The 69,809-nt window shown below is 34.9% G+C and overlaps 7 protein-coding genes and 2 pseudogenes across 16 annotated transcripts in view; 5 read left to right on the top strand and 4 right to left on the bottom strand.

Annotated features, from left to right (window-relative positions):
• Positions 1-14,840, top strand: part of LOC121259690 (5'-3' exoribonuclease 3-like) — a 14,975-nt gene extending 135 nt beyond the window's left edge. Inside the window, exons 1-24 of one of the 4 annotated variants that reach the window (XM_041161395.1) lie at positions 1-248; positions 1,198-1,300; positions 1,400-1,476; positions 1,810-2,001; positions 2,143-2,262; positions 2,410-2,472; positions 2,721-2,870; positions 2,979-3,143; positions 3,496-3,573; positions 3,686-3,772; positions 4,605-4,728; positions 4,828-4,976; positions 5,196-5,291; positions 5,418-5,513; positions 5,644-5,714; positions 6,401-6,529; positions 6,621-6,697; positions 6,772-6,812; positions 6,914-6,988; positions 7,119-7,276; positions 11,623-11,739; positions 11,826-11,901; positions 13,681-13,760; positions 13,885-14,840. The exon at positions 1-248 is cut by the window's left edge and continues 135 nt beyond it. In XM_041161395.1, the coding sequence (XP_041017329.1) occupies positions 45-248; positions 1,198-1,300; positions 1,400-1,476; positions 1,810-2,001; positions 2,143-2,262; positions 2,410-2,472; positions 2,721-2,870; positions 2,979-3,143; positions 3,496-3,573; positions 3,686-3,772; positions 4,605-4,728; positions 4,828-4,976; positions 5,196-5,291; positions 5,418-5,513; positions 5,644-5,714; positions 6,401-6,529; positions 6,621-6,697; positions 6,772-6,812; positions 6,914-6,988; positions 7,119-7,276; positions 11,623-11,739; positions 11,826-11,901; positions 13,681-13,760; positions 13,885-14,605 (3,249 nt within the window). In that variant the 5' untranslated portion in view covers positions 1-44 and the 3' untranslated portion in view covers positions 14,606-14,840. Of the gene's footprint in view, positions 249-1,197; positions 1,301-1,399; positions 1,477-1,809; positions 2,002-2,142; positions 2,263-2,409; positions 2,473-2,720; positions 2,871-2,978; positions 3,144-3,495; positions 3,574-3,685; positions 3,773-4,604; positions 4,977-5,195; positions 5,292-5,417; positions 5,514-5,643; positions 5,715-6,400; positions 6,530-6,620; positions 6,698-6,771; positions 6,813-6,913; positions 6,989-7,118; positions 7,277-11,622; positions 11,740-11,825; positions 11,902-13,680; positions 13,761-13,884 lie in introns of all 4 variants that reach the window. The other 3 variants (XM_041161394.1, XM_041161393.1, XM_041161396.1) reach the window with 3 other exon arrangements.
• A 7,949-nt stretch (positions 14,841-22,789) lies between these two features.
• LOC121261639 lies at positions 22,790-25,908 on the top strand (annotated as a pseudogene).
• A 1,570-nt stretch (positions 25,909-27,478) lies between these two features.
• LOC121259052 (endoglucanase 2) lies at positions 27,479-32,540 on the bottom strand. 2 transcript variants are annotated; one of them, XM_041160534.1, is made up of 6 exons: positions 32,094-32,540; positions 31,698-31,981; positions 31,155-31,592; positions 29,173-29,323; positions 28,269-28,435; positions 27,479-28,148 (listed from the first exon to the last, which is right to left on the bottom strand). In XM_041160534.1, exons 1-6 carry the CDS (start codon positions 32,299-32,301, stop codon positions 27,816-27,818), a joined length of 1,581 nt encoding a protein of 526 aa, XP_041016468.1. In that variant the 5' UTR covers positions 32,302-32,540; the 3' UTR covers positions 27,479-27,815. The 2 variants fall into 2 exon arrangements, with proteins under 2 accessions (XP_041016468.1, XP_041016467.1); XM_041160533.1 differs by having other exon boundaries at positions 31,698-32,236.
• A 719-nt stretch (positions 32,541-33,259) lies between these two features.
• LOC121261635 (L10-interacting MYB domain-containing protein-like) lies at positions 33,260-35,912 on the top strand. Of its 3 annotated transcripts, XM_041164101.1 has the most exons (4): positions 33,276-33,434; positions 33,583-34,279; positions 34,671-34,994; positions 35,075-35,912. In XM_041164101.1, exons 3-4 carry the CDS (start codon positions 34,671-34,673, stop codon positions 35,669-35,671), a joined length of 921 nt encoding a protein of 306 aa, XP_041020035.1. In that variant the 5' UTR covers positions 33,276-33,434; positions 33,583-34,279; the 3' UTR covers positions 35,672-35,912. The 3 variants fall into 3 exon arrangements, with proteins under 3 accessions (XP_041020036.1, XP_041020034.1, XP_041020035.1); XM_041164102.1 differs by lacking the exon at positions 33,583-34,279 and having other exon boundaries at positions 33,260-33,434; XM_041164100.1 differs by lacking the exon at positions 33,583-34,279 and having other exon boundaries at positions 33,275-33,434; positions 34,618-34,994.
• Positions 35,913-36,865: 953 nt separating this feature from the next.
• LOC121261360 (probable diphthine methyl ester synthase) lies at positions 36,866-39,673 on the bottom strand. Of its 2 annotated transcripts, XR_005939876.1 has the most exons (8): positions 39,346-39,673; positions 39,082-39,206; positions 38,708-38,937; positions 38,205-38,244; positions 37,975-38,066; positions 37,430-37,695; positions 37,006-37,300; positions 36,866-36,909 (listed from the first exon to the last, which is right to left on the bottom strand). XR_005939876.1 is itself a non-coding variant. In XM_041163692.1 (7 exons), exons 1-6 carry the CDS (start codon positions 39,493-39,495, stop codon positions 37,475-37,477), a joined length of 858 nt encoding a protein of 285 aa, XP_041019626.1. In that variant the 5' UTR covers positions 39,496-39,673; the 3' UTR covers positions 36,866-37,300; positions 37,430-37,474. The 2 variants fall into 2 exon arrangements, 1 of the variants encoding a protein (XP_041019626.1); XM_041163692.1 differs by having other exon boundaries at positions 36,866-37,300.
• A 4,952-nt stretch (positions 39,674-44,625) lies between these two features.
• LOC121260264 lies at positions 44,626-48,035 on the bottom strand (annotated as a pseudogene).
• Positions 48,036-51,245: 3,210 nt separating this feature from the next.
• Positions 51,246-54,314, top strand: LOC121260662 (putative HVA22-like protein g). 3 transcript variants are annotated; one of them, XM_041162607.1, is made up of 7 exons: positions 51,246-51,537; positions 52,461-52,501; positions 52,591-52,689; positions 52,777-52,833; positions 52,929-52,992; positions 53,106-53,315; positions 53,733-54,314. In XM_041162607.1, exons 2-7 carry the CDS (start codon positions 52,470-52,472, stop codon positions 54,177-54,179), a joined length of 909 nt encoding a protein of 302 aa, XP_041018541.1. In that variant the 5' UTR covers positions 51,246-51,537; positions 52,461-52,469; the 3' UTR covers positions 54,180-54,314. The 3 variants fall into 3 exon arrangements, with proteins under 3 accessions (XP_041018541.1, XP_041018543.1, XP_041018542.1); XM_041162608.1 differs by having other exon boundaries at positions 51,248-51,537; positions 53,739-54,314; XM_041162609.1 differs by lacking the exon at positions 52,461-52,501.
• A 4,422-nt stretch (positions 54,315-58,736) lies between these two features.
• LOC121260263 (transcription factor E2FC-like) lies at positions 58,737-62,419 on the bottom strand. Its single transcript, XM_041162091.1, is given in 11 exon segments — positions 58,737-59,249; positions 59,395-59,782; positions 59,957-60,036; positions 60,115-60,141; positions 60,144-60,179; positions 60,283-60,331; positions 60,418-60,468; positions 60,549-60,601; positions 61,792-61,846; positions 62,172-62,260; positions 62,378-62,419. Coding segments are annotated over 10 exon segments (738 nt in total). The 3' UTR covers positions 58,737-59,249; positions 59,395-59,526.
• A 4,918-nt stretch (positions 62,420-67,337) lies between these two features.
• On the top strand, positions 67,338-69,548 carry LOC121261657. Its single transcript, XM_041164123.1, has 3 exons — positions 67,338-67,972; positions 68,099-68,199; positions 68,850-69,548. Exons 1-3 carry the CDS (start codon positions 67,446-67,448, stop codon positions 69,485-69,487), a joined length of 1,266 nt encoding a protein of 421 aa, XP_041020057.1. The 5' UTR covers positions 67,338-67,445; the 3' UTR covers positions 69,488-69,548.
• The last annotated feature ends 261 nt before the right edge of the window (positions 69,549-69,809 follow it).

The following is a 69,809-nucleotide window of genomic DNA, read 5'->3' as shown; positions in this document are numbered from 1 at the left end:
TTTCTCGTTCACCTGTCTGGGCTGCGAGCTCCATTTCACTTGCAATGGGAGTTCCGGCTTTCTATAGGTGGTTAGCGGAGAAGTACCCGTTTGTGGTGGTGGATGTGATCGAAGAAGAACCGGTCGTAATCGAGGGCGTTCAAATTCCGGTCGATACTAGTAAGCCGAACCCTAACAACATGGAATTCGACAATCTCTACCTCGACATGAACGGGATTATTCACCCTTGCTTTCACCCCGAGGACAGGGTACGAGTCAATACACAATTTCATTTATCTCGCCTCTAGTTTTAATGCTTTACAACGCGGTTAGGGATTTGTGGTTGATTTCGTGTATGGTTGTATTTTCCAGTATTTTTTTTTTATTTTTATTTTGCGGGAGTATGTCAAATTGTTTTAACCTTAGGTATTGTTGCGTTTATTGAATTGGTTAATGAATGCTGCTATTTGCGTAGCACACGTGCTCAGTGTTCACTAATTGCATAGAATGTGGCTGAGATAATTGTTATAGTAATCACCAAATGATAACTTTTGATGATGAGGAATCCCAGAGACCATGCAAATGCAACACGTCTTTTACCGGCAAAAAACCCAGTGCACTAAGTACTTGTTAACTGCAACTGAGTGTAACAAACGGGCATTTTTTGTGTACTTTTATTATGGTCGTTTCAGCGCTTATATATATATTTTATTAAGCTAGCGAGAGCTTAGTTGGTTGCATGTTTTATGGTCTTTTTAGAATGTTTATGTTGCAAATGTATGAAGAAATTGTGAACGTGCTTATACTTGGTGACGATTCCCTCCTATAATTAAGTACCTTGACTAAATGTGTTGACTAAATATTTCCCTGGGGGTTTAGGTTCCATGGATAAGTCCTAAGGGCTCTGTCGTGGGTGGATGTGTTTGCATTCCGTCGGATAAAGTGTTGGATCCTTGTAAAGGCATTTTGGAGAAACTTTGGTTCTTTTATGCTAGAGATGCCTTCTAGTCTAGTATTCTCTCACGTGAAGAAGGATGTTATATTAATCTTTTGAAGGCTTGTCTGTATCGACCAACATCAATGCTCTCTTGATTTTGTATGGAATAATGTCTTTCAATACGCTTTATAATTGTATACCATATTCTCCTGGCCTGTCATCCTTTTTTCTAAATGTATTTTAACCAATTATGCCTTTACTGTGTTTTATAATTTATGCAGCCTTCTCCAACAACTTACACGGAAGTATTTCAGTGTATGTTTGATTACATTGATAGGCTTTTTGTGATGGTGAGGCCTCGAAAGCTGCTATACATGGCCATTGGTGAGTATTGGAGTTAATTTTATTTTGTTACTGCAATGTGCTAGCCAATAAGTATCATATGTGCCGTTATAACTCTGATTATCTGGAAACTACTGGTAGATGGTGTTGCCCCAAGGGCTAAAATGAATCAACAGCGATCTAGGCGTTTTAGAGCGGCTAAAGATGCATCAGATGCGGTATGTGCTTTTATGCGTGGTAGGTGCCTCATCATGTGTGCATGCAAGGGCTTCTTAACTTGATTGTTTGTTACTAATCAATATAGTTTTCTTTTTGATAGGTAACTAACAGTATAGTTAAGAAGCCCTTGCATGCACACACGATGAGGCACCTAGCACGTATAACATGCTGTCACTCCCTTTCCCAATAATGGGCTTCTTAACTGTATCGTGCTCGATAACGTGCTGTCACTCCCTTTCCCAAGAAGAGGAAAAGCGCCAAAAAGAAATGAAAATGAGATAGAGAATAAGTGAGGTTTTCCAACTATTGATATTGATACCTTTTTTCTGCAGGCAGCTGAAGAAGCACGGCTAAGAGAGGAATTTGAGAGAGAGGGCAGAAAGCTTCCTCCTAAACAGGAGTCACAAGTTTTTGATTCTAATGTCATTACACCAGGAACTGAATTTATGGCTGTTCTATCAGTTGCACTGCAGTACTATATTCATCTCCGATTGAACAATGACCCTGGTTGGGAAAAAATCAAGGTATTTTACTTACCAAGCTACCTTGCCACTTTTGAGGTTATATTTTTGTTTCATTGTGGTTATAATGTTCTTGTTTGTGTGTCTTCCAATTATCAAGGAGCGTGTTAACTTCACTTTTTTATTTTAATTTTTTTTGGAAAGGTCATTCTCTCTGATGCCAATGTTCCTGGCGAAGGGGAACACAAGATTATGTCATATGTCCGCCTTCAAAGAAACCTCCCTGGTTATGACCCAAATACACGTCATTGCCTGTATGGTTTGGTACATATCTTCCTTTGACATATACGTTCACTTGTATTAGGAAAATTGGCTTGCTTTGTTTTTTTTTTTTGGCATTTGATAGATAGAATGTTACCCTGTTATTCTGTACTAACACTTGTTGCTCTCTATTAATTGGTGACATGATAGGATGCAGATCTGATAATGCTAGGTTTGGCTACCCACGAAATTCATTTTTCAATACTTCGAGAGGTTGGCATTCCACTATTTACATGAATTTACTTCTGCTTTTATGTTTATTTTCCTTTTTAATAAGCTATATTGGGTAGATTATTAAATGAAGAAATTGAGGGAAATCAGGACACTTCGGCTTCTTCTCTTTATGGTTGATTGTAGAACTATGGAGATGCTCGTTCATTAGAATCAATTGGTATTATATGCCTAGGCTTTCTCCCCATTTATAACAAACAATCAGTTTGTTTTTGGATGGTCCATTTCAGATTGTATTTACCCCTGGGCAACAAGACAAATGCTTCCTATGTGGCCAGATGGGTCATTTAGCAGCAAATTGTGAAGGGAAGGCAAAAAGGAAGTCTGGAGAATTTGATGAGAAAGGTGAAGGGGCTGTTGTTACTAAAAAACCATACCAGGTTTGATTTCGTTTTGTGGAAGACCTTGGCGATAGTCATTTGTGTATTAATAGAAATATTTTTTATATCATCATCACTAATATAGAACTATATATATCCTCTTGGCAGTTTCTCAACATTTGGACTCTTAGAGAATATTTGGAGCATGAAATGGCGATTCCTAACGCTCCATTCAAGATTGATCTTGAATGCATTGTAGATGATTTTATCTTCATGTGTTTCTTTGTTGGCAATGATTTCTTACCACATATGCCCACTTTAGAGATTCGCGAGGTTTGTTAAATAAGTGATTTATTTTGGAGGAAATTTTATAAAATATCCTATTCATATGGTTTAAAGTTTTAACTTCTTATTAAAAAAGGTTTGAATTGCCCTGCTTCGATGGGAAAAATGGCAAATTCCAATGTTTTGTAAAATTTCTTGTTATGATGAATTAAATAAATAGGCATGACTCTGGCCATTTTTAATCTCAGTAATTATGTGTAATCTCCACTCTAGCAATCCACAACAAAAATTATGCACATGCATACATATTGGAATTTGCAGGAAAGCTGTAATTGAATTTCCTTTTTGAATTCTCTAAGATTTATGCAAATGAATATCCACTACCCTGTTATTTTTATAGGGTGCGATTAACTTGCTGATGGCAATATACAAGAAGGAATTTAGGGCATTGGGTGGTTATTTGACTAATGGAAGCAAGGTATTTCATTGATTTTCTTCATATTAGCTTCTAGAAGTTTGTTCAGTTGCCAAATTGATTTCTCCCGTATTAATCTTCTTTATGGGCTGTATATCATTCTTGATGCTCACAGCCAAATTTGAGCCGGGTGGAGCATTTCATTCAGGCTGTTGGATCTTTCGAGGATAAGATATTCCAGAAAAGAGCTCGATTGCATCAGGTTTTCTCTGTTCTTGGATTGACAATTTGACATGGTTCTGGCTAACCTCATGATGTGATGTTCTCTTGATTGATGAGGATTGTAGTAAGTATAGTGATGATTTTTTTTTATAAGTAAGTATGGTGATGATTCTATCTATCAACTGCAGCTTCTTCATTTTATCCCTGACTCTTCCCACTACCTTGTGGATTCATTCAGTTCCACATGCATTCATGGCTGAAATAATAACTTGAAATAGAACTAAGGTGTCAAAGAATTGTTGAACTTATTACTTATATATATAAAAAATAATTGTCGAGCTTATGATGTAATAATATGTGCCTGTCAGGAAGCAGTGAGAAGGATATGATAAGCAGGGAGCTGAGGTATCACCTTATATGATGAGGCAGAATGGTGAAAAAGACGTGTGGCTGACCTTAATTAATGAAAAAAGATTGATGAGGCCAAACTCAATTTAGGTGGAATTAGTTTTGAGAGAGCGAGTCAAGTTCCCGATATTCTTGCCTTCTGATTCCTGACTACTTTTTTTGCTTGGCCCCTTTATGGGGAGTTCTGCATATCTCAGAATTTGTGTTATTGTTCAAACTGCTTCCATTTTAAAGCAATGCTTTTCTAAGAATATTATTTGGTCCAATACTGTGACGGTTGATTAGAGTATTGCTTTTTGCCATATGTTATTCCTATATAATGCCTTTATTTTTTTACAAAATAAAAAAAAAAAACAAATTTTTTGATAGGTTAAAAGATATTTTATTAATACTGAAATAGGCATAGCCCAAGTATAAAAAACTGAAATAATTGATGAATATTTTATCCTGCTTTCCTTTTTCAGCGGCAAGCTGAAAGAATAAAGCGTGAAAAGGGACGTGCTGTGAGAGGAGATGACGCACAGCCTCTAGTTCAACCCGAGTCTCTGGTGCCGATTGCTCGATATCATGGTTCTCGTCTTGCTTCTGGTCCTTCACCTTCACCCTATCAACAATCAGGATTTAATCACAGTTCAGAGAGCTCAATGTCTGCTAGAAAAGATTACCAACTTGGACAAGCCACTGCAGGGTTATCAGGGCTTGACATTAAAAGCAAGCAGGCTTGGGCCTCAGATGCTAGAGGGACTTCTACTCGGCCACAAAAAGTTGCACGTTTGTCTTCAGGGACCACTATTGGTGCCGCTATTGTTGAAGCTGAAAGTAGCTTTGAAATAGAAGTATGTTTTCCTGTTTCAGGAGAGGCACTTTAATGTAAATCTGACTCCATCAGCCATATGTTATGAGTAACTTTATATGGGTTTGGGTATGAGTCTTGCTGGCGAGGAGTTATAGTGCATCTTTATTGTATGGTCGTTTGTTTGTCATCTTTTTTTACCGTTATAAGATCTTAAATTGATGCTCATTGAGTCGTCATCTTTATTTTTCTTGCTTTTCAGGTAGATGAAAACAAAGAAGAATTGAAAGCAAAGCTGAAGGAGGTACTTCGCGAGAAATCTGATGTCTATAACTCTCACAAGCCAGAAGAGGACAAGGTTTGACAATAAGTTACCTTTGCGTATTGATTGTATCTGAATTTTGGCATCATACAAAGTTCAATTAACTTCTGCTTATTGCATGCTTTACCTTGAGTTGTTATATCTTTTGTGCTGTTTTATTAGGTTAGATTGGGAGAACCGGGGTGGAAAGAAAGATATTATGAAGAAAAGTTTTCTGCAAGAACTCCTGAGGAGCTTGATGCAATAAGAAGAGATGTTGTGAGTAAAATGAATTCAAGTGTTATCTAACATATATATATATTTTTTTATCAGTAAGTGTTATCTAACATATTAGCACTTGTATTTGGGAGAACTGTAGATTTATCTTGTATATTGGCACTTCTATCAGGTCTTGAGGTACACAGAAGGCCTGTGTTGGGTCATGCACTATTATTACGAAGGGGTTTGTTCTTGGCAGTGGTGAGTTTGTTTTCTCTTTTTCTTCTTAAATTCATACGGGAACAATATCAATTGTCAATTAGAATGCAGCTACAATCTTGTTACAGTCAGGCGGTACCTAGCTCTATTGGCTCAGTGGGGTTTAACAGGGTTGCTTTCCTAGGGATGCAGGTAGGGGTGCAATCACCCCTTCCTACATTTTTGCCCGATAGGGAAAAAAGGTGAATGAGTTCATCAAGGGACTGTATTATATGGTTAAGGTTCATTTTTAGACTACCAACTTGTAACGCCCCAATGGAAGGCCCAAACCACATGACCTATACTTCAAAAGGACTAGTCAATGATACAATTGGAGCCCCATTGGAATTTTATAAAGAGCAAGAATTTCTCCTTCCCAAGCAATGTGGGATCCCATTCAGCACCTACTCTTATTCTTATCCTATGAGGTATCGCACAACTTGATGTCCCAGGAACATGTATACATGAAACCAATTACTACAAACAAAGTAACAGCTGATGCAACTTGGCCTTGAATAACCTTTATTCAACTTAAAAGATCAATCTGTAAGGGCCTGGCCAGATGTTTAAGAGCTGTGGGGCTCGTTTGTCTTTTGTGCTGTGAATTATCTTTTTTATTATTTCTCTATATTTTATATGCTTCTTTGTTTTTGGTTCCTTGCACTGATTTTGAACAAATTTTGTTGTAGGTTTTATCCCTATCATTATGCGCCTTTTGCTTCTGATCTCAAGGATCTTGGTCAGTTGAATATAAACTTTGAGCTTGGCTCTCCGTTCAAACCATTCAATCAGCTTTTAGGAGTATTCCCTGCTGCAAGGTGCAGTATGCACACTTTCTATATTTGATTTTCTTTTCGCATTTTTGTATCCTGTTCATTTACTTGAGAGCAAGTTGTTATCCCTTTTCAGTTGCCATGCACTTCCTGAGCATTACAGGAAACTGATGACTGAGCCGGATTCACCTATCATTGATTTCTACCCGACTGGTATGCTTCTTGCATAAAATGTAATTATAGGTAATAAGAATTTCTCTCCCTTAAAATCACCGTGCTGTTTTCAGATTTTGAGGTGGATATGAATGGCAAACGGTATGCCTGGCAGGTGGGCTTCTGTTATAATCTGTTTTTCTAGGCAGGATGATGATGATGAGTAGGAGAGCCATTTTATCAATATTTTTGACACCTTTGCTTGCTTTTATTAAGGGTATTGCAAAATTGCCTTTTATCGATGAAGCTCGTCTTCTTACAGAAGTACAGAAAATTGAACATACATTGACGGTATGATGTTTGATATAAGCCAGTTTTATACTCTGGTACCTTGCTAGTTTTGTTTTCCTTGCCTCCCCTTTTTCTCACTTTTTTCCAGATATGACTTCAAATTTTAATTGGTTTCTGTATCATTTTGAAGGTGGAGGAGGTACGGAGAAATAGCATGATGTTCGACATGCTTTTTGTGAAATTGTGTCATCCTCTCTCTGTATGCATAAGTATTCTTGATGAGAAGTGTAAAAGGTTAACAGATGAAGAACGTGCTAAAATTAAGGAGAGAATTGAGCCTGAAAAAAGGTTTGTAGTAGTTTTTAATTGTTATCACTGAAATTTAATTTTTTCCAAGTAATCATTCCGTGCATTTGAGAATTCTCCTTATGGTTACCATCTACTTGATCTGGGTTGCAGAACTGCTGTCATTTTTTGTGCACAACATTTTGATGCAACTTCCATTCATGTTTCCCCAGTTTGTAGTTTGGTAATATCACAAAGAGGTTCTCGTCTTGAGAAAAATGGGGATACAAGATTTAGAAGTTATCTTTTTAAAGCCATGTATAAAAGAAATAAGGAAATCTTTTCCTTAAATCTTATTCTATTTTTTGTTGTTTTCCTACCAATTTATAATGTTCCATATTTTGGTTGTTTGATCATTTAAATTTCATTTTCCCCTCAAAAGCTTGTGACATTGTGGTCCCTGTATACCTCTTTATAAATATTTATTTTGTTAATCCATATGATGTCTGATTGGTTGTGATCGTGTGTGTGTGTGTTTGTGTGTATTCTGTTTTAGTGAATCTTACATTTCCATCTTAATCTTGTACTTTATAATGAATGCATAATGTCTTAACTTGCATTGCTTTTTGTGTTTCTTAAGCCAGATAACATGCCATCTTAGCTTTTTTTCTTGATAGGTAGAGATGCCATCTTAGTAAGATGGATTATATCTTATAAACCAGTATGTGCCACATTTGATGAAAAATTAATCGCACCTTTATGCTTTTCCATCTAAGTGATTTTTTATTTTTTTTATTTATTTATTTTTTATTTTTTTCTTTCTGATGGGACAAAACCTGAAAAACTTGATTCCACACTTTTTTTTTTTTTTTTAATGAGTAAAAATGTATTAATATCAATAGGCGTAACCAAGTACACTGGGTGTATACAAGAGAAAACACCTAGCCCATAATAAAGAGCCCCTAATGAACATCACCCAAGAGGGAGAAATTAGAAACCTATCCAATATACTCCAAGCCCGATTGGGACAAAACACGCCCCCCAAAAAAAAGCAAAGCAAGTTACTATAACTACCCCAACCCCTTGTTTCCCACAAGACTAACACTCCACTTGAATGATCCTATGAGGATGAAGGAAGACTTCATACTCCTGTCCTCCCTCTCTAGTCCTCCCTCGACTTGTACTACCTCTCTTTGCGTCGTAGTTGATTGCCCAAGTAAAGACGCTTTAACTCTCTACTCTTCTTAAATCTTGATTTTGTTTCAAGCAAGTGACCGAGTAGTGCTGTGAATTGGTTGTCAAATCCTCCACATGTAATCCCCACACACTGTTGTATCTCGTTAATCTTTTGCAAAACCCAATCCAATGATGAACCAGCTATATTGTTTATCGGAGGAAGAGATACTAGGGGGACAAAATCTTCCCCAAACAAAGCTCCTAACTGTACACCAATCCCTAAACATTCCTCCTTGCAAGTCACCAACGACAAACCCATATCCCCCCCCCCCCCAATCTCCTGCATTCAAATCCCTTACCTCCTCAACAACTCCATTGTTGTTGTCGCAAGATGTTTGAGTAGATACCAATGGTTCTCTCCGTCATGAGTGGTGAGCCATGGTTACCATTGGCGGTTCTAGGTTGGCGGCAAGTCTCTGCAGTACATCAAGTTCCTTCACCTCTGGCGTGGGTACCGTCATTTCATCGATGAGAACATTGACCGGAGGTGTGCCACCCCCCGATGACCCTTCCTGTGCAACTTCAACAGACCCTTCATATATAATTGAAGAAGTTAAAATCAGTTTTAACCGTTTTAGCCATTTATTTAGCCTAATTCTTGTTAGTGGATGCCTTGACCATCCCTTAGTAATTGGAAGACGCAACTTCTCTTTTATGACCTGCGTTATGGATTACAACTTTTTATGTTGACTTTTCTTTTACCACACATTGTCTTCCCTTTTGGAGAAACCGAGCCTGTATTTAGGAAGCCCTCACTCCCCCTCTTACCAAAAGAAAAGCAGAAGAAAAAGGTCTAAAGTTTATTCACATAGCATGCCTAAATTGTTCTCATAGGAGTCAACATTTGTTTTTGGCAATTTATAATTATAATTCTTCTGCCGAAGGCTAATTGATTATTGTGATTTTCTATATTTCATATGTTGTCAGAACCTCTGTGGTTTGTTAATAAGTATATTGCATCCTTGGTTGCTCATGTCACGGTTTTTTTTTTGGATGGGGGCCACCCTGGTCCAGCCCCTCACCCTAGGGGTGGGCAGCGGGGCCCTGCACCTCGTTGCCCCGCCCCGCCCCGCCCCATCCCCGCATCTTATATATTTTATCATATAAATATATATTTATACTATACATATTTATAAATATTTATTATTTGTACTATATATAAATATAGTAATATGTATTAAGTAAATTTTTACTTAATATTTTGTGCAAGTTGTAGTGTAGTAGGGTAACCCTTTTATAGATTGTCAAGGCAATACAAGAGTCTCACATTGCTTAAGTGTGGGATTTGTATTGTGAAGGCAATGTATTAAGTAGAACTTTTACTTAATATTTTGTGTAAGTTGTAGTGTAGTAGGGTAACCATTTTATAGATTGTCAAGGCAATACAAAAGTCTCACATTGCTTAAGTGTGAGACTTGTATTGTGAAGACAATCTATAAAAGAGTCAACCTACTACACTACAACTTAGAGCATTGGCATTGAATTAGCCAAATGCCTTTTCATCTTCAAATTTAGCAAATATCATCCATATTTGCTCCACATTGAATTAGCAAAATTGTTTTCATCCAAACTATAAGCTACAGTAAAACTATTCTTCTTTTCAAATATGAAAAGAATTATAGCAAGTCTAAAAGTATTTTTTGAGATTATTATATTATAGATAAGAGATTTTTATTTATATGAGATTTTATCATCTATATACATATGAGATTATTATATTATAGATTGTTAGATTTTGAAAATGAAAATGAATATGATTGTTGGAGATTGAAGATTATAAAAATAAAATATAAATTAATTAAAAAAATATAAATAATAAAAAATAATAAAATTTTATTATTATAGATAGTGTGATGACTAATCCAATGTAGACTTCAAGTTTTGAATGATTAGCTAAAAGTAAAAAAGTTACATATTAGTCAAAATTTGAATAATAGGATGGCCAATCCAATGCTAATGCTCTTACACAAAATATGCACTAGCAAATTTAAAAGCTACATTTTTAAATTATAGTCATATTTACAAATTAAATTTACAATTTAGGTCCAAAAATATGAGGCTCACCTCACATGGTGGGGGAGAGTTGGGCCCTTAGGCTTGGCCCCGCCCTCTGCTTAGATGTTGGGGGGCTGATTGGCCCCCATGATCGTCCGCCCAAACCATCGCCCAAAACCAACCAAAAAAAAAAAAAAAAATCCAAAATTCAAAACCAAACTTTGAGAGAGAGAGAGAGATACCTGGGGTTGGGAGGCCGAGGGAGACGACAAGAGGGGGATAGAGAGACAACGACGGACGGTGGGGGTTTTGGTGAGAGGAAGAGAGAGGAAAGAGAGAGACGCCGCGGGGGACATAAAGACTTAAACAAAACTTAATGTAAAACGATGACGTTTTGGGGAGTTCTGTCCAAAATGATGTTGTTTTATTAAAAAAATTATTTTTTTAATATATATATATATGTGTGCGTGTGTGTAACTGGGCCGGGCAGACAGGGTAAACCCCAGGCAGGCCTGGGCCCAGCCCTGTCCCCTAGCAGTCCCTAGCGTGTAGGCATCTGCTTGCACGCCCCTGTATGTGGCCAGGTTCCCCGCCGCCCATCCCTACCCCAACTTTATTAATAAATCCTCACTTTTGGTGGAGGAATACCTTTTACAAGAAAAACTTGGTTACAAAAAACCCAAAACCAAGCTTAAAAAAACTATGACCTGTACACTATACTAGTTTAAAACGGTAATTGTTTTTACAGGCTTAAGCAAAAGTCTATTGCAGTTACAAGCAAGGCAAACTAATTGGAAAAAATGGTTATCTAAATTGTGGTGGTCCCAATGAATCCATCAGGTAATCCCCCAAAGCGAAATTAGGTAGCTGAGTAACCTACTAACCAAAGAGTAAGTAGCGAAAACCCCTACTGCACCTTCTTTCGCCAGTTGATCTGCAACAAAATTCCCTCTCTAAAAGTATAGGAAAGGATTAAACTTGCCAAAATAAGAGAATATCATCCCAGATTCCCAAATACTATAGTACTGCCATGGTGGATAAAGTGAATGAAGTGACCAGTGAACAATGAAGGCTTATCTCACTGCTTATTTCTTGGTTTATGTTGCAAATAATTGAAACGGGTCCAGTCTGCTGCGCACTTCAATTTATGTTTCCAGACTATTATCTGATTTATTTAGGGCTAAATGCAGTGGTGGAATGAATGGTTATTTATCCCCATGTGCCGGAGAACCTCGCCCACCTATTTTCAGGTCTCCTGTGATAGGGATGGAAGATATTATCGACAACCAAGTCATGTAAGCTTTTTGAGCACTGTTTTTTATTGAATTGATGTATCTTGACTCTCCTCATTTTTGTTTCTTATTCATTCCTTGCTGTTCAGATGTGCTATATATCAACTCCCAGATGTGCATGAGCATGTCACCCGACCGCCTGCGGGGGTTAAATTCCCAAAGAAGGTATGTGGTTGCTAGTGAGGCTTGTTGCACTTCAGTTAAAGAGTCCTTTTCCACTAGATTTTTCTCCTTTCTCATGAACTATGGTTTGGGATATCTAATTTTATTGTAAAGATAGAGAACAATTAGAGTCTCACAAGCTGAATTTTATCTCACATAGGCTTGCATTAAGGATCAGCATTAAGTTCACATCTCTTCACGATCCTACTCTTTGATGGGACAAAGCAGAAATCTAATTTGAGCGGAATTTGGAGTGAGATGACCCAAAACCTAAAAGTGAAAATATGGATGGCGGGATAGTAGAATTTACTGGTCAATATATACTCAAAAGCAATGACTATCTATATGTTAGATCAAAATTTATAAGGATGAGTGACTTATCAAAATAATAGGAGTTTAGAAAGGATGAGTGTATTGTAGAGGATACGACAAAGATTGAGAACAAGGTGGATTTAGTGGAGAAGTACATTAAGATTTGTGATATCCCATTCTAGTAAGTGATAAGAATAGGTGGTGTATGAGGGATCCCACATTGCTTGGGAAAGAGAAGTTCTTGTTCTTTATAATATTCCAATGGAGTCCAATGTATTATTGACTAGTCCTTTTGGAGTATAGGTCATGTGGCTTGGACTTTCTGTTCGGGGCGTTACAAATGGTATCAGAGTCTATCTCAACTAGAAATGGAGGACTTGAGGCGTGCCACCTATGACGGACTGGCCCGGCGAGGATCTTAGGATTATTATTATTATTATTATTATTTTAAAATTATTTTTTTAATTTTTAATTTTTTTAATTTTTTATGACGGGAGAACCACCCCACAACAGTCACACATGGAACCTAAACTCCCGGGGAGACTAGCATAGCAACTCTCACTTAAATCGCGGTTTGATCCCAGGGAGAATTGAACCTATGACATGAGGACGCCCATGCACACAAGTTTGCCCTTACCACTTGGGCTACCCACGGGTGGGTGAGGATGTTAGGAATATAAGGGGGAATATTATGATACCCCATCCTAACAAGTGGTTAAGGTAGGTGGTGTGTGAGATCCAAATTGCTTGGGAAGGAGTTCTTGTTCTTTATAATATTCTAATGAGACTCCAATTGTATCATTGACTAGTCTTTTTGGAGCATATAGGCTATGTGGTTTGGGCCCTCCATTGGGGCGTTACAAGATATTTTGAGAATAAAATATATGTGAAGTCCAAGGAAAACTATTTACGATTGCTATTGAACTAACTATGGTTGATGATACAAAATGTTCGGTTGTTTAGTGGCACAATGTTCATAAAATGAGCAATAGCCAAAATGGGAGGTTAAGATGAATGATAAAATAAGATAGGAATATTTTCACCCTTTCTAATATGGGGGGTTTAAGATGACTGGAAAAATAATATGGGAATATTTTCATCCTTTATAAAGTTGAGTGGCTCGATTCGCAAGAAGATCAGGTAATGCCGAAAGTGATTTAATTTGAGTTTTTTGTTCATGTGGATACTGTTAGAAAGTGAGGTCTGTATCTGGCAAAAGACTGGATCGTTCTATCTTGGGTTTTGGATTAATTTTCCAATAATATTATATTCTTCTCCATATTATATTCTTCTCCTATCTGGCGTTCACTAAGGGAAGTTTTTCCGTTAAACAGCTATCATGCAATTATATATATATATATATATATATATATACATATTTGAAATTTTAGATATTAACACGGCTGTTATGTAAAAGCTTGATAAGATGGTTAAGCAGGGTGTGGCTTTTTAACATGGCTTTTCTTACAGACTGTGAATTTGGGGGATCTAAAACCTGAACCAGTTCTGTGGCATGAAGATTCTGGAAGGAAGCCTTGGGAGAATGGAAGGTATTCCATGATCATGTATCATTTTGATTGATGCACATTACATTTAAGACTAGACTTGTCGAAGATTATTTTCTTTTATCATTTCGTTCTATTTGAATGTGGTTGATTTGGCTTTTCCTTTCAGGCAAAATCCCTCGGGAACCATTTCTGGCCGGCAGCTTGGGCAGGCAGCTCATCGACTAGTTGTTAATAGCTTACAAGTGAAGGCAGATCCTAATGGATATGACAATAAAATGCACACCCAGCCACCATCTTACACTGTGCCTCCTTATCGGCCGCCTATGGCTTCCTACCAAAATGATAGGTTTCATGATCAGGCATATAACAGAATGCCCCAACCAAGATCATTTCACCTTCCTCGAGGACATCGCCAATCTTCAAATTCCACTGCCGGTCCAGGTTACCATGAGGATGGGTACAATCCACCTTATGTCTCACCAGCGTCCCGCTATCCTAACAATAGGTCTCATTCTCAAAACTTCTACGAAAGAAATAACCGACCAGTTATGCACGGTATAGGAGAGTATTCGAGGAATGTAAACTATCAGTCAGGGTATCATCAGAATGGAGGAGGACCCATGTATGCTAGGGGACAAATGGCACAAAGTCCAAATGGAGTCCGTGCTCATCCTTACCAAGGTGATCACAACAGTTATCGTCAGAACTACCAACTGCCGCCTGGAGGTTCTAGTCATCAGCAATGGGGCAATTGGGTTCCAAGGAACAGCCAGGGCATTCCCAGGGGGTACGGTGGCCCTCAACAACTAGGCAACCAATATTCTGTATTAGAAAGAAGATCAAATAAGCGCCCACCTCCACCACCAGCGCCTGGCTATGGGCACTAGTAGAATTATTTTACCAGTCACCCTGACTTGTCCTGTGCTGTCCTTGACAATAAAAATGGACGATATTCACTTTTTTATTTGTTGTGTTGTAACATTAAATTATTTTTTCCCCCTTCTCTCTGTAGTTCCATTATTTCAGTTTAAATAGAAAGGTAAAAAAAAAATTCCAGGAAAAACGCTGCGAGTATACTTGTGGAACATTCTGAACTTTTTATTTTATTTTATTATTATGATCTTTTTCACTTTTTTATCTGTATCCAGGCGTAGAGAATGAATCAATGATGCAGGTCTCAGCCTTTTATAAGCATCGAGACATTATCAGTTGGACAAGTTCAGTATAATTAGTGTTTATTAGCGCGAGAGTTATACTAAATATTATATGTTTTGCATTTCCATTATATCGTGCTGACGTGTTATCCATAAACTATTATATATAGAGAAATATTACTATTTCGCCTGAGTTTGTACCTCACTTTGACTGCTCGTATTTAATTTGTTTTTTAGTTTTTTTTTTTTTACTTAAAGTTTAAGAAAGTGAATTTTAGTGTGTTAGTATATTTATTTTATTTTTTAAAAATATTTAAATATGTTAAAAAATATGAAAAAATAAATAAATAAAAAGATAAATTTATGTTAGGCCACACGCCCAACTGTCATTGCTAGGCAATAGCCTTGCACTACTCATATATATTAGTTCTTGTATTTGAATTAAGAATTCTAGGAATTGATGGATGATGGCACATCAGCAGTCTGCTAACAGTGGAATGGGGGGTGTTACATATGGGATTTTTGAATAATGAAAGATAGCGGCTGTCATGAACGAAAAATCTACCTGATTAAGTTATAATGGGTAGGAAGAGACAATGAAGTTGAAAATAATGTTTTTCCGAATGTAAATTATAGACTATGGACTCTAGAGTTTGGATCAGGTACAGCCCAGCAACTGTACTATTTAGTCGAACGTGGGTGTTGGTTAGTCGGTTAACACGGACAGGAAACCAGGATGTTGTGCAGAGGCCATCCACGTATCCATCAACTTTTCTGAATTCCAACCAAATGAAGAAAGGGAACAGAGGATGTTATGAACTTATGGCCCAATAACCCTTTTTTTTTTTTTTTTAATTCTTGAAATTGTGTTTAAGATGTGTAAGTCCTTTTAAAAAAGGCAAGAATCTACCTATTTTCTATTTTTTTTTTTATGTTTTTAATAGTAGATCTTAATTTTTTTCAAATTCATTGTATCGAGTTTACGTGTCTTGAGCTTATACATTATAAACTTTCAATCTTAATTATGACCATTAAAATAAATAATAAACAAGTGATATGACACAATCTTGCGTCTGCTTGGATTTAAAAAACAAATTGCAAATTGTAACTTTTTGATAGCTTAATGATGTAATGTGTAAGTTTGATAGTAATGATGTATTGTGTATTCTCCTTGAATGAAAAAACTCCCGATATATATGACGAAAGTGGGAAAAATAAATAACATTTGTATAATTATAACTTTCATCTTGTCTCCTTTCCCTTATTTTCCCCTTCCACGAAACCTTTGATCTCGGGGATTGCAAAATTCACGACCAAGTCAAAGAAGCTTTTTTTTTTTTTTTTTAATTATTTGGAGGTGAAGTTAGTCCATTCGAGTACGGGTCGTTGGTCTGAATTTTGGTGCTGGTCCCAAAAATAAAATTGACCTAGTGGACCACAATATTAGCTGGATGAGGATAGCTGAGGTTTAAGCAGCTTAGCCCAAAAAATAATAAAGAAATAAAACAAAAAAGAACAACTTATTTATCCTATTTGGATTGAGTTTAGGGTATAGGGTAGACCTATAGAGATAGAGGCTTAGCTGTTGGGTGGCAAAAGAGATTGTCGTTTTTACTTTTCTTTGTTTGGTTGGAAGCAAAAAGGGTTTTGGACTTTGAAGATAGAAAAGTGTAATAGGGAAGGAATTAAATGGTCCAATCAACCGCACGAGTGCAGCACAAATCACAGCTTTGCACTGGTCGGGTGGTGGGGAATTGGGGGACCCCTTTCTCTATATCCTTGGGAGTAGTATGTATTTGGAAATTATACCTCTTTCTCTATCCAATCTAACCACATCCCAATCTAACTTTATTTAGTGGTTGCCCTGCCCTGCCCTGCCCTGCCCTGCCCTGCCGACCCTCATCATCTTCTTTCTGGGATTTTTCCTCACAATGCATGCATGTCTTCCAATTCATACCTGTAGACACTAGAATTAAGATTAAATTGAATTATTATTATTTTTATATATATGTATTTTTAAGATAATCGATATTCCATTAAATAACAAGTAATCATGTATTGATATAATACATTAGATTATTTTATAATAAAAATGAATTTAGTATAAAGTATAATCATCTAATTGTGTAGAGTCAATAGCTTTGAGCACAAATGTCGATAAATTAATAAAAAGGAACGCCAATTATCCCATACGGTTTCAATTAAAATATTAGATATAATCAGAACAAAGATTGGGTTAATGGGGCCGAGGGTTTTAGTTAATTGAATGGAATCCCGTGAATGTTGCTTATATCTAACAAGAGAATATATATATATATATATATATATATATATATATATATATATATATATATTGTTTAGTTGTGAAGAAATCCTTGAGATGATTGCTATGAAAGGAATCAAAGAGGCAAAACTCAAAGCAAATAGCAATTAATGATGGATGGGTTATGAAGTCATATGTGACGCGTGCATATATGGTAGTGAAATCGATGGCACGCGATGGTGCACCAAGTAGTTGTAGTACTACTCCTGCCCACCACACTAAAACTAAACTAAATTATAAGATGAAAGCAATCATCATGCTTTAATATATAAATGACATCGATATCCATATATAAGTAGTACATTTGCAAGACTATACAAGGAATATTATGGAGCGCATGAAATATATATGAACAGGGATTTATCAGCAGGATATCATACTCATAAATATTTGATTTAAAACTAGGTTATAGATATTTTTGAAACTTGTAATTTCTTGATTATGTTGCAGTTTAAAGCTTCCCGACAGTACTCTTTTTTTTTTTTTTTTTTTTTTTTTTTTAAAAAATACAAAGGCCATTAATGCCACATAGACAAGTTACACAGTCATACAATTCGGCGGTGGACAATGATATAGATCACTTTATGCCGTATATAGCTTTTTGGGAGAGATCTGACTTCCCAACCAATTAATTACCCAAAAAATAAAAAAATAAGATATGAGTGAAACAAATTTGGACTCAAAAAGGTCAAGCAAATGCCAAAACTAACATTTTCATTGCCTCCAATTGTCCCACCGGCAAATGCCTCTCATCCAAGTTAACCAATTTAATTATAAGGGGTTTCTTAATTTCTTTCTATGAGAGGATTAGGTCATTTCTTCTTGAACCTTCCAATTTTTATTTTTTATTTTTTAAAAAAATCAAATCAAATCAATATATGTATGTATGTATGTATGTAGATGGTGGAATTAGGGTTATGTCATATATATGGGCCTGAGCTTATATATAAAGCCACGGAAGTCAAATAAAAGCTATTGGATATTGCAATTAAAGTGTGGGGAAATAATATTTTAAAGAGTTCAGATGGAGAAGTAAGCAAGTTATATAAAGATCATCATCTCCATATGTAGAATAACAATATAAAATATTAATACATTAATTAGCAAGACCTCTAGCCAAACACGCAACAACCAGCCAACCACACATTATCCCTTCATATCGTGAATATAAATAGTCTCTAGCTAATTATTAAAATGGTACTACTGGATTAATATTTTACATATCGTACTTTACTTTATAATAAATTTATAATTTTTACTAAAAATAAATATAAAATGTTACCCCACGTGTAATTAATTCAACACAGAAGAATATTTTAAGAAAATAAACCAAAAGTCTTCATTCTTCTTTTTCTTTTTTAAGAACTATTGTTTATAAGAGAGGGTGGGAATAGTCAAGTATGCATCGATCGTCTCTTGATTGGATAAGGGACTTTGAATTCAAGCATGTTGTGTGGTACTTTAATTCTGAGAAAAAAAAAAAAATTAACAACCAAAGAAAAAAAAAGAATAATTATTATTCTATGTTCCTTCATGGAAGGAAACAGCAGCTAGTGTGTAGTGTCTCAAGTATATATATATATATATATATATATATATATATATATATATATATATATATATATATATTGTATATGTATATGTCGCGCTAAGGTAGCTGCACACGCACCATTGAGTGGAGTTTGATGATTTAGTGGACATGTTTGACGCCCTAAAAAAAGGTTGAAAAGACTATCTTCTTCTGCTTCTTCTTGATGATCTATATATTAATGCTTCTCCTTTTGTGGCAATTAGGATTTGGTGGTGTTGTTCTAATTGCGGTTAGACTAGTACTCATGCATCAATATGACTTGTAATTTGGAAATGTTTGGGTCACTTTGGGAGTTGGGAACCGCGCGATTATTACAAGTAGTCGATACACACATATATATTTGGTATCCACGCCAGATAAAGAGAATTGCATGCGCTATATCATCATCATCATCATGTCCCAATCCATGTAAGTGGCTTCATGAGTACTATTTAACAGCCGTCTGCAATTTTATTATATTTCAATATTTTAAGATTTATTTTTCTTTTTAATTTTTATTATGCATGCATGCGTAAACGAATTAATTAAGAATAACCTTTCATTAGCAACCCCATAAATCCCGGCTCGTACTTAATTAGGAACCGTCAAACCCAAACTACGTACGTACCTTCACCTATAAATTAAAGAGCAGGTAGCTGATAGGAGAGAAATTACTGGGCAAAGTGCCAATTTATAACCCCATAATCAAGGGAAGTTTGTACGTACGTACGTAGTTGCTAAATGCTCACGGCCAATCTCATTTTCATATAATAATATGATATGATTTTGTCCTCTTCAAGGGTTTTTCTTGGTGATCACGTGTAAAAAATGTTTGAACAAATGTCAATAAGGTGGTATATTCTCTTGGGATATTCATGATGATCAGGTTCTACTACTACTACTTCACAATCCCGGCCATCCGGAAAATACGTCCCAAATTAATCCGGTACACGGAATCACATGATTACATTAATTAGTTTATTAATCTTTGTGACCAAAATAAGCCAAGAATTAATGTTCGGTGTAAAGTCGGTTTATAAATTTTTCGCTTATCGTTTTCGTGCAATTTCTACAGCTTTGACTCTAAGAAATTACTTACTGCTTGCGTACGTACATGCATTATATATATATATATATATATATATATATATATATATAGAACTTAATTGTCAAAGGGAGTACTACTGGATCACAAGGCAATAAGAGAGTATTTTTTTTTAATTTTGTTTTAAATGGAAAATAGTTTTGTACGTAACAAACAAAGCTGTCACAAGATTGGTATCTAATTTATTTTACAAAAATATTTTCCAATTAAAATAAAACTATAAAAAGGATTGTATCTCTTATTTTAAAGGATTTTGCGACAGTTATAGATATATATATATATATATATATATATATATATATATGATTATAAGTGCACCAAGTTATAATGTGCACGATCAATGTACGTACGTAGCTAGCTTGTTTGTCTTGGCTTTGAGCATCAGTACCACCGACACTGCAATCTTTAGTCATGAGCTTGGCGATGTTATTAATACATGAGTACTTGTTTTCAACCTTGATTGGCTTTGAAAATTATGTTTAAAACCGATGAAATTAGTTAGAGATCACCAAAGCTTCTTACCAAAACTGAACCAACTTTTTGAACCATTTAATTTCCACCTTCCATCAACTTCTGATCTTTACATGTTCTCTTTAATCATTTGACATTAGAAGTCTCTCTCAGTTTGTTTGGATCTGTCTGATTTAACTGGTTTATAAGTGATTTGCATGGTGAGTTTATAAGATATTAATGCACGTAAGCTCAGACATTTTTCTTAAGAACTTAAAAACAATTAATACTACCCATGCATCATTCTGATCATATATATTAATTATCATTTTCAATCGGATCGATACACTTGAAAATGTGATTTCGATTATCAGTTAATAACTACATAATTAATATAAATTAAGCCATTTAAAATCATGGCCCTTTATATGGGAATATTATTGGCAATTAAGCATATATAAGAGGTTATAATTAAATAATTAACAAGTTGGATATTCTCATGAGATCTAACGATCACATCGATTATCGATCATTGAGAATCTTCCAGCCATGGCCCTCGTGCATGAGTACTATATATATACTATACAATACGATCTATATATTTGATTTTAATCTCTTGGAAGCTAGTGCATGTTCTTTTTAATTCATTTAATTTTATATATTTTTGGAAGGAAGTAAAAAGTAAATAATCATGATTTTGGCTCTGATCTGATCATGTTCATGATCACTCGCATTCGATCCGAATTAAGGTCATGTAAAAGATATCTATCTATCCATCCAAATGCACGTGTGTGTGGGGTTTTGGACTATAAATTGTATGGCAGAGATCGAGACCCAATAAATTATAAATGGAGGAACAAAGGAATGAGTTTCAGGTTAAAATTGAAGGCATATATGCAATTAGAGGCGCCAAGTAGTCTTTATCCACCCCTCATGGACACCGGCCTACACAAGGTGCCTTGCAACCATCGTTACAGCTGTAATACACCTTCATCCAGTAGGTCCATATATACATATATATATATTTATATATTTAGATCTGTCAAATTATATGACCTCTTTAATAATCCTCAGTATATTCATGATGATCATACATATATACATATATATATATATATATGAGGGAAACTTCGCGTTTGGCTTTGTGTTTAATTTTATGCATTGGGTTGAACATTATATATATAGATATATAATTATTTGCAGGTGGGGCAGACGAGGTTCATGATTTCACGTGCCAACCACGAGATTTTGCATGCAAGCTGCAAGTTCCGGCCGGGGACCTAATTAATTGCAAGTACGGCTCTATGCAGCTTTAATTCTATGAAGCATATACCCATAAGGCCCTAGGTCATGAAAAATATAAGTAAATATCAAAAAGTACATTATTTCAATCTTTGTTTTCTTGAATATATATATATATATATATACAGTGTTTTTTTTTTTTAATTTTATATAATAATTGATGATGGAAATGGTACGTACGTGTTCTGGAAACTGATATATAGGCACGTGAGGGCAAATAAAGCCAGCTGTTTGGAACTTTGTAACCCGTGGAGGTAGTTAAAAGTTTTAACTTTTAAGACTGCTTCAAAAATCCATGGCCAATAGTTCATACTATCATCTAATATTATCCTCTCTCTCTCTTTCTACATATTATATATATATATATATATATATATATATATATGCCGGACGACATTAACAAAAATAATAATAATAATAAGAAAAAAATAACACCTATCTTTTCCCTGCAATCCTGCCATTTTTTCCAATTTACAATGTAAAAATAAAAATAAACTGCCTTTTTTTGGATTGCAAATGACCATAACCATATATACCTTAAATAAATACAAATAATTAAATAAATTCAAGTTTCTACCAAACTAAGAAATTAAATATTAAAAATTTAATTAATATCTACTATTTTAAAAGAGAGGTGTGAGAGTTACATATTTTAAAATTATAAATATTATTCATTTAATATCGCATCTATTAGATAATAATTAAGGATCGAATCTCCTCTTTTAGATAATGAGTTAAGATAAAGTTAAAAATTAAATAAAATATTATTTTTAATATTATTATTATTTAAAAATTTTAAAAATTTAAATTATTTATTATATTTCATATAAAAATTAAAAAAATTATAATAAAAAATAAATTGAGATCGCTCTCAATCTAAACACGACCTAAATTTTCTTTAGAACAGCTGTCGATCTCTCTTTCAACTACGTCCCGGTGCTTTGACTATGCCTATTGAAACACAGATCATTTACATCCCCGATACTTTTTATCCAAGTGATAAAACCCAAAAAAAATAAAAAAAATATGTCGCTGTCAATCTCAACGCGAAATTCATCGTGTTCAATATCACGAGACGAGAAAAAGAGAGGGGGGGGGGGGGGGGGGGGGGGGGGCGGGGGGGGGGGGGGGGGGTGGTGGGGGGGAAGGCACTGATTTGCTATAATATTAAAAGGAAGGGACCAATGACACCATTTTCCATCCCTTACTTTGGGTCGGCTTTCTTTCTTTCTACTTCCCAAGCCCTTTGCTGACCGCTCACACTCAACAAACACGTTCACGTTCCCTCCCTCCTCCCTCCTCCCCCTCATCACCCAAAAAAAAAAAAAAAAAAATACTAAACCCAATTGAATCGAAACACTTTGGTTCCATATATAGCTTTGCAGTTATGGAGAATCAACAGCAACCGCGCCAGGCGCAGCCTCCCTTTAAATCAAGATTCAGACGTGTGTGTGTTTTCTGTGGGAGCAGCCCCGGCAAGAACCCTAGCTACCAGCTTGCTGCTATTCAACTCGGCAAACAGCTGGTACGTACTGCTTAAAACCTCCCTTTTCTGTCCCTGCCAAAACTCTTTTTATCCTTGATTTAGATGAAAGGATGAGCTTCTTAATTTGGGACTGACTTGCTCCTTATACCGCCTGCCTCAGAACATTTGGCTTTTTTTTTGCCTCAGAGAAGGGCCGGGTCTGAAGCCTTATCCGCTTACTTCAAATCATATGTGCGAGTTTCTTATTTTTTATTTTGAAGAAAATTACAGATTGAAGAAACCCATAAGTTTTGGTACCTAAAATTGATCTTTTTACGCTGATATTTGAGTAATTGAAGCCAGTGTTATCCTATTTTATTTTAAAATTAAAAGACATTCCAGATTTTAGAAAGGGGTGTTTGATAAAGAAGTCAGGAGTTTGGGTTCGGAAAAAAAGACCTCTGTGGTAGAGTGAAACGGGGATCAGATACCAGACCTCAGTTTTGGTGTCCTCTGCTCTGTTTTCTATTGCTTGGGTTTGATGAACAGCAGATGAATGTTAATGTAAAAAGAAAGAAAATATAAGATATTTAACTCTTCAATTAAAAAATCAAAGTTCCTAATTTTTAAAGACGAAATGGAAAGGTTTTGTTCGAGGCAAGCACGTCGGCTTTTAACACAATGAAAACATTGCAGGTGGAAAGGAACATTGACTTGGTCTATGGAGGAGGGAGCATTGGCTTGATGGGTCTGGTCTCCCAAGCTGTCCATGATGGAGGTCGCCACGTCTTGGGGTATCTACCTACTATCACCTCTCTCTCTCTCTCTCTCTCTCTCTCTCTGTGGGTTGACGTTTATCTTTTTTTCTTGCAGAGTAATTCCAACTACTCTCATGCCGAGAGAGGTACTAGAATTTTCTACTTGATTCTGAATTTTTTTGAAGAAAAGAAAAAAACAGATATAGATAGCATTACCCTGTAACGATAGGGATATGTACTGGATCGAAGTTTCTTCATCTAGAAAAGATATTCAACAAAGTTTGTCAATTTGAAAATCAAACACCCGGCTTCTTTTTTTTTTTTTTTTTTGTTCTTCATCTGTTCTTTTTGTTTTTTAATGAATAAACACTCGTTGATTTGATAATTATTCAGTTTTGTTAGTTGGAAGAATATAAAAATGGAAGCTGGTCGTGTATGATTTTCAGATAACCGGAGAGACTGTCGGAGAAGTAAGAGCTGTCTCCGGCATGCACCAACGCAAGGCTGAAATGGCTCGTCAAGCGGATGCATTCATTGCCTTGCCAGGTTCATCTTGTCTTTGTACACTTTTGGCCTCTGTTTATTTATTCACCAATTTGTTGTTTTAGATATTGTACAATAATGTTGTGTAGTGGGCCATTATCATTCATTTCTCCATATTGCTTTTACGTGTAGGATAATCATTCAACACTATATCTTTAGTTAACACTTTCCAAGAAAACTGCGCATAACGGTCAACTATATCTGTCGTTATTCCTAACTTTAAACAAAAATAACTTGCAGGTGGCTATGGCACTTTGGAAGAACTTTTGGAAGTTATTACTTGGGCTCAGCTGGGAATCCATGATAAACCGGTAACAATTCATTTCTCTCTTCCTATAAATTTTTTTTTTTTGTTTTTTTTATCGAGAACATAGATATAAACATTTTTTTACAATATTTTATATAATTATATTTTAAATGTGTGATATTTTATTAAAATAAATTATAAAAATAATATCGCTTTATAAAAATAGGGATTATAAAAAGGATTATATCATTTCCTGTCTCTCTATTCTAAGTACAAGGATGAAATATTTCTTTGAAAGTTACATTTTTATGATAGGATTTTACTATACATCAGCCACTATTCACCTCCACGTCCCACAGCCCACACCCATTATCCAACTTCAACAATGTTGGAAATAATTCAGGGAAATTAAAGACAATTATTAAGTGGTTGTTAACCATAAATAATAGTTTATAATTAATGGCAAACAGGTGATCATTTTAAATCTGCAGGATATATTGATGAAGAAGATGAACATTCTTTTTGCTTGCATGCAGGTGGGCTTGTTAAACGTTGATGGGTACTACAACTCACTCCTATCATTCATTGACAAAGCAGTCGATGAAGGTTTCATAACTCCCGCTGCCCGTAGCATTATTGTCTCTGCCCAAACTGCCCAAGAACTCATGTGCAAGCTCGAGGTACATTTTTATATAATCCCCACGCACTTATTGCTGAAATCTGTACACGTGGCTTGCAGTGCAATCTAGTCATATATATTCACGAGTCATGTTTATATATACATATACAATTATACAAAGCAGCCAAAATTATCTTATCTGATCTGGGGCCGTCCATTTCTTCCACCAGGATTACGTGCCCAAGCACTCTGGGTGGCCCCCAAGCTAAGCTGGGAGATAGAGCAACAACTGGGCTTCGTAACAAAGTCGGACATTTGTCGTTGACATGATCATAGACGTTCAAATTACACGATTGATGATTAATGGCCGTAGATTTTAGCGAATTTCACCATCAATACACATATATAACCATGTAGATGTCAACTGCACCGGACGGACGAGTGCCAGTCACCACAGTTCTTTTAACTAGCTGTGGTTCATGATTTTTTTTTTTTTTTTTTTTGAGCTTTAATTGTTTTTTTTTTTAAATTTAATTTGCCGATTAGAATCTGACCTGCATGTCAAAACCAGTTGTGATGACTTTTAATACAAGCTTTTACCATGTCGGTGTATTTATATCTCTGTTATCAACCATATATCTATATTCTTCTCTATGATTTGATGGGTTGTTACAAGTACCTTTCACAAAAAAGAGATGGAAAGATATATACCCTACACTGGAATATCCCCCTCCAAAAAAAAAAAAAAAAAACTGGAATCAAAATACTTGAAAATATTTATTATAAATAACTAGATATAATTTTATGTCACGTTAAAGGATAAGTAATGAAAATATCGTAGTAGAAAGGATGGAGGTTTTGGGTGTTCCGTTTTTAATCAGCTCGATTCGATTGATAGATAGAGGTTCAGTTGTCTGTAAGAGTAATGGTAATGGACTAGTTAAATATCAATGCAAATTTAAATTTTAGCTAGATGTGAGAAAAAACTTTTATATTGGACTAGCCAATAATCCAAAGCTTTAAGAATTGAACTATAGTAAATCTTAAGTTCTCTCTAAATATGGCTATCTACTGTTTCCAATGGAAAGTAATATTTTATTATTTTATCACTTCCCTCTTTCTAATATGGGTGGTTCAGCTATACATCTGTTTGTATATTAACATTATAGTATTCTAATGAATGTGGTTAAATACTTCGGTATGAAATATTAATATTAGGTTTAAGTAAAATGTAAATTATTAATTAATATATGAAATGTATTTACAAAATATATAAAAAAAATTGTAAAATATTATTAAAATATATAATATTATATTATTATTTTGATTTTAAAATAACTAATTTAATGTGAATTTACCCAGCCAAAAATTAAAACTATAATCAAAACTTAAATTTCTAACTAAAATTTAGACTTGAAATGTCAATGATCTAAAGGAAGGAAGGTGAAAACAGATAGACGAACGTGGGGAAGAATAGTTGGTTCGTATTGATGCGAGGTAGGGAGGAAAGGGTAGGGATGGGAGTTTTGGGAGTCACAAGACTCTGTTGGTGCTTAGTCTGAATCATGATCATGGCAGGTCATATGGACAAGTTTCGCTAGCTAGCTTGCTTGACCGTACCACAAAGGACCATTCAGAAAGTGACTCGTGTGCATGAAGAAGAGAAGGCAAAAAGTAATGGTGGAGAGCTCTAGCTGGTGGGCCTGCCATTTTTTTTTTTTTTTCAATTATTATGTGTCTGGGTGTACATCCAGCAATCCAAGTTGCAGATAAGGGTGGGGTTGGGACATTGTACCAGTTAGTGCGCTCACGTGGGCATATGGCATTTGGTCCAAGAGGTTTGACTTGACTTGGATCCAATCAGGAAGGGATTCCCTTTTGATGTCATTCTTCCTTAGACCCTGCAGTTATTGCTAAATTCTATTTCGGGATAAGCATGACTTTTGATTATGTCATGTTACTGTGGGGATTCCTGTGTTCTGGTCCCAGCTGTAAAAAGATGAATGATCATTTGGTATTATTGCTTTCAAAATCTACAGTTAGTTTGTTAGATAATTAAGGAACGGAAAATGGGAAGTTGAATTCTTCCTTTTTCCTTGCTGCGTGTTTGGTAAGAGGAAAAAGAAAGGAAAGGAAAGAGAAAAACATCTCTAAAACTGGAAGGAAACATGAATAAGCTCCAGCTTGACCTATTATGGTTCAAATTATGTCCTTTAGTTATTAAGTGCCTCTTAATATGCTAATAGTATTGTTTCTTCCACCATTACACTTGCTGCTATGCAATCTGTTGATGGATGATGGAACACAAAAACAATCCAAAAAAGATTAACAAAGAGGATATAGTTAATGAACCAACAAATCAATACATAGTCACTGCAGAGAAACAACTATATCTAATGCTTGCCAGGACAAGTGACCAGGAAAAGATCTTGAGCAATTGAGCTAAAAATCACTTCTCACCTGTGTAAAGAAACCTAATTAGATGCTAAGCTTTGCAGAGAAACAGGTCATGCAAACGGTTTGATGATCATGTACTCAATTGTTTACTAAATTAAGGAAATTTAGGTGAAGGATGAAACTACTGAAGAGGTGGTGACCAAACTCGATAGAAGGCCAACTATGAGGGCACTATTATATGTAGTGGGTTCCCCTTGCATGGAGTTGTTACGGGAATCGATGTAAGTTCCGTTTAGAAAAGGCCCGCCGACAAGTCCTCCGATGGCTACATTCGGATTGGGATCGGTTGAGTCAAACCACTTGAACCCATCTATGCAGCCAGTATTTGCATCAGCTGGAATTGAAGCTCCCCTGTGGTGCACATATTGCGGGTATCTATTACCATAACCCACTAGAAAACTCATTTCCGAAGGATTGTCACCCAAAACATAATCAGCCTGGGAAAAGTGAAAGTGGAAATTAACTGGGAGGCAAGCACCTTCCGGGGTGTCATGGCTAATAATTAGTTCTAAGATGGAGACCTCTGCCTCGCACAAAATTGTAAATGGATAGCATACCTGAGTTTGCGCAAAATTACGAAGATCTGCTGGGGTGAAGGAATCGTCATTACACGAGAGCTTTGCAGTCTGGGATGTAAGCATGTAATCACTGAAAAGTGCCATTAAGAATGCAGAAGCAACAGGATGCTGCAGAGAGTTCCATTCATTGACCCATATAAGTCCCCCTGTGCCGTGGAAAACATGATGGCATTAGGATCTACGAGTGCAATTTTATATGTTCAATGCATATGATGATCGATTGCGCCTGAGCATATTTAAGATTTCCTAGGAAAATTGGTATGGTGCTAATATGCAAAACAAATATTTTTTTGAAAAAAAAAAAAACACATGCTAGAATATTGTATACTCTTCCACTTTAAGCATGCAATTGAAAGCTTGCAAATGTTTGGTATCTTGGCCGCCCAAACTCTCCTGTATTTCTAGTTCTCGTTGCCATAAGTTGGCGGATCACTTGATGATCTATCTGAACGAACGTTTACAAGGAACTTAAATCACAATAATTACTCAAATCATTTAGCAATAATGGGCGCCAATAATCTGTTTTCCCAGTCTCTACAGTCTTAAATTGCTCATTTAATTGTTTATTTCAGAAGTCAATCAGTCTTCTACTAACTCTTTCTCGTACGGGTTCTAGCATTTGGAACAAAAATGGGAGGACCAAGTAAAACCATTGCTTGTTGAATTCATCAAACTTCTGGTTCCAAATTTCTGCGAGCAGGACATAATGAAAAATCTCAAAGCCAAGTAATTGAGAGGAATATTTAGTTATATTTTTTTACATATGAATGGCATGAGACCATTCCGTTTAAAAACCAAGGCCAAGAAAATAGAGGAAAGTGAGAGATCAGAGAAAATATGTGCACGATTATCCAAGTCTTATAGGATATGCGGAGAAGCTTACCTTCAGTAGTTCTGCTGGTTGTGGCTGTTGGAGAATTTGGTAGGAGGACACACATAACAGCCTCAGCCGTCTCTCTGTATTTTTGAAGACCAGATATGAGGCATTTTGACACCTCTTTGCAGCCAAAGAAGGTTAACCTAGACAACAGAACCTGCACCAACACTGCAGAGTGATCTCTTGTAACAAAGTAGAGAAGCAGATCAATATGATGTTTGTGGGGAAAAAAAAAATTATGTTTGTGGCTTTGCAAATGTCTCCAAAGACTAAGTAAACTCTTTTTATAAGTTGGCAGTATTATCAAGGAAGGTAAAAACACTGGATATTCTCAACTCATGCCTCGAACATTTTTGCAATATAGAGGGCGGTTGTCACGTAGATTGCAATCTTTTCCTGAAAGAACTTGTCCCCGAGCCATGGTCTTCATTCATGTTATCAATAACTTAGGTTTGGATTGAGAAACACTCTTAATCCGTCTCATCTCATCATTACAATTTTCACAAATTCTCATATAAAATATAATAAACAATTCAACTTTTTTAAATTTTAAAATAATTATAATATTAAAAAATAATATTCTAACAATATTTTATTTAGCTTTTAACTTTCGTCTCAACTCATCTCATCTCATCCGGTTCAAATGATGTATAGGTTCATGCATCTGTTTATATATGTCTCAGTTTGTCTGAGTTTCCCTAGAGCCTTGGAGATTTCGCTTCTGTATTTTTTTTTTAATATGTATTTTAAATTAGAGAAGGATGTGTTTCCTTCACAAACAAACTTTCCTAGACAATTATGATTCCAGATATTATGGGTTTTTTTATTTTTTATTTATTTAAATGTAATGAATATAAAATTGGTCATTGTAGTTTGTCTTAAACTCAAATTGATCATTGTGTTTTTTAATTGAACCTTTTACAACCTATGGTTTTAAGAAAGATCAAATTGGTTCCCATTAGAATTTCGTTAGTAAAACCATTAGAAACGCCAAGTGTGGTCGCTTAGCCCCCTTATTTGCCACAGCCAGCCTGATCCTTTGTTTTTTCATTCTTTCTATTTAAGATATTTTTGGTATTGTTTTTTAATTCCAGAAATTTAATTTTTTTTAAATATTAATTTCTTCGTTTAATATTAATAGAATTAAATGTTTTCATCCTTTTTTTTTTTTGAGTTTTATTTCTTGTTTTCAGTTTTTTATTTTTATATATTTATGCAAATTTAAATTTTGACCATTTTGTCCACTTGGCTTGTGAAGTAACAGCTGTTGAATTGTCATTGGTATTAACGTGGCATTTTTTATAGTGTACTGATGAAATTTTAAGGCTTGGTTTGGTAGATGAGATGAGATATAGATATATATAATCATTACAATTTTTTTAAATTTTTGTACAAAATATAATAAATAATATAATTTTTAAAATTTTAAAATAAAAATAATATTAAAATTTATATTCTAACAATATTTTATTCAACTTTTAACTTTTATGTTAAAACACATGAACTAATTTTGGATGGAAATATTGACCAATAAACTACTGAATTATGTTAAAAAATCTCATCCTCATAAAATATTAAAAAGACCGTGAATATGAGCTAAAATGAAATTTTTACATAAATGGCATCAAGTTACGATGGTTAAAAACAGGAACATTATTTTTCTATGTACGAAACTTGAATTTGCTGCAAAACTTATAGATTGAATATGTTATATTAAGAAATGCTACAAGAAAGTCTTACATCATACACATTCACTTAATCAAAATGTGATTTGTTATTTTTTTTTTCTTTTTATTTAAACACACATTTAAACATTAAGATAGAATGACAAAAATGATAAATCATATGTTGATTAGGTGGAGATGTATGGTATAAGACTCCAACTTAGAATTTATCACATTGATAAATAGCATACCAACATGTGTACGTGTGTGTTTCTTCAGAGAGAGAGAGAGAGAGAGAGAGAGAGAGATTGTGTATCGATCTACCTGGGTTCCTGCAAGCTTGTTATCCCAACTAAACCAGGTTGGAGTTCCCCAGTTAGCAAAGGCTTTTCCATTTTTTTCGGTCGCATATTGAAGATAGAAGCGATCCATGGTAGCATGATAGAGCCAGCTAGCTGCCCATAAGAGCTCATCTTCATATCCTGTTGAATTGTAGTACTTCTGGACTTCAGGGAAGCTAATACTATAAGAATGTCTATGCTTGTCCGCAAAATTAAATAGTTGTTTGGAATGCTCCAGGAGTGTTCTCGAGTAATTCGGATCTATTTCCTTAAACACCAGCGATGCTGAGGCCATCGCCGCTGCAGTCTCGGCTGCAACCTCTGTTCCTGGAGAAGATGTGTTGACCTGCGTGAGTGGCCTCTCCTCGGTCATGACTTCAGGCCTGTCCCAACAGTTATGGTCTGCTTCAGGATCACCCACCTGCCCCCAATATTAGAAAGTGAAAAAGAGACATTTCAGATGCCTGATTGATGTTTCAACAAATTTACTTTTGATTTGATGCCAAGCAATGAAGGTTATGGCAACCTGAATGTAGAGAACATTCTCGGAAGGATGAGCGTTGATAAGGTAGTCAGTGATCCACTTGAGCGAGCGTTTAGCATCTGTAAACTGATCCACAGATTCCATTTGATCTCCATACTCCAGAATAGCCCACGACAACACTGTGGCAGTGAAGGCCATGGGAAAACCAAACTTCATGTGATCCCCTGCATCGTACATTCCTTTTGACAAATCCAACCTAGCTTCGCTACCGTCTTTCAGACCCGAATCCCCTCTCCAAGATATCATGTTATCTACCAACTTCCCAGCTACCAAAAAAAAAAAAAAAAAAAAAAAACGAAATCTATTGAATGTACTGCAAAATGAACCTGGAAAAGATGGAAACGTCAAATACGGGGAGAATGAGATAGTATTCCTAACATTTCTGTACGTCGAAGAATTGCATGGCGATCTTGAGAGCGTTGGCGTATTTCTTGACAGGAGCGGCAGGAGGCCCCGGCACAGGAGCCGCCTCATCATAGAGACTATGTGGCTTCTTTATGACCAGTATAACACAACCGACGAGGGCCAATACTACTATCACAAGAATCCAACGGAAACGCTCTCCAGACCTTGATTTCTCTAACATTTTCACAGAATGGCGGCTCTGTGATACGATTCGACCGCCATAAGAGCTGAATCAAAACCAGACATATTGTACAGAAACCGAGCCCCTCTGCCATATTTGGGGGTTCGTATTCAGTGGGTGCAACGGGATTTACATTAAAATGGAAAATTGTGGTTAAAGAAACGTGCATGTTTGATCCTCAGAGTTCACAGCCACCGAAACGAAGCCTAATTAAGGAAAATTGTGGTTTTTTCGACAGCACACTCAATAGATTTTAAGCCGAAAAAGATACACAAAGTTTCAGAGTCTTATTTAAATAATTATAAATTTGATAGAATATACTTCATGTATTTTTATTTTTATTCTAAATTGGAAATTTGACTACCCTTTTTTCTACTGTCTCAGTTATTTTTGAGGTCCTGAATGACGAAAATGCCCCAAACGCAGTTTATGTGAGGATAGAGATAATATATAATACTAATAATATTCATTTTAAATTTTAAATTTTAAATTTTGTCAAATTTAATCATATTTGTTGAGTAATCAATGCCCAACAGATCGTGACCATTGAATTGGCCACCAACAAGAAGGCGAATGACACCAACCGTTGAAGTTAAACCTAATGATTTTGAGAAAAATTCGCAGTAATTTGTTACTTATAATTTGATGGATAAAGGAGAGAAAAACATTCTTTGGCCATCATGCCTTATTTGATTAAGGTTTCATTTCCAACTCTTAGAGTTAGAATTATTTTATAATCAATCAATATACTCATATTATTTTATTTAAAATAAATTTTAATTTTATAAGCTATCATTTAAAATCATAATAAATTATTATTTATTGTGGAGTCCATTACAGCTTTTAAAATATCAATTATTTTTAATATTATTGACTAGGAAGATTTTCATATAAAAAATTGTATTAGGCGCTTAAAAATTAACCTAATAAATAGATTTTTTAATAATGCTGTATCGTATCAACCATCACCCTCTTTTCTTTTCATTTTGAGCGAATCTACATCCGTCACCCGCCACCTCAATATAAACGGAGCAATTTTTCCTTTTTTTTATTATTTCCTTCTCACTTTCCGTTTGGACGAGTCTTATTTGGCTCTCTCGCCGTCCCAACTTTCCGACCCTAATTCCGATCAGGTACTCCATCGCCATTATCATTGTTAATCCAGATTATCATCATTCATCTTTCTCTATCTTTTTCTTTATTTTTTTTTTTCTCGTTTACATGCTGCGATTATTATGCTTACATCTCTCTCTGTGCGTGGATTGTTGTCGTCTATTTTAGGGTTTGAATCATACTTCATCCGTGTCTCTGTTTGGTTTGTCGAAGCAGAATGAGTCAAAAAGGGAGGAAACATACTAAAAGGAAAACTTTTTACGAGGGAAAGCTATTCCCTTTTCCTCAACACATCCTGAAAACCAAAGTGAGGGTTTTTTGTGTACTGTATAACAAGATCGCAATGTAGAGAGCGGTGTAGTCGAGCATTGGGCAGCTTTTTTTAAATTGAAGCTGGTCATCCACTGTCCGAACAGCCAATCAATTTAGTGTTTGCATATGCATAATGAAACTGATTTATTGGGATGAAAATGCCACCGATTTGTGCTCTTTTTCTTTTCCATTTTTTATTTTTTGTGAGAAAAACTTAATGAACTCATGCAAGGGGGATATTTGGAATAAAGGGTTCCAAGTAAGTTGGAAAAAAATCACTAGGCTCGAGTGGTAAAAGGCCTTGGTCTTGGTGTATGCTCCCTCCAAGGTCCAAAGTTCGAATCCAACTAGGTGCAAACAATTTTATAGGGGCCATCAGACTGGGGGTTTTCCCCTTGAATTACCCGAGATATACTCGTGGGAAACTTCTTATCCTCGCCAGTGCACCCCGGGATTAGTCGGGACGCTATTCCTGGACACCCGGTGCCAAGAAATAAATAAATAAATAAGTTGGAAAAAGCTATGGGACATCATATCATAAGAGGAAAATGCAGTAGGTTTAAAATGAACTTAGCTATATATTTTTTTTATAATGATCGAAAACAAATATTCTATTTTTGTTTCTTTAATATATGAAAAGTGTTTTGCGAAGAGGTACAAGTCCATACAAAGCATAACACTCAGCAACTAGACTTTGAGAAAAATACTGAAATACCTATATTTGTTTATTCATGTTAAGTGGTATATTGACAGTGCACAATTTCCCTCCATGAGGCTCTAGTAATGAATGGAATTTGAAAAGTTGTTTTAATTCTGAATTGGATAAGACATTGTCCGGCCATGACTTAATTTGCATAATTTATTTTGTTAAGAATCTTGGCTTCTTGACAGGGAGTTTTGAATTATTATGCACGCTAATTGGCATGCTCTCATTTCTACTGTAGATGGACAATGAAGTTGGTCATAATCCAAAGCAGGAACGTTCAAGGACAAGGTGGACAGCATCCCTCGATAAGCTATTTGCAGACTTGGTTGTGAAGCAGATTCAACTGGGTAACAGACCAAACAATGTTTTTGACAAGAAAACATGGAATCTCATTCGTGAGGAATTTAATGAGCAAACAGATCTCAACTTCAATAACAATCAATTAAGGAAGCACCTGGATGTTCTGCGGACACGCTTCTATAATCTGAAGTCAGCTTCTGATCAAAATAATGACTATGCTTTGGATTGTTGCATTGGGTTTGATCTGTGGGAAGACATCAGGGTACTTTTTCTTTTTCATTCTGGGAGTTTACTTCTGTTTTGAATATCTTATCTTGGGTTTCTGATAGACTATATACTTAGGCACAGACTAGGCCTGAAATGAGCAGAGTCAAGGACAGCCCCATATATGAGCAGCTATGTGCAATTTTCACAGATTCAGCAGCTGAAGGGAAATATGCACAATCCAGTCACTATGAAGAGCTGGACAAGTCTGCTCGAATGGATTCTGCTAGACTAATTTCATGTCAAGATGGTGGAATCTCATGTTCTACGAATCCATCATCATCAATACATGTGCAAGGCAACATGTCATCAGCAGAAAAGGTAATAAAAAATATTGCACAGAGAAAAAGGAAAGTTCCATCTGAGACACATTCTTTCTTGGGTCAGAGGAGAAGGGATCAAGAAATCTATGATACTATGGCAGAAGCCTTGTCAGAAATGATTGCTGCTTTGAAGTCGAGGGCAGTTGCAACAACAACAGGTGACGATCAATTTAGTATCACTAGTTGCATTAGGGCACTGGATGAGATACAGGACATTGAGGAACGGCTCTATTTTGCTGCACTGGACCTATTTGAGGACCCCAGTTTAAGGGAGACATTCATATCTCTGAAAGGTGACAAGATCCGGCTGGCATGGTTGCGGGGCAAGTGTGGTAAAACAACCTACGGTTAGTTCAGGGACTGCATGACTTTTTGGCTAAGTGGGGAATGTAAATGTCACCTTCACTAATTTTGCTCTAGCGAACTAGGTTGTTCGTATCATTTCTTCCATTTTTAGGTTGAAATGGTTCTTTTTTAATGCTGTTATCCTCTTTACTGACGTAGTTTTGTTCATAATTGTTTTCTTGATTCATGGATAAGATGATGATGCAGTGAGCGTTTTATATCCTATTTATGTATAGAATTGGATGCGTGAATATTGCTGCCTGTGTAATTTTGAGGTTGTGTTTCCCTGAAATAAACCTTAGGGCTGTAGATTTGAACTTGAAGTCATGAAACAACAACTGGTGTTGTAGCGTTACGAAGGAATTCGCAGAGTTCTTGCACACATCTAAAATGACTAGTTTCTGGCCCGAATTGACACGCTTTGTCCTTTTATGATGAATTTGCAAAAGTGAGATGGTTAACCTTCGCCGCTACATGATGAGCGAAAAGCAACAACAGGCGTATGTCTATGCTGTAACTATGTGAGGTTACTGCCTCCACGGACATGTTTCACTAGTGATTGCTTAGCAGAGAATGTTATCGTGGCAAGCAACCATGGCTACATAGAAATCAAGATTCGTTAAGTACAATTAGCTGGTCATTGGCTTACATTACAGATCCAAATTGCCAAACGCACTAGCCACTTTATGTCGATCGAGTACAAGGTGCCCATTATTACCATATTTCGAGTTTCTGGGTTAGGCATTTTAGCAGATAAAAGTAAATCTATCTAGGCTTGGGCTCATTCGGTTTTCTTATAAGCGGAAAGGGTTGCCTATCGTGACTAGAAAATCAAATCCTATATGAGCATAAAAATACATTTCGAGGTCAAATCAAATTTATAAACCGGGAAACAATTGATAAATGCAACGTGTATGTTCTCGTAAGAAAGCAAGAGAAAACCGGAAAGCCATACAGCAACCTTCTAAGCTCCACTTTCCCCAAACACGAGAAGTGTTAACTCCATCAGGTTTGAAATACTTTCTATATAAAAAGTAGAAAAATGATATAATTACAACTCTTTTTTACCACTTTTATACATCCATGTGTTAAACACATTGAACTGAGCCGATAACCAAGGGGGACGAGAAATCAATCATTTCACCATATTGAAAAGCATTAAATCTTTCAGGACAGAAAAATAATGCTTGCTCGCTTAATCTTCTGAACCATATGATAGTCATTCATCTGACAGCCACTTGAGCACTAAAACCATAATAATGAAAATAAAAATTTAACTCAATCCCCAGGAATTCATGCAAATTAACATATAACACTGTCAGGTCACATAGAAAAACCCACCTCCACACGGCTGAAAGCCAGAAAGTGGACAAAGCAGCGGCTTTAATACATAAACTTGACCAAATCTCTTGGTATGTCCAGTTGCGCCACTAACTGACCAAAGGCAGAGGTGTTCATGTCCATATTTATCATGGATCTGATGTAACATTGATATCTGAGATAAGGAGAACACCATGTAGGTTTCAATCCGGAAATGGGTCCCTCTAGGCACTTCAAACAGACCCAACCACGATATGCAAAAATCTTACTGAGTTTTGTAAAAGAGGTTGCTTCTCTGTTAAAGGTAGTATGAGAACTGCCCTGTAAAAAAGAAGATTAGGAATGAGAAGTTTTAGAATTAAATGAAAACTTTGGCAATGTAAATGAAAACTTTGGCAATGAAAAAGCACAATAGTGGATCGACACAAAACTAGAAAGGACTAACCTGCATGAGGCAGTATAAATCTTTCAACTTTCGAGAAAAAAAAAATCAAACAGTCACATTTTCTATCTGCTGCATACTCTCTCCTTTAAGTTTGTAAAAGTCCAACATTTCTTCTTCCACTGGATGGGTCTGGCCTACTATGACAAGGCAGTGCAGAGGTGTTCCAAAATTGATTGTCTGCAGTTGTCTCATTGTACCTGCAACTATCATCTGATCCTCACTTCCTAAACGAGCAAACCCCACACATTGAGTGCATTCACTGTATGCTGCAGGAAAATGCGAAAATCACCAATAATCAAAGAAAAAATTGGTTCACAAAACTTGGAACTTCAAGTTCAGAGTAACTGAGAATTAATTGCAGCAGAACAGGGCGATAGAGGGCATGGAAAAAGGCAGGTAGCCACCTAGGAAATTTTTACAAGTTGTATACAAGCTTAATATGTAAATGACAAATCAAACTCGAGAAAGTAGCAAAACAACACACAGATTGACAGATCTAAACTTGAAAATGAAGGCCTGAAGATAGGAGGAAGTGTAAATCTTACCAGATTCTCCACGCATTTGCTCAACCTGCAAGAGTTGCTCAATGGCAGTGTTTATTGTCATATATTTAGGTGGTTCATACTGCTTTCTTCCTCTGAAAAAATTCAAGGGCAAAAGGAGAGACAATAACGAGTCTATTCATTGATATAAGTGTAGAACTGTAGAAAACATAAGAAACGTAAAGTAAAACCACAAAAGATCGAGAAGGCGATCATTCACTCTAGATACAGACCTGCATAAAGATTCCAGAGTGGGTTCCTTTACACGTATATCTGCAAGGACAAAGAATTCACAATTACCCTTTTACAAAGTAGACATCAAGAAGTGGCAAAAATTACCAATTTCCCGAATCCAGAAGACTTCTTATATTTTTAGTGTGTATGAGAGTAAAAATTTTGGTCCATGAGTAGAATAATCCTTTCTTGATGATAAGTTGCTTTTCAAGATATATAAGATCTTTGAGCTCTATGTTTCTAAACAAGGACACTAACTAACCAAGGTTTTGGTAGAATAAAAGCAATTTCAAAAGCTGCCCAATCATAAACACATTGATACTATGTTTCTATGATACATAAATGAGGTAACAGGCTGTAGACTATAGCTAAATGTACAGAAATTCATGGAGCTTGAAACATGTTGCAAAAGCGAAGTGTGTGCAATCCAAGCATGCGCTTTCTTGAAACCTTCACTCATGTATCGGTATGAATATCTCACCAGTAAAGATGAAAAACTCACCCAGCAAGCAGAGTGTATGTAATCCGAGCCCGCGATTTCTTTGAATCTTCTCATAAAAACTATCGGGTCTCCATGTTTCAGTAAAAAAGGGTAATGAAACGGTCTCTCCATAGCGGTAGAGTTGTAACCCACATACACCCACAGCATTCATCACTGATGCATTGTGTATCACCTTGACATTAACCCCAATTTTCTTTGCTCGAACAACAAGATCGGTGTGAGTTGTTGCTCTGTGTTCGAAATCAAAGTGCAAACGGAAGAACGATATATCAATTAGAATAACACCCAGCAAATAACCACACAAGTTTTTACAAAACCCAACTTAAGCATTCTACAAGCACCAAATCAAAAGGAAAAGTAAGCATGATCCGCACCCAAAAGGATCCCCAACGACAAGGAAAGCCACGTCAGACCTACGAGCCTCCGATAAAATTTCATCCGCTTTTTCCTCTACCATTTCCCTATCTGCAAGTGTAATTGATTTCCCATATAATTTCTCCTGCTCAAGAAAAGAAAAATAATGAAAAAAAGAAAGCAGACCCAGTATGAAAAACCCAAAATCGAATGGAAAAACAAGGCGAAGAGCAGATAATATGCGCACACGAAGTCATGTAAAACAGGTGTGCCGGTAATAGTACCAGTGTGGAAAGGCCATCGGAAGAGAGACCGAAAGAGAGGAGGGAAGTGTATGCCTCTATGTAAACCTTTCCGCATTTCTTCACGGCTTCTAAACCTCTAAGAGTGATGTCCTTCTCATCGCCCAGTCCCAGACCGACTATGTACAACATCTCTCTCTAATCCCTACTCGTAAACCCTAATTGTAGTCGGAGAAGGGTCGCCCAGATGTCGAAGACAACGAAGGAGAGTGGGCGTCGTCCCTTGGCTTCGGTATCTCTATTGTCTTCGGTGAAGAGGACGGCTCGGATGGAGCGGAGCTTCGATGGGACGGAGGCCTGGGTAGAGGGGCAGCGGCTACAGACGCTTTTAAATTTCATTTCGTTGTCTGACTTAGGGCTGATTTTAACTGATGAATTGATTAAAATATTATTTTTTAATATTATTATTATTTTAAAATTTAAAAAATTAAATTATTTATTATATTTTATAAAAAAGTTATAAATGAGATTAAATGAGGTATAATAATTTTTGAAAAATGGGACTCCCATTTGCACATTGACGGAGAAAGTGACGTTTCCCGTCTTTTTTATTTTTTTATTTTTTTTCTCACCTAGTTTTCTCTCACAAAGACACTAGTGAACTCATTGCCGTCTCTCATCCCATCTCTCTGCATCTCCATCACTATCCAGTTCCTTTCTAAGGTAAGAAGCCGATATCCATTTTTTTTTTTAGTTTCGTTTTCTAGTTTTGGTTGTTTTGAATTATTTTTTTGAACTCAGTTTTGAGTTTTGTTGTATCAATTTGAGACTCATTATTTAGTTTTTTTTACTTAGTTTTAAGTTTTGTTGAGTTTTGGAATTTCTTTTGGACTCAATTTCTGGCTCTTTTAGGTAGTTAAAAGATTAAATGAGGTGAATTAAGAAAGTTGGTTTTTTGAGTGTTGGTGGATTCGGCTATCGCAGTTGGTTATAGTGATTAGTAATTTTTTGAGCACCATATGCTCGACAAAATGCCACAAAGGATTACAAAATGAAATGTAGTTACCGATGCCTTTTTTTTTTTTTAAAGTTTTGTTTTCTGACTTTGGTTGTTTTGAATTATTTTTTTTTAACTCAGTTTTGAGTTTCAGTGTACCAATTTGAGACTCATTGTACTAAGAAAATTTGAAATGAAATTTGAGACTCATGGCAAAATGAAATGTAGATGCTAATGCCCAGATTTTTGTGGTGGTATGCATGCGTGTGTCTACTACCATTGCTTCTTCTTCTTCTTCTTTTTTTTTTAAAAATTTTTTTAAGCACCATTACTTCATGTTTGACTACTAATATATTACAACATAAAAAACTTTATTTTAATATCTTTTCACATGTTGTATCTTTGTAGACAATTAGAACATTGCACTGAATACCGACATAGAATATTCAAATAATGAGTGTGATGAGCTAAGAATTGATAATGAGATTAGAGGTGATGAAACTATTGGAGAACCAACAATTGGAATGCAATTTTCATCCGTAGAAGAAGTACATGCTTATTATATGAAGTATAGTAAGAAGAAAGGGTTAGCAGTATCCAATAGTTAGCAGTATCCAATAGAAATTCTAGTAAGGATGATGATGGGACGGTAAAATGATTTTGTTCAGCATGTGTGCAAGGATGCACATCAAAGAGTAGGGCTGCCAATGTTATGAAATCAAGACAAACAGTAAAGATGTGGCATAAAGCTATGATTAATGTGGTATTCAATGATGAATGTGGATATACTATATCTAATGTGATATTGGATCACACACATGGCTGTAGTCCGGGAAAGTCAAGACATTTCAGATGCTTTAAGAAAATTGATGCTCGTGTTGCTAAGAGACTTGAAATAAATGACGAGGCAGATATAAAGTTGTCCAAAAATTTTAAGTCTGTGATTGTTGATGCTCTTGCGCCTCTCAATCTCTATTTTTAGTTGATGTCGAGTTGTTTGTACATCTATTGATAGTTGTATATTTTGAATCTCGATTTTTAAACTGTTGATTCTCTTCTCACCATATGGTGGTATTTTCGAGTCATACCAACAAAAATATCCGCAAGAATGCCCACACTGCAAAAAACAACCAACACATTAATAAAATGAATGGGCATCTTTATAATCTTCAAAAACTATCAAATACTTTGGAAGCGATTTTTCATCATCTCACAATAAAGGTAACGACATCATGCACGAGATCTACATTATTTGAGCGATGAAAGCATTGCTCATGACATAGTGAGCTCAAACAGATTTACAAACTCTATGCAAATCTCAAAAAGCTGCCTAATTTACAAATTTCATTCTCTTCAACATCATCAAATGCAAAATAACATAGATAAATTACTCTTATCAACTTAACTAACCCCTAATTTAAAATGTCCTCAACCATCGATTTACTTAATTGAGTCCAATTGAAAGAATGGTAGCAAGACACTTTGATAGCGTGATTCAACTGAAAAATATAAAAAGTTGACCAACAAATGCTGTTTGTGTCTACTAATGCCTAAGCAACTGGAAACTCAAAATTGAGTCAAAAAAAAAAAATCTAAAACAACCAAAGCTAGAAAACAAAACTAAAAAAAAAAAAAAAATGGGCATGGACATCTACATTTCATTTTGTAGTTCTTTGTGGCATTTTGTCGAACACTTGGTGCTCAGAAATTTATCAATCATTGTGACCAACTGCTATAGCCGAACCCACCAACACTCAAAAGACTAACTTCCTAATTCACCTCATTTAATCCTTTAACTATCCAAAAGAGCCAGAAACTGAGTCCAAAAAAGATTCTAAAATTCAACAAAACTCAAAACTGAGTAAAAAAAAACCAAACAATAAGTCTCAAATTTAAACAACAAAACTCAAAATTAAGTCTAAAAAGAAAATTCCAAAACAACCAAAGCCAGAAAACGAAACTAAAAAAAATAAATAAATTGGGCATCGGCAACTACATTTAATTTTGTAGTTGTTTGTGACATTTTGTTGAGCACTTCATGCTTAGAAAATTATCAATTACTGTGACCAATTGCCATAGCTGAACCCACCAACACTCATTGGTATAACAAAACTCAAAACTAAGTCCAAAAAAAATTCCAAAACAACTAAAATTAGAAAACGAAACTAAAAAAGAAATTGGACATCAGCATCTTATCTTGGAGAAAATTGGGCGATAATGGAGACGCAGGGAGATGGGATGGGAGACGGCGATGAGTTCACTGGAGTCTTCGTGAAACAGATCTGGGTCAGGGAGGGAATAAGACAAAGAAAAAGAGTTAATTGGAGTCTTCGTGAGAGAGAGAAAATGACAAAGAAAAAAGAAAAAGAGAAAAAAAATAATAATAAAGGACGGAAAGGCCCACATCAGGCGGGATGTGCAAACGGGAGTTCAAATCCAGCTCGCTAGCATTTTACATAATTTTTATACCTAAACAAGCTCTTTATACATCCTATTAAAAATATCAAAATTTTTTTGTTCTTTTATGACGGGTTGATGTGCACACCATATCATCCTAGTAGGAGGTGGTCGGATCGTGGTACGGTGTAGAGAGTTTTCAGATGGATGTATTATTAATTTATTGTAGGGAAAAAAAAATTACTCTTCTATTGTGCTGCCCAGCTGTTATTAGTGCAATCTCACTATTTTTTTTTTAAATATCTTTTAAATATTTTTTAAAAAGAATACATAAATTTACTAACAGTAATCTTTTTAAATATTAATTTTTTTTATATAAATATAATATTTATTTATTTTTTTAAAATAAATACGTGATACTTATGCATTCTAATATTATAAATATCATTTTTTTTTTTTTTAATAACAACTCAAGATCTTGCGATGATTCAATCAAAGCGACAATTTACTGATTAAGACGAACCAGAAAGCTACAATAGGTTTCGATTGAAATTTGTGCTTGGTTGTCTATTCGTAACAACTGTTTTCGTAGCACAAGCGTTGCGTGAGAAAGTATGAGATTTGTGGGAATAATGTTAAGATTGTTGAAATTAAAGATATTTAGTTGCTTTGGTACTAATGTTAAGTTTGTTGAAATTAAAGATATTTCAGTTGCTCTTGTAAAAGTATAGGGATCCCATGATAAAACATATTTGAGTATAGATATGAGATGAGATAATTTTAATTTTTTATTGGAAAGAAAAATATGGTGGGTCCCACTATTGATTGAAAAGTGTATTTAATAATTATTTTATATTGCATAATTTTTACACAATTGTGAGTAAAAGATTAAACTTTATTTAAATACAATTTTATTTTATTTGTCTTTGATGTTTTAGATTTGAGAAGGTTTCATTTATCTCTAATATTTGATGAAAAGTACATATTTTTCATAAATTCAAAATTTCTCTAGTCATAATCTCATATTGGATTAATTATTGAATTAGTCAAAATAATAATATAATATTACTTTTTTTAATAATAATATTTTTAATTTATTTTTTTTATACTTTACAATTACACTAACTATATGTTAATTAATAATTTAATTTGATACTTAAATTATTGTTTCCCAACTTAAATATATTGTGGCTCAAAATTGAGAAATAATAATTGAAGTAAATAAAATAATAGTTATAGAGTGTGAACAGTCAGTTTTCAAATTTCATTATTTTATTATTAATTTTCACTTATTTTTTATTACTATTCAATATTATAACATTATTTTTTCACTATTATTCACAGAATACCTCACTACCTAAACGCAACTAAAGTCTTCACATAGGCACAACTTATCTTTTTGGCATCGCTTGAGCAATTGTTACCAAAGTCATTTTATTAACAAAATTTAATTTTATAAGTTTCAAAATAAAGTTAACGCAGTAGTTTTGAAACATATGTAATGAGAAAGAAAAGGGAGAAAACAACAACCATAGCTTTGCAATTAGAAATGGGAGAGAACTTGAAGCTATCAAAAGATGATATTATTCAGTAAAACTGTTGCTTGAAAGAAAACTCTCATCTTCTCAGTCAAGTAGAAGAGTTTCAATGCCTATGAAGAAATGCTTTGAATGCTGACAAGTTCTAAGAATAACATCCGGTGTGTGCTAGAGAGAGCCAATTACACTTACAAGCATCCTTGCATATGGTTTATACCAAAAAGACCCTGCTTTTAATGGTCAGCTGGCATCGCCAGATTCGTGTATGGACAAATTAATCTCTCATTTTATCTTTGTCAGCCAAAGAAACATCTGAAAAAGTGCACTCTGACTATTCTTCTATTTTAAATCGCAACATACATATTCAGAAGAATGTGCTAGATAGTGGTATTAATAGTCGAATTGTCCATTAAATGAAGGCATGGAGAAAGTTGAAAGATTGTAGGATAGGTGGATACAATTAAAAGTAAAGAAATTATGATTTCTTCTTACTATTGATAATTGGCAATTGGCAACTGTATTGAACTCAAAATCACTACTACTTGTTGGGGGTCCAGTCATCATCTTTGAACCACGTCCTTTCAGAGCTGCCGCTTGGTCCAATGATATGCCAGAAACGAAGGCTTTCATCTCTCTTAAACCAGTGGATATATTGGCCAACACATCAATAATATGTGCATTATTAACCCTTTCTGAATAGTGTTCTACATGCAGGCAGAGCTGTCTCCTACAATATAATCTCAATATCGAAACACCGACTTTTTAATCTTTTTATTTTTATTTTATGAGCCACATTTAAGTTTCAACCCAGAATTATGCAATGCACAAAGTGACATTGTGAAATTACTATTTGTCCTAAAAATTTAATAGAAGAGGTAAATTTTAATTATTTGTATTATATTCTTATCACTCTCCTTTATGTTTGAGTTAGACTCTCCTTCAATGAGCGAGTCAGACTCTCTCTCAATGAATGGACCCAACACGTGAAATATTTAATTATATGAAATTTTTACTCTGATATAATTTGAAATCACTATAATGTGAAATCACTATATATCTAAAAAGTTTAAAATAATAAGAATATATAAATTTTAATTATTTGTGTTACATTCTTAACAAATATAACTAAGCACATTAATGATCTTGTGTAGTTTAGAATTTCGTGTCAGTCTTATTATCTCCGTTCAGGAGTGTGGTTTTTCATTTATGGCCGAGAGTTGTTATCACGATTATCTTACCAAGTATATATTGTAAATCTCTTCTGGTCCATTTTTTGGTGGCGCCATAGAAAAAACAATAATTCACATAAAACCATACCTGCCATCAAGGTATCGAGGCTGTATCCCACTCCCCAAGGAGCCGGCACCATCACAATTGATGCATCGGAGACTTCCTTCTCATCCCCACCAAACTCTACTGTCACTGTACCAGTTCCCGTGCAGAATTTGCATTTTTCTGGTGAAGATATCTATTTTTATGAGAGTAAAGATTTGATACAGCCTTCGATGGTTCAAGATGGCAAGCATCATAGATAATCTTATTAACAACCCTACGACTGCTCCCAGTGTCATCTCAATAAGTTTATTGTAGCTCAAAAGTTGAGTTCCGTATGGAATTGCAGTTGAAAAACTGCCCTTCCTTTGTACTATAGCTAACCAGACTCTCAGTTTGCACAAATGAGCTCGCAGGGTGAAGTGTTTCGAAACGAAATCTAGCTTCAAAGAGTCATAGGCCATGTGAAACAGTGAAAAAAATTATGTACTCAGTCATAAAGTAACAAGGCATTTTTTATTATGTGATCACCCCGTTTGACAGACAAGTTTCAATATAGAATCCAAATATACAATTCAAACCTAAGCTTCGTTTGGAAGTTAGATTGAACTGAGTTGAATTGAACTGAGATCAACTCAGTTCAGTCTAATTTTCAGCTCAGTCCAACATCCAAATATATAACTTTCAAATCACTAAACTCAACTTCTCTTTATACGTGAGACTTACAATCTTTTTCAATTTAATACCTCTTTACACGCAAGACTCCCAACCATTTTCAATTTTTCATTTGGATATAGAGGTGAGATGAAACACATCATCTCATCTCATCTCATCTCATCTAATTTCAACTAATAATCTCACTACAATTAAAAAACCATCTTAACTCATCTCATCTTACTATCCAAACGAGGCTAAGCAAACTACAGTTTACTCAGTTTTTTTCTATTCAGTGATCCCTAGCCAAGAGCCCCCCTCACCCCACCGCATGGCGCACACTAGATTCGCTTGGCTCTCTCTCTCTCCTCCTCACTTCCTTCTCTCTGTCATTGTTTCCCCTTCTTTTCTTTAGCCTTGTCTCTCTATCCACCCACTTTCCATGCTTTTTGTAAAGATGATAATGATATAATTGAAACAAAATCTATTACAAGTTTACAATTATGGAGAGAGATAAAAAGACAGACTTTATCCAACACAAACTTGAATGATCCAAACATAATTAAAGTTATTCTCTATTTTTATGAGAGACATTTAGTTATTCGAGTTGGTATGAATTTGACTCCTTTATTACACAAATCTAACCCAAATGACCCGACACAATTGCCACCAATAGTTCACATATGATATATAGTCCAACTCCAAAATAGACTAATGAGAAATTCTGCTAGGAAAATTCATGGCGATTTCCCAACACCTAATTTTTAGAGTAAATCGTTAATCAGAGTATATGGAAAGGGCAAAAACAGAGAGTTTTTAATTCAGACCAATTTTGCAATTACTTACGTGCACCGGTGCCATTGCAGGGGAAGCATGGCCGAGTGTTTTCTCGATTTGCCTGCAAACCAAAATCAGCCTCAATCTCATATTCCATTCAGTCATAACAAAAAAGACCAGTTACCAATTTATCATGAAAACATTAGACTAGAGAAGTTAGGCGAAAGGAGTGAAATTCACTTACGGCATTATCAACTTGGGTTTCATGGAAGACTCTAATGCCTATCTCAACAACGACGCTTACAAGCCCAACTGATATTGCCACTACATGAAGCCGCTATTTCCCAAGTCACACCTCTGGCTCTCACAAATAGAGAAAATATCGGGATATTAGGAAAATAAGATAGAAAGTGGGAGGAGAAAGAACCATGTTTTGATCAAGATCAGAAGCTCGAATGCATGGATAAGACACTGGTGGCCGTTGATTTCTTGCTGGTCTGTGTTGGATATATGTGGAGACTGATTTTTGAGTTAAAAAATGTATTTGCTGAAAGTTCGCTCGACACAATACTCGAGTGAAGCTCAAGTCTGAGAATTCGCTCGAGTCCAGCGCAAACCTTAGTGTTCGCTCGAGCTAATGTTCATTTGGTTGGTCGCTCGAGATGCACTTGGCATATCACTCAAGCGAAGTACGCAGTTTTGCCAGATTAAGATTTTCATGACGTGTGCTATATATATGTCACATTTTGACATATCTTGGACGGTCTTAAACATATTTTGAGAGAGAAAAATTATCTAGTGAATGCATATTGTGTGAGAGAGTAAAAAACTCTAGAGAGTGTGAGTTGAGATTGAGTGATTATAATCTCATCTGGTCAAAAAGATTTCTACAGTTCTGTGGACGTAGACAGTTTGCCAAACTACGTATATTATGCGTTATGTGTTTGATTGTGATTGCTTTTACTTTATTTGTCATTGTTGGTGTGTGTGTGTTTTGCACAATATTTCACAACAGGTCTGTAGGAGAGAGAAGAGGCTGTTGAAGACAGCTTGAGAGGGGGAGAGTGGAAGCGATGGAGCGAAGGTGCTGCTGACATTTCGGTGTCTCTGATACACAGTGAGAACAGACACTAACAACCAGACGGGTGGGTGTATCGCTCTACGGTAACTATGATCTCAAGTTTTGAGAAGCGGGCTCTCAACTTAGCCCATTTCCCTGCCCCATGGGCCCATGCTATCTGGAAGGATATATGGAGTTTAGTGAATTCAAACGGGCTCAGGGTTCACACAGCAGCGCTTCCCAAACATCTGAACCTGGGTTCACACTTCAGCCTAATGCCAGCATCCTAAGCATAATTTATATCATATGGGCAAGGTCTGGCCCAAAAACTGAAAAATAAAATATTTTTTCCATCCTACTTATTTACACACCAAATATATTATTGATATAAAAAAACTACCATATCAGTTAGTATAAAAAATATTTTTGTTTTAAATTATTTTTATGAGTGACGTGGCCACGCAATAATAGAGTGTTTGCATGTAAAAAGAATAAAAAAATTTCGACTCTCTTTGAGGATAAATATACAAACAGTTAACAGGTATGTTAATAACCAAATAGTTTCCCTGAAAATGTACGGAGAACTTGAAGTTGCTTGGAATGAGAAAAATTTAGATTCCTTTTATTTTTCTTGAAAGGGGCGGGTCGAGTTAAAGATAAGAACATTCCAACCTTCTAGGATGTATCCGGCATGAGGAATCAATCGGAGCGTCAAAGCAATTAAAGGGGACTAGTAGAGCTGGTGATTGAGTAGGTAAAAGAGGAGTGGAGGGGACGAAGAGACATGAGAGCGACAGTCCACCAGCCTACCATAATTAGGAGCACATGTTTAAGGACACTATATATGAGAGAAATGAACTTTATATATGTTGAACCCCAAAACAAAAAGGGGCCGGGTACGTATAATGGCACAGCACGCATGCACGCATTTTGTCTCTCATCTCAACATGTTGGAGTGGAACTAAGCCTACTATGTAGTATATACTCTTGAGAATTACGTAGAATTCAAGGCTTGGAAATTTTGGAAACCCTCGATCCCCCAACTCGATCTGCATCATGCAATTACTCCATCTCCTTTTTCTAGCTACGTACGGGACCTTTCCTGCCTTATGGATAGAGTTTCCACTGCTCACTCACTAGCTAGCCAGCTGGTTTTTTCACTTTTTTGTCTCTCTTTGTCCATTTCTCCTTTTGGCTTCCTTATACTTCACTAATCCTCATGGAAAGCTATTGGAAAATATTGTGGTAATTAAATGATGTTTGGTTTATTAAAATATTCCCTAGTTATATATAGCTGGGGATAACACTGAAAAAATACAGATTATAATTAGGTGGGCTAAAGGCAACTTCCCAATGACCCAATCTGTTTGAGCTTTGCTTTAACCTGCAAACAAAGAATAAAGATCTCTAGCCTTTAAGGTGATGAAGATAATAAAGAAAAATGCAAGCAGCAAATCTGATAAAAACATCATGTAAAGATTCTTTAGTAGGACGTCATGCAATGCATTTCCCATGTGAGGAGTAAAAGTGAAAGTAGCTCATGCAGGGCCAAACCAATAAAAAAAAAAAAAAAAAGGAAGGAAAAAGTGAAGTTGAGATTGAGTGTGAATGAAAAGCTAAGAGACAAGCATCTCTCCCGAGTAGAAGAGGAAGAACTTTCAGCTCAGCTTGCCCACCAAAACCAACAAAGGGATCGGAGGAGTAGTGCTGGACCTTACTGGGGCTGCCACCAAAAAGGAATTGAAAAGAATGCACATAAATAAGACTAGACATGAGGGCCAAGCTTACAAAAATACCATGATCTCTGTTAGAGTCCCCATATATAGTACTGTCTGTCGTGAAGTGTTTGTTCAAACTTGTAAAATTTAAAACAAAATGAGAAAAATAAGCATCTAAATTAATGAGTTTTATAGAATTTATAGTTGTTTAAATAATATTTCAATAATTTTAAGTACAGTTTAATAAATATTTCAGACTCCCTTTATATATTTGTCTCTCTCCCATTTTTAGATTTTAATTATTTTTTTCAAAAAAACACTTTCAAGTGATCTTTAAATTTTTAGGGCGGCTACCGTTAATTTTGCTTACACCACACCACTATAAATTTATAATAATTTTTGTTGGGCTTCTCGCAACGATGTCGTTTTCGCGCTTGATGTTATTCGTCTTGCTCGTTATCCATGACCATCGGATTCTTTACTCGCTAATCGGCGCCTTATTGTCGCTTGTGCTCTATCTAGAGAGCATCGATTCGGTTACTTGGCGGTGACCTTCTTTGCTTTGCCCACTAATCGAGTTCACATAATTTACCTGCACGAACTTTAAGTAAATAAATATAATTTTACTATTTATCATTTTTACACATCATATATTATTTTTATTTTTATTTTTTTCTTAAATTAATTAAATTTTTTTATTCATCATTCATATACCACATATTTAATAAAAATAAATAAATAAATAAAAAAATAAAAAATTATATAAAGTGCGTTGTATGAAGATAATAAATAAAATTTTACAAGAATAATAATGCCTCTTTAATACGTTGGCAGAAGATGGAAAGCGACCAACCTTTATCCTCATATACTATTTTAACCGTCATAAAATCATAAAAGTAATAATTTTGACCCTTTATCACGAGTTTGCCTCACGCCATCAATGTAATATATGTGATTTCTTATTTCAATTAGTTAGATAAAAAAAAAAATTATTTAAACTATGTTATGATTATTTTAATAACCTTTTAACAAAAAGTTTGAACGAGCTTTGTATATTTGAACTTAAATCTAACATTATTTTTTTTTATAAATCTAAACATGAGATACTAAGTACTTTACCAAAACACTATTAGTATAAAATCCATTTACTATTATTGAGATGATAGTCTTGCTTACTTTTAGTGTAAATATGTTTAATGACACAACCCACACATTATTAATGACTAATGAGATTCAATGTGGAAAGTTATAAATAATTATTCTCTTTATTTGGCTTAGAATAATGAAATATTTTGTTCAAGTTTTATGCGTTGATGCGTTAATCAGTTTTCTTCTAATAAATTAAAATTTTAATCAGTATTTTCTAACCTATGACTAATTTGTTAAGTAGGCGTGTAATTTACTTTCAAAATATAAGTGTCAGTAAAAAAAATGAAAGTGGTAGTAAATTCGGAATTAAACCCACCGACTACGTAGCACAGGGAGAAGCAAAAGAAAAAAGAAAAAAGAAATTAAGAAATGAAAAGGGAAACACCAATTTAAACGGCACCCAACACTGCCTCTCTCCATCTGAGTCCCTCTCGGCTCTCGCACGCTCTCGCTCGCTCTCTTCATTTCTTTCTGGAAAATTGACCCTCACTGCCGACATCGTAACGGCTCGCCGTGCCTTTTCGGCGGCGCGGATTTCTCCATACACGCCGGAAATCTCCTAGAATTCCTCGGATGTCTGCTTCCAATTAGCTTCCGCATTTCGATTTACACCACTTTTTTCTCTCGAAATTTGGATTTTCTTCATTTATATTCAAAGAAAATAATCCAGAGGTAATGATCGATTTCTCGTTCTCATTCTTTATCTCTGTCTTATATGAAATCTTAGACTTCATTTGTTTTTAATATTTTAGAGTTTCCAAATAATCATGGAATAGACAGTTTCCGAGATTTTTTTTAATGTATTTAAAATTTTCCTTGTAACTGTGCATTTCCATTGTGTTTTAAGGTTATTTATTGGTTTTTCGGTAAATCGCCTTCGTTCTCTGGTTTGAATTTGATTATGCTTAGTTTTTCTTTTTCTTTTTCTTTTTTTCTTTTTTTGAATTTGCTTGGAGCTTGATACGATGGATACAGTTTTCTTGGCTGTTAACTTGTTAGGTGGTTGTTCCAGGTGACCATTTTTGGATTTTTTTTTTTTTTACCCCCAAACTTCTAGCTTGTGATTTTTATTTTTACTGAGAATTCAATTTTGCAGCTGTATGATACACTCGTTCTGCTGCTGAGAGAATTGAGTAAGAGTAAGGAAAACGGGATTTTCAAGGGGTTTTATGTGATTTGTCCTTTTTTAAGCTTTCAATTTGATGGAATCTAAATATGTTTGTTAGGCTGCCGTAACAATTTAGAAAATAGGAACTTTATTTCGTTATAAGTATTTAGAGGACTTTTAAGTTGATACAGAGTTGCAAATATGAGTAAGAAGCCGTATCGTTGTGTATGATGACCTTAATCGGCCTTAGTTGACTCATATATCAATGTTATATCCGTGTTTCATTACTGTAAAAATTCGAAAGAAGCGTAGTCATACCATATTTTATGGCTGTTATATTGGTATAAATATTGTACAATTTGCTTTATATTACATAGAGCTTCCATACTGCCTCTTAGATTAACATCTTTATTTTTGTGGTACCTATCAGATGTGATTTTAAGCTGCCATATTTGGCTTTACTAGTTAGTTCCTTTGTATGTGCTAGGTATACAAAATGATAGGATCCTTTCTCACCAGAGGACTCGTGTATGTTACTTGCTCCCCACTTTCTCATTTGCTTTCCAGGTTTATTTTTATTGATAATAAAAATTCAATCACTTGGAATGTGTTGGCAGAATGATTTTCGGCTATGCTTATCCAGCTTATGAGTGCTTCAAAACTGTTGAAAAGAATAAGCCGGAGATCGAGCAACTTCTCTTTTGGTGCCAGTATTGGTATGTTATGGATTGCCATTTGTGCCAAAAATAGTTGTGCAACTAGTATCTTGTGGTAAAAGCAAAATTTTCCTTCGTGCATTGCAGGATTTTGGTGGCTGTTTTGACAGTTTGTGAGAGAATTGGAGACGCTTTTATCTCATGGTGAGATTGTAATAGAAAAAGTCTCAAGGAGACAATTTCATGCTTTGAAAAATCTTTTTCCATGTTGTAATCGTGTTTTTCCATCTTTCTTGAAGGGTTCCAATGTACAGTGAAGCTAAGTTGGCATTCTTTATATATCTGTGGTACCCAAAAACAAAGGTATGAGATTTCTTTTAGGCTTGGGAAATGAAATGTAATAATTACCTGAATATTTGCTTGCCTTCTTTGTACTTCCTCTCTTTCTTTTACTTGATATTTTGTAACTGTGTCAGGGAACAACGTATGTCTATGATTCATTCTTTAGACCGTATGTTGCAAAGCATGAGACTGAGATTGATCGGAACTTGTTGGAACTGAGGACTAGGGCTGCAGATATTGCAATTTTGTATTGGCAAAGAGCCGCAAGCTATGGCCAGACAAGAATGTATGATATTTTACAGTATGTTGCTGCACAATCAACACCACAGCGTCGCCCTCCTCAGGTAGTTTATTAAAAGTATGAGGAGGCCTTCATTTTTTAGTGAATATTTTAATGGAATCATGTGTTAATCTGTTGTGTTGATTTTTTTTTTTTTTGTTTTCCTTCACGAGCCGTGATGATTTATTGAAAATATTTGACCGGACATGATTTCTTTTTTCTTGTTTTCTTCATTCAGAGAACGAGCTGGATTTTAATTTAAAAAATATATTGCAAAGTTTTATCATCCACTGCAATTGAGTTTAATTTCAAATTCAATTTGAATGCTTGCATCTCTTTTAAACCCAGTAGAAGCTAATCTATTTGGGATTTTTTTTAACCAGTTCAGTTGACTTGGCTCACCCCTCCTAACTGCTTCATACATTATGTTACTGTTTCCTTTTTCTTTTTTTAACCCGTATTTGAAACTTATAAATTATAGCCACAGCAACCAAGTGCCAGGATTAACCAACGGGCTGCTCCACCTAACCGTCAACCAGCTAGTCCAGCACAACCCCAAACTGAAGAACCTCCATCTCCCACTTCTAGTACATCTTCCAGTCAGCACCATGAGGAGGAAGAGGCTGGTTCTTCACTAGAGTCCAAAGCTGCCAATCCTCCAGCAGCAGCAGCAGGAGGAGGTTTGGATCCTCAAAAAGCAACTGTTCCGTCCGAAGCAGCCATCCAAGCTGCTCCAACTGAAGCAGAGCCAAAGCCAATGCAGATTGAAGAAGAAGAAGAAGAAGAAGCAGCAGCAGCGCCTTCTGCAACTGAGGACAACACGAATCCTGCCCCAAAAGAAACATTGATGGAAGAAGCCATTCGATCTACACGCGTCACATTGAGGAAAACCCGTTCTGTTGGCAAACCATCGAAGAATGATAGTTAGCTATTTCCTTTTTTTTTTTTTTTCTATATGTGAAAAAACTAGCATTTCATCTAGGCGGACTATAGTGGGTATTGAATTGTGATGTGGACGCTAATGTAAATCTTTGTTTTCTATCTTCTATTCTATTTGTTGTTTAATTTTCTGATGTGTTGACAAATTCAAGTCACGAATGATTAGGGATGAAGAAAAAAAAAAGTGAGTTGGATGGCTAAGAGGCGCCTAACCGGCTGATACATGGACAATTTGGTCGTCAAAAGTGGGTTGAAGCATATAGATACTAGCCGGTAAGTCTTTGTTATGTGAATGAATAATTATATTTATTAAATTAACATATCTTGAGACATCATTAAATAATTTAAATGAGCAAAGCAATTGGAGAGTGACTAAGTGACGTCGCTTTATAACTCTCAACTGTCATTTAAAAAGTATATGGCGTGATAACGGATTATGTATTTGTGATGTGAAGTTTTTTTGGACAATGATTTGTACGGTTTTAAATTGTGCAAGTTCTGTATATTTTTTTTTTTAAAAAAAGTAGATAAATTTAAGATTTAAGTAAAAAATTCTATTTTTTAAAATGGATTCTATTATTTTTTAAAGCGAGTAAGATTTACATTTTAAAAGTATATCTAACATTATTTTTTATATCTTGAATCAAATATTATTTTATATATTTTTTATTAGAGGAGAAATTCAGACGATTTCATTGATATTTTTTAATTCCCAAGTTAGGGATATGAACCTACCTTGACATTAAGGTCTATTTAGGAACACAATTATTTTAAGATATTTTCAAACTTTTTTTTATTATTTATAAATTATTTATTATTTTTTTACTGTTATTTATAAATTATTTTACTATTATTTATAGATATTAAATATTTTTAATATCAAAACGACTCTTAAGAGATACTATTCTCTTAACTTGACGACACACCGGCCTACCGTCTATTTAAAGAGGAAGAGAAAAAAGAAAGACAGAGAGACCAACCAAGGTTTCAACACCTCAAACAAAAAAAAAAAGTACTGATGGTTAAACCTTAACACAATTGTTCACAGCCTATAAAGTTTCAGAACAAATTTTGACATCAATCGTAACGTAGGGGTATAGTTAGGGAAAAAGAGAAGGGGAGGAGTGAATAAGAGAACAGTTGTAGTAGTCAGTAAGACTTCCAAATTGGAACCCGCCAATAGAGTTACAGAGTCATTATCTTAAAACTGAATTAGGTAGGCTTTGAGTTGAGTGTTTTGCCGATTGATATCCTATGTCATATCAATTTCTGAGTTGGGTGAACTTTTCTTCATCTTTTCCAGCAAAAGCAGTCATTATTAGTTTTGTCGTTTTATTAAAGGTGTATCAGTGTTAGTAACGGCTCACATCAGTGGTCGGCAAAGGGTCTCTTTATTACAGAGCAAAGAGGTAAGGGTTTGAGCCAAACAATTTAACTCTAAATAAAGGGTGATGCCGAGAATTGTTACCAAAATAGTCGTCTTCTTTTCTTCTTCTTCTTTTTTAACTTTTTTTAAAAATCTTTTGAACATTTAAAAAATTTGATAAACGTATTAAAATATACTTAATCATTAAGTTGAAAAAAACACCTAATCGCCAGTGGTGAGAAATCTCAATATTTCCCATAACTAAATACTATCCATTTTACTTTAAAATAAAATAAGAAAAAAATCATTACTTATGGAATTATATAGACAAACGATGGCAAGCCGCCCAAGGACGAGTTAGGAGACTAGGGTTATGGCTTTGGTGGATTGAAATAAGGTCAACGTTGTGAAGGGTAACGTAAACTATAAGAATTTAGGGGGCAAAGTTTTGCCCACAACCATCAATATAATAATATGAAAAAGTTTATTTACAATTGGCGAGAACCGTGGGTGCGTTGTGTCCCTCGCAGAAGTATTTACTATGTTGACTAACTTCCATTTTCTTAATCTGTTTCCTCAGACTAGCACCATATCGAGTGCCATACTTATTAACAATACCGGCCTTCTTGATTCTCTTGGTCATTTTGGATGGGTGCTTTAGCTTGCTCTCATTAAGCAGATATCTTCTTTATGAAAGATGGTTGTAAATCCCTACCACATTGGAAATTAACAGTCTATCACTAATATACTTTGATTAAACCCAACCTCCCCTAAGAAAAAAAACTTTGGTTGCAGCCATCTTTGAAATGCTTTGTAGTTAGATGCTTTGAAAAAAAATTATCGCTAATGGCACCTCGCTTTAGTCGAAATGCTCTGCAGTCAGATGGTGGTTTGGGTGTTTTTTAGTTACTTGAAATGCTCTGTAGCAATAGATTTGGGCGTTTTTCAATCACTCAAAATGCTCTAAAAAATGAATTTGGGCCACAGGGAAGTGTTCCTTTCTTTCACTCTGCATAAATGCAATGCTTGGAGGGATGCTTTGGGCATTTCCAAATCCCTTCTTCGTCCACATAAAATGCCATTTTGGAGAATACGAACAACTTGCTCTCCATTCTATTCTTTGGCTACGTTTCACTCAGTCCACCGATGCTTTCTCTCGATTTTATTTTTTTTAATTTTTGTTGAGTGTTGATGTGACAGTCGGTTGCATGCAGCTCCGCACGGACGGTTGTATGTAGGAGAATTGTAATGATATTGATATCACATATTATCAGCATGCTCCAACCCAAAAGGACACGTGTGATCTTATCTATTAAAGATATGAGGTTGCGACACTCTTAACCACGACAATGGTCAATGGTCCCAAAGAGTTAGGATAATCATTATCATCAGAGGACAAAGGGTTCCGATTTTAGTTCCGCTAGCGTTCACAATCAATGCAACAAAGGCGAATGGCTCACGAGAGAGATACTATCAAATAAAAGATCAAGAAGCAAACTAGGTATAGAGAACTCCTTGCAAGTTCTACAGCCACAATGAAACCCAGAAAGCCTCCTTGTAAGGTCAAAATGGGTCCCATTACTGAAAGCTTCTTTTAGCCTTTGAATAGCTGACTACTTGTTGTTGGCGTGATGGTGACCCAAGGATAAGGGGGCACATGGATTCTCTGCCAATAACACCCCATCTGATAATTGTTTCATTTTTTAGAAATTTTTGCGCAGTGGACTTGCTGTATTCAGAAGAATACTTCTAAACTCGATGCGGGAAGTTGGGAACTCTTCCTGGACATAATTTCCGAGTACGTGCGCATACTATTATAATAACCTGAGACGAAGTTAAATTGATTGGCTCGAATATAATAACTTGAGACGAAGTTAAAGCTTGTTTGTTTTTAAAAATGAGATGAGATGAGATGATATTAAAGTTAAAAAATTGAATAAAATATTGTTAGAATATATTTTTTAATATTATTTTTGTTTTGAGATTTGAAAAAGTTGAATTGTTTATTTTATTTTATGTAGAGATTTAAAAAAGTTGTAATGATAAAATGAGATGAGATGAGATGAGATGAGATATTTCCTGAAAATATACGAGAGGCAAATTCCAGCACTCGTTTAACCAACCACCAGTGAGACTCTGCCAGATGAAAATTTGTGAAGATTCAAAGAAAACTCAGTTCACATTTTGACCTATATTTCAAATAGATAACTCAACGTTACAATTGAAGTATTGGCTCAAATATTATTTGAGCCTTCTTTTGGTCCTTGTCTCGTTCCAAAATTTTTATCTCATCTTATCTTTTTTTTAAATATAATTTAAATATAAAATTTTTAAACTTATCATTATAATTTTTTTAAACTAATCTATACAACTTTTTCAAATTTTCAAATAAACAATAAAAAATAATTCAAAATTTTCAAATTTCTAAACAAAAATAATATTATAAAACTATATTCTAACAATATTTTAATTTTATAATATTTTTTATTCAATTTTTTCTTCTCTTATTTCTCAAAATTTTAAAAATACTTAATTCAAATTATCTCTTTACTATTCACAAACTATTTAATTACTATTTATAAAATTCTCATCTTATCTCATCTCACTCTCCAAGCCGTCGATATGATTTGGATCTTCCTTGAACCATTACGTTACTCCACTCTGACCGACTTCAAGACTGTTGTTTTATTTACATGTTCAAAAAACTAGACCCGAGGGAATCATTTTCAATAAATAAATTGACTGGCTTCAGATTTCATTTTCTCAATATATAGTATCACACACAGGTAATGCAGCTGAAACTCTAGTCTTAAAATATTCCAATCCAACTGCAGAAGAACTACTCCGATCGCATTTTATATTTTGTAAGATTTGGTAGCTAAACCACCAACTCGGTGGTTGAGCTAAAAAGAAACACAAACGCAGAGCTTTATTACTCCAATTTAATTATGGAACACTAAGGTGAAATGGCTTTTAACTTTTTACAGTGGGGATGAACTCGTCGAAAATATTCATCAACAAAAAAAAGTCTATCAACCTCAATCAAGAGTGACATCTTTATAGCTCCCCAGACTTGTCTATCCACCCTGACGTTGCGTGGGTAACGTGTTCATGTTCGTTTAGAATGGATACGCGATTAGCAGCAATACCTGACGACAATAGGCAAGCTACGGGCACCCAAACTTTACAAATGGTGTCTTGGTATAAAGTTACTTGGACCAACTTCAACATTTACTAAGAATTCAGGATCTGTATCTGCATATTATCCTACGCTCTTTTGCACCCTTCACTGCATAACATGCCCTAAAATAAACAGTGGCATGCCATCATCCTACTTGATCAGGACCCTATATCAACCTACACTAATGACCCTACATACATCGGTAGTTTGGCAGATAACAGGCATCTTTTCCACACATTTCCTAAATGTTGTGATTAGCTATAACTAATTTAATTTGGGAGGGAAAAAGAACAGAACAAAAAAAGAAAAACTAGCTACAAAATCTATGCGTCAAAAAGTGAACAGGTATAAATGACATCCTTCATGCCATACGGAACAACGTCCAACTATCTGCTTCCCATGTGCATTATGACAACATCCGCATGTCATGCTAGCTGGTGGCTGAGCAAATGCTGCAATACTCTTATGAGAACCATCTTCAAGAAAGTCGCCTACTTGGGACCAGTCATTTGCTGTAGTTCACAAAAGGTAAAAGGTGATATATGTACAGGTTTCCTCAAAGGATGGGCCTTCAAATTGTTTAGTTGCATGATCAGATGTTAGAATTCCAGGAACTGAAAATTGTTGGAGAAGGAGTAGAGAAAGAATATTGCTCACCCCACAAGTCGGTCATGCTGACTTCAGGATCCGATTGGAACCAGTAATCATGGTCAATCAGCAAACGAGTTGGTTAGTTTTCCTTCGGCACGATCCAAGAGAGGAAGAATAGACATCCGTAAAGATTCACTTTTAAGATTTATATGTGGCTAATAAAAAACAAATGCCTCCAAACATACGTACGCCACACTCTGAAGGAGTAATCTTCTGAATCCCACACGCATCTGAATCCAGTAAGCTGAAAGTTTCAGGAGAATTCATATGATCACCCTGGTGTTTGAAAGACTGCCTTGCATCTTCTATTCTGCAATGGCAAATATTCCTAGCTGATAAATCCATTGATTTAGCGTACCTTACATTCATATCCTCATTTTGGCGGTTGTATTTACTACAATCATCAACAAAATGGCTGTGAGAAGATTTTTTGTTTTTTTGTTTTTTTGTAAATATGGAAAAAGATATTACATTCACTTGCAAGGAAAAGAATATACACATATATGGAGGGAAAGAGAGAGAGGGAGAGCTAGGGGGATAGGGAAGGAGGGATACAGAGTGAAAATACCTCAAGAGGTACAAATCAATCGGTCCAGTGGTGCTTCTAATAATCATTTTATACTGCCTTTGGGGAAAACCGAAATCCTGCTTATCAAGAAACTAATCAATCACAAACTAATATAGTGCATCAATTTTCAAACCCCATCCATCTACACCACCCACCACGTCGGGATCTGGAACTTCAATATAACTATAGCTTGTGGAGCTTTTATTGCAACAAGCGTTCGATTCTGAGACGACGATAGCAACAACTAGAAACTGAGTTTGAGAGATCCACAGATATGATACGAGTTTCATGAAGTTTCCCTAGAGAGGAGAGAGAGAAAGAGAGACCTGGAAGCATGGAAGAGATACAATATCTTCCTCTGTCAAAAAGAGGTACCTAAGAGTCCAAAGAGGCAAAGTATCAAGTGAAAGAACCGAAATATGTCTCAAATATATCCAAAAACATATGAATTCAGAGTATACTTTTGATAATTTTCATCTTCCTCCAAGCCCCTCAAATGCTCTTGTTTTTGCCTGAAGAAGGATCGTGATGAAAGTTCAAAACACTAGAGGTCAATCACAGAAAAACAACTCTCAACTCCTAGTGAACCAACCTTACAGATTTATCAAGACTGCGTTCTTTAACATGTAAGCTTTTATTTTCAGCCTGTAATGAAACCACAGAGAGAGTTCAAGTTACTGCAATAAGTTAAGACGAAAGGTTAGAGAACATGAAGGCTTTTAAATCTATATTCAGTTTTCAAAGCAACAACCAGCTTTCAAATCCAATGTTGAAGTTGAATATATGTTGACTTATTCATCTAAACAATTAATGCACATGCAATAAATTATGCTTCTGAGAATTGCTAGAGAAAATGATCCTTCATCAGAAATCTTCCATATTAGCATCTGTTTCTGTTAATTTTGCATTCATGGCAAAAGGATAAATTTAATACCTGCTATCTATTTGCAATTGATTTGCTAACATGCAAATTCGTGAACTAGTAAAAAGTTACAATACATTGTTCGCTATTTTTGGCATAGAAATCTGCTTCCAGAATTGAATGGGTTAAAATTAAGACTACTTCACTACTATTTACAAATTATTCATTATTATTTATAAATTATTCGTCATTTTTTCAATACTATTAACTACTTTTTTACTACTATTCAAATATCATCTGAGATCATATTAGCATTCAAACGTAACTTAATCTACAAAGATCCTGTCCTGTTGCTTATTTTATTATGAGTAATGCTATATATCACACTCATCATATTTTGATTATACTAAGTGGTATGTGGCACATTCATTACCATTAGATGATAAAGAAGCATGTAATAAATGATTATTTAATGATGATAAATGTGCCACATGATCATATCATACTTAGTGAGATGAAAATGAGATGATAGTATGGTGTATAAAAATTTCTTTTTATTATATATGATGACATAGCCATACAATTCAACAAAATTAAGTTATGTTTGGATGCTAAGATGATTTGAGATGATTTGAGTTGATACGAGAATAATACTGTTTTGTGGCTTCCAGTATGATATATTTGAATGTAAAGAGGTTGATATATGTATATAAATATATAAAGTAGGTTGAGATGAGATTAATATTTTTATGAGAAGTTGAAAAAATAATGAGGCTTAGGAATGATTAATTTGAGAGGGTTGAAATCACACTAACCAACCAAACGTAGCTAAATATATTAATTTATTACCACGTAAGAAATAACGCTGTCATACGAAAAAATTATCCAAACATACAATTCCGCTTAGGGAGAAACTATGAGACCGATACACAGCACATGAGAGAGATTGAAATGACTCAGATTTACTGTGCACCTTTAGTGCAGCGACTTGATCATCCAGCTCCCGTGGGCCAATCCCATTATATCCCCTGTAATCTGCTAACTGGTCACTATCACTTAATAGGTGTTGTGCTTTCTTGAGCCGCTCGATGGCAGATCAAATTAAAAAAAAAAAAAAAAAAAAAAAATTCCATCTATCCATTTAACCCAAATTCTACCCACTTTTTTTTTCCCAAAATTGATTCATGTATTGGAGAAAAATAAAATCGAATTCACCTTTCTTGGCCCATATAAGAACATTTTAGGAAGAGTGTTTCACTAAAAGGCGTACAATTCATAAACTTTCACCCATTATGAACCAAAGGAAGTACATTTTTTTTTTTTTTGGATAAATGAAAACTTCACTATCGTTACCTCCAACGTATATGGTTCTTTGAAGTTTTCTCTATCAATCCTATTCCTTCAAGAACATTTGTAATGTCATATATCCTCCGCTTTTGAACCTTTCAAAACCAATAAAGTTAAAAATACCGAAACAAAGAATAAAAATTAGTCAGCACGCAATTTAAATTCATGGCAGAAAACACTGCCGTGTAGTAAAATCTTAAATTCATTTTCACCATATAAATGTTGTCATAGGAATAAAATCTATCTCCCAACATCGTTCAATTTGAATTTCACATAGAAAAAATCTGGAAGAGTGTATCTTTTAATACCTGCAATATTTCTGCAGTATGTTTCAGATCAAGTGTGCCATCCTTTGCCTCCCGGATCAAATTGACAAATTTCTTGGTCAATAAGCCTGCAAAAAACATGGCAAACTGTACTATAGCCTCGGTTGCCACATCAAAGAGAAAAGTCAATCCTTCAACAGTACATACGAAATGTACACAACATGTGTGTGGTGATGTTTTGGGACGTAGAGGAAGAGAGATGACTGAATAGAATAAACATACCTAAAGAATTGTCATAACGACAGCTAGTAGCTGCATTCAGACCATTAGAAGACTCTGTAAGCAAAACCAATAACGTAGAAATCAATTTGCTCATTAAAAGGGCCCAAGACATGAATATTTGCAATAAAACATGTCGAATAAAAGGATGTTACCAGTTTCAGTTTTTTGAGTTTTGACATGTTTTGCATGGATGGATGGGTATTAAAGTTATGATCTATTTGATTTTTTAGAATACTCTTATCTATTTTAATGCGTAAAATGAGAGATATAGATATATAAAGTGAACATCGTAACATTTATAGTTGTCTGAAAGATTTTCTCATATAGATGAAGTGTTCTCAATAATATTTTGACATCTACTTTATATATCTATCTTTCTTCCTCTCTAAATCTAGATTTCAGTCAATAATCTAAAATAATTAGAATCCTCGAAGCCCTTAACTCTTGGGGTTTAACCGTTGCTAGTCAAACATTGTAGCTATAGTTGACCATTGTCGTAACAAAGACAAACGAGTAGTCATAGTTCATTAGCTCGTAAGGCTTCCAGGTGGAGGTACATTAATTGGGCACAGGCCTCACTTATGGCCCAATGATGTCCTACGGCCTACGAACACACACGTGACACAGTCGTGCCAAACTCCAAAAGCATTGGTGTTGTAAATTAGGACGGACTGGGTTTGAGAGTCTGAGACATCTCGTCGCAAAGTTTCGGCCTTATATTTTTGGAATTCCTTGATCTTCGAGCATGGGATATGGTCCAAGGGAAAAAAAAAAAAAAGGTGTTTGGGGTTGGTAATATTTATAACTGGTAGTAGGAGAAAATACACAGGGGGGACATGGGCATGGCTTTACAAGAAGATAAAGACAGAGTAGCTGACATCCAAGAGTAGGTTTATTCGGCCAGGAATCGCAGACCAATAGACAACAAATAAAATGGCGATGCACATGCCTGAATAATAAGGATTAATACATGTCAAAGGGATTTTCTTCTCTTTTCTATTCTGTTTTTTTTCTTCTAATTACTTTGTAACAAAATGACATAATTTGCCCAAACTTCATGGAAATGCCAAAATATTGGGGTTTCTTTAGTCATTTGCTTGTAATATATATATAAAGAGCCATATGATAATGATCACTGGGATAGTGGTTGAACCAACAAAACCAGATTCGCAGATTCATCCCATATATAATTGATTTCATATATATATATATATGTGCATGGATATGAGAAATTATGAGGGAAATAATTAATTAAGTTGCATGAAATTATTACATATAAATTAATTTGAAGCTATTGGGGAGAAATAATATATTTATACATCTAAGGATTTGGTTTGGCTTAAAAATAATGTTATAATTGTGATCGTACTTGCATTAATTAATATTAATTATATATCCCTTTCATAATTCCTTTTGGAGGGAATAATTTATAATTGATTATTAAGTGATAGTTTCATAATGGTGAATCAGAATCATATCAAACATATGGTCCCGAGTCGAGGACGACAGACGAGGGGACACCGTTTTCTCTACTATTTATTTTTTTTTTTAAGAGAATGGTTGGCCATATCCATATATATATATATATGACATCTAAGTCTAACCACTCCCAGAAAGATACTCTTCCTTGTTATTAGCTTACTAATTTATATAGTTTGACATGTGGACACGCAGCCGGGGGAGACAACCTCAGCTACTAAGCTATCTCAAATCATATTATCCAGCTAGCTAGTATATGTGTTCCTTATATATATATATATAATACTTTAACATTTAGTGTATGTATTATTTTGGGAATTTAGGAGTATTAATACGTAGCAATTCATGTCATATTCTTTAATTGTCAAATAGGTTAGAATATTCACTTAATTATTATTTACAATAAAAATAATTATTTACGATAGGAATAAACTCATTTTAATATGAAATGATATTTTTGTAATAAAGATCTGATTACAAATAAATATTTTTCCTAAAATGTTATTTGAATGGTGCAAAATAACTTGGCGTACATTAGGAAATATTTAGAGAACAAAAAGAAGAAAAGGATGCCAATTACTAATTAAATGGATAAAAAGGGACATTGGAAGACGAACTTTGGTAGAGGATCTTATTCTTTCTGCTTGTTTTATATGATGTCTATTTGGCTCATTCACTTCTCATTTTGCTTCGTTTTGGAATCTGGACCCCATCACACGTGATTTCGCTACAGAAAACACCCACATGCCCACCCTCTTTAAAAGCTACTTATAAAATGATGGGGGAACGGACCCCATTGTATTTTACCAATTCGAGACTTCGGCGAAGTTACCCCCCACCCCCTTCATTTTATTAGTTATTTGTGGGTTAGTTTTCAATCTCTGTGGTTTAGCTATTTTCACCCATTTTAATACTAATAGTTACTGCGTGTAAATCGGTCTGGGGGTGATGGATCATCATTTTTCCATCGGACCGGACCGAATATTCTTAGGGATTGAACTGTTCCAATACAATTGATCTATTCGGTCTGATTTAATTATTTTTTAAATAAATTATAAAAAAAATATTTAAATTATTAAATTAAAATTAAATAAATTATTAATATGGATTATGTAACTAACTCATTATAAAAAGTATTTTACTATAATTATATTTATGATGTTGCTAGTTACTACTTACTAACTTAGATTTTACTCTTTAGTATGCAAAATTATTAATAATGTCATACATTTTATATATGGTTAATGGATATAAAATAATTTCATTATACATAGATTATTTGTGCTTGCTTACAACTTAGATATTTAAAAAAAAATTACCTAATTACTTTGATTTAGTACAAATAGCAATGTATTAATTATTTACATATAATGACATAAATTATCACGTGATTTATAATTTATTATTAATTGATAGCATATATTATTTTATACTTTATATGGTCAATGATAAAAAAAAAAATTAGATAAAAATCACATCATTAACTTATATAATTACTATATAAAATAATATATTAAATTATTAAAAATATTTTTAAAAAATATATATAGGGATTTGGTTCAGTCCGGCCTAATCCAAAATTTGTAATCCTCGAGAAGATCGGACTGAATTTCATCGGTCTACATATTTGGGATCGAGACTGACCAGTCCTGGATTCGTTCTGGTCTAGTTCGGACCGAAAATCTTGATCCGATTAATTTTGCTGGTCCAAACCGAGTTATTTACAATCCTACTAATAGTTGCAATTTTAAAGCAAGTATCGCATATTTTTAAAAATAAAAATAATAAATATGAAATTCATATAAAAAATTAATTTTTTCAATAATACACCCACTTGACTTTTAAAAAAAGATTGAACAACGCTTACTTTTTAATATTGCATGTTCTATTTTGGTCGTGATGCATTATTAATGTTGTCTACAGTGAGAACACATAAATTAAACTGGCTGGTTCTTTAATAGGTTTACTCATAATGTCAACAGCATTCATTAACTGATGTACTTACAAGCCCCCCGGGTGAGACACAAAGCTGTAACCCACAAAAAAATAAAATAAAATAAAATAAATAAAATAATAATAATAATAATAATAATAATAATAATACAATGCATAATTATATGTAAGCATATGCATGCATGAGTGCTCCTTGACCGTCCAATTAGCAGCAAGATGACCTGAACCACTCGATGAACTTCCTCTAGGAAAATATTCTAACTACAAGGGGATTAGACAAAAACAATCCTATAAATTGATATAACTTAATGTGCTTCATCATGTTATAAAATTATTTTTATTGTAAAATAAATTTAATAGATAAGATGAAATCATATTAATTTATAGAATTATTTTTATATAATCCGTTTGTAAATGTAGCGGTAATCCTTCCTCTAAATCGAACTAGTCTACTCTAAGCTGCTATTAATTTATTTATTAGGTGGAAAGGATGAAAATATTTTCGTTGTGTAAGAGCATCCCATCCGCATCTCCATATCAATGTTATCCCAAATTATAGAGAATAATTTAGGGAAAAGTTCAAAAATCCTATCCCATCCCATTTCCTATTTTAAGATTTTGGTTCAGGGGATGAACAATGGTTTCCTAAATATAAGAAATTACTATTCATCCTCTAAATCATCTTTTACTAATATTTTATTCTAATAAATAAAATACATTCTTCTTCTAATCAATTACTTTTTTTTATACTGATATTTATGATAGTTTTAAATAATAATTTTAAAATAATTTGAATAATTACTAAAATATAAAAATAATAATTTTAAAAATATTATCAAACCCGTAAAAAAATAATTTAAATTTTTGTTTAAAATACTCACTATAGTAATAGTTTAAAATATAAGAAAAAATATTAAATAGTTAAGTTTGTAAATAGAAGTGAGAGAAAAAAATAATAAAGAAAGAATGGAATGATATTATTTTAATATAATAAAGAAATGATAAAAAATGTGACGTATAAGATTTTTTAAAAATAAATAAAATTTAAGATAAAATTATAAAGAGTGTCTTTTTAACTAAAATTTAAAAAAAAATTTAGGAAATCGGACTTGAATACCAGAGAAGTAAATGAGTGAATATAAAAAGTAGAGAGGACTACATGGAACAATAAATAAGGCAGACCCACCATTCCCACCCGCTTTGCCTCCTTATTACTCTCGGATCCTCCCCCTTACGGCACCACGCTCGTCTTTCGAAAATCGAAAGCTTCTCTCTCTCTCTCTCTCTCTCTCTCTCTCATATGAACGAGAGAGCTCGTTTTGCTTTACTTCTCTTCCATTTTCTTGCTTTGCTCTTTATGGCTCTCTTAACTTTCCTACCAGAGATCACCTCAGAGTCCAAAAAACAACAATCCAAACGCAAGCAGAAGCAGCAGAAACAACCTGCATCTTCATGGGACCAAATCAAGAACCTCCTCACCTGCAAACAAATCGAAGGGACACAGGTGCACGACCCATCAAAGAACGCCACCGTCGCTGGATACTCGAAGCTAGGGTCTTCTTGCAGCTCCATATGTAGCTTCCGGGACGTGGTTCATGGGAACACTAGGGTTGTTCACAGAGCTGATAACTCGCCCGAGAGTAGCACAGTCGGTCAGGAAACCGGGCTGCTCAGTCGTCGAAAAGCGGTCACCGGGTCGTCAACTCGGTCTGTATCAGGTTCAGCTAGATCCACCTGTGGATCAGTGTACTCGTCTTCTTCAAGAGGCATGCAATTCCGAAAGCTTTCTGGGTGTTACGAGTGTCACATGATCGTTGACCCTAGTCGGTGCGCATTGTTGTTGTTGTTGTTTTTTTTTTTTTTTAATAATATAATTTCAGAAATTCTTTTAACTTTGCATTAATGATCACGAAAAGTATGGCAGAAAATTAAATTATATCGTTAATAAATCAGGTACCCAACACCAAGGACCACTATCTGTGCTTGCTCGCAATGCGGGGAGGTCTTTCCGAAGGTTGAAAGCTTGGAGCTTCACCAAGCAGTTCGCCATGCTGGTAATAATATTATTTAATTTCTTTTGCATATCATTTAATTTTAGAGAAATTTCACCCTTACCATTGCAGTACTGCACCATTGCATGTGCATACATACATATGATTTTCTTTTTATATTAATTTCACTCTTTCTGTCAATAAAATTCTTTATTAATAAAAAAGAAAAAGGTACGTTTTACTCTTCTGTTTACTACTCATGGGTAAAATCTAAAAAGCCTCTGCTTTGAAATTTGAAACTCCAAGAGCCAAGCTGCTTGAATTAGAGAAGAAATTAACGCGAACTTAATTAGTGCACGATTTTGTAGACATCTTCGTAATTTTTGGATTACATATTCTTTCCCACAGTGACTTTTGCTAAGGCGGAGGAAAAAAAATTCAAGAAACAATTTCCGTGAATCTTGCATGACGAAAATCATCTGCTTCTCCTTCTCCTTCTCTAGAGCATTTTATGCCACATCAAGGTTGTAGGGCCATTCCGTACACCCCACCAGCTGTTGCTTTATAAGGATATTGAATAGCCTGTTTTAGTGAGCTGGCCCACCTTCATTGGTGGACACTGGACACTGACCTCATTCTGTAACTTCAATATTTCATTCATTTAAAGCGAGATTTATTTTTTCCTGGCATCTGAGCCTCTAATTTCGGTACAGTATCAGAGCTGGGACCTGAAGATTCAGGACGAAATATCGTGGAGATTATCTTCAAATCAAGCTGGCTCAAAAAGGACAATCCGATCTGCAAGATTGAACGGATACTGAAGGTCCAAAATACCCAGAGCACCATTCAACGGTTCGAGGACTGTCGAGATGCGGTGAAGACCCGCGCGCTCAGCAGCACCAAGAAAAACCCGAGATGTGCAGCCGACGGGAATGAACTGTTGCGCTTCCACTGCACCACCATGTCATGCGCGCTCGGAGCACGGGGCTCCTCCAACTTGTGCAGCTCCATACCAGCCTGTGGAGTCTGCACTGTCATTAGGCACGGATTCCAAGGCAAGGGTGGTGAGTGCAAGGGAGTGTTGACCACTGCCAGCAGTGGTAGGGCGCACGACTCCATGCGTTGTACGGACGGTCGCAGGGCAATCCTGGTGTGTCGCGTGATTGCTGGTAGAGTGAGGCGCATGGCTGATGATGCAGCACCGGCGGAGGAGGACAACATGTCGATTGGATCATACGAGTCTGTTGCCGGTTGCTCGGGGATCTACTCCAATCTGGAGGAGCTTACCGTTTTTAATGCAAAGGCCATCCTGCCATGTTTTGTAGTGATCTATAAAGCTGTCCAATATTGATTAACTTTAGTCTTTTCCAAGCTGTTTGTTTGTTTTTAAATCATAATTCTCGGTATTTTTCGCAGTCAAATATTTTTTACAATTCGTAGTAACATAAATATATGATTCATATTAAATTTAATGTTAAGATTAATTTATTTAATAAAAATATTTATCATTGATGATTGATAAATAATAATAATAATAATAATAATAATAATAATAATAATAAATAGATGACTTTTTTATTTAATGCTGCGTCATAAAATAATAATTAAAAGAATGATGGACAAAACTTTTCTTATTTAATACTACAAGGTTCACAAATTATATATACATTTCT

This window comes from Juglans microcarpa x Juglans regia, chromosome 4D (assembly GCF_004785595.1).
Source record: "Juglans microcarpa x Juglans regia isolate MS1-56 chromosome 4D, Jm3101_v1.0, whole genome shotgun sequence".
NCBI classification, from domain to species: domain Eukaryota; kingdom Viridiplantae; phylum Streptophyta; class Magnoliopsida; order Fagales; family Juglandaceae; genus Juglans; species Juglans microcarpa x Juglans regia.
This window is presented reverse-complemented; position numbering and strand designations above follow the sequence as displayed.

What these genes read in the sequence shown, in the direction of transcription:
- LOC121261635 (XM_041164102.1), top strand. Translation starts at nt 34,671, where the DNA reads ATGGACAATGAAGTTGGTCATAATCCAAAGCAGGAACGTTCAAGGACA. An exon ending in ATCTGTGGGAAGACATCAGG is followed by an intron (nt 34,995 to 35,074) that starts GTACTTTTTCTT and finishes CTATATACTTAG; the next exon opens with GCACAGACTAGGCCTGAAAT.
- LOC121260662 (XM_041162607.1), top strand. Translation starts at nt 52,470, where the DNA reads ATGATAGGATCCTTTCTCACCAGAGGACTCGT. An exon ending in TTTCTCACCAGAGGACTCGT is followed by an intron (nt 52,502 to 52,590) that starts GTATGTTACTTG and finishes ATGTGTTGGCAG; the next exon opens with AATGATTTTCGGCTATGCTT. An exon ending in CTCTTTTGGTGCCAGTATTG is followed by an intron (nt 52,690 to 52,776) that starts GTATGTTATGGA and finishes CGTGCATTGCAG; the next exon opens with GATTTTGGTGGCTGTTTTGA.
- LOC121261360 (XM_041163692.1), bottom strand. Translation starts at nt 39,495, where the DNA reads ATGTTGTACATAGTCGGTCTGGGACTGGGCGATGAGAAGGACATCACT. An exon ending in CCGATGGCCTTTCCACACTG is followed by an intron (nt 39,207 to 39,345) that starts GTACTATTACCG and finishes TTTCTTGAGCAG; the next exon opens with GAGAAATTATATGGGAAATC. An exon ending in GTCGTTGGGGATCCTTTTGG is followed by an intron (nt 38,938 to 39,081) that starts GTGCGGATCATG and finishes TTTCGAACACAG; the next exon opens with AGCAACAACTCACACCGATC.
- LOC121259052 (XM_041160533.1), bottom strand. Translation starts at nt 32,192, where the DNA reads ATGATGAGGCGGCTCCTGTGCCGGGGCCTCCTGCCGCTCCTGTCAAGA. An exon ending in AGAATGTTCTCTACATTCAG is followed by an intron (nt 31,593 to 31,697) that starts GTTGCCATAACC and finishes TATTGGGGGCAG; the next exon opens with GTGGGTGATCCTGAAGCAGA. An exon ending in ACAAGCTTGCAGGAACCCAG is followed by an intron (nt 29,324 to 31,154) that starts GTAGATCGATAC and finishes GTGTTGGTGCAG; the next exon opens with GTTCTGTTGTCTAGGTTAAC.
- LOC121261657 (XM_041164123.1), top strand. Translation starts at nt 67,446, where the DNA reads ATGAACGAGAGAGCTCGTTTTGCTTTACTTCTCTTCCATTTTCTTGCT. An exon ending in ATGATCGTTGACCCTAGTCG is followed by an intron (nt 67,973 to 68,098) that starts GTGCGCATTGTT and finishes TTAATAAATCAG; the next exon opens with GTACCCAACACCAAGGACCA. An exon ending in CCAAGCAGTTCGCCATGCTG is followed by an intron (nt 68,200 to 68,849) that starts GTAATAATATTA and finishes ATTTCGGTACAG; the next exon opens with TATCAGAGCTGGGACCTGAA.